General features: G+C 50.1%; 1 protein-coding gene across 2 annotated transcripts; it reads right to left on the bottom strand.

The window, feature by feature from the left end:
- Positions 1–38,519: 38,519 nt before the first annotated feature.
- LOC144164131 (2-acylglycerol O-acyltransferase 2-A-like) lies at positions 38,520–70,332 on the bottom strand. 2 transcript variants are annotated; one of them, XM_077694672.1, is made up of 6 exons: positions 62,061–62,081; positions 61,781–61,973; positions 54,566–54,873; positions 50,197–50,377; positions 43,971–44,170; positions 38,520–38,774 (listed from the first exon to the last, which is right to left on the bottom strand). In XM_077694672.1, exons 2-6 carry the CDS (start codon positions 61,960–61,962, stop codon positions 38,623–38,625), a joined length of 1,023 nt encoding a protein of 340 aa, XP_077550798.1. In that variant the 5' UTR covers positions 61,963–61,973; positions 62,061–62,081; the 3' UTR covers positions 38,520–38,622. The 2 variants fall into 2 exon arrangements, with proteins under 2 accessions (XP_077550798.1, XP_077550797.1); XM_077694671.1 differs by lacking the exon at positions 62,061–62,081 and adding an exon at positions 70,158–70,332 and having other exon boundaries at positions 38,521–38,774.
- Positions 70,333–71,819: the final 1,487 nt, after the last annotated feature.

The raw sequence follows: 71,819 nt of genomic DNA, 5'->3' as shown, positions 1-71,819 counted from the left end.
TAACGGGTCCCCTTTGGGTTGGAGGGCGACAGGTAAGCACGAGAGATGGCATCAGACAACAGTTTAATAGGGATAGAATGTCTTTGCTCACTCCCGCGCTGCTGCTCCCGTCGGTGCCGCGCAACAGTTCCAGCAGTCAGTAGTTCGTTGTCGATCGGTCGAGTCGTTGTTCGCTCGTAACTGGAAGTGGAAACATGCTGAAGCTTCTCGTCTAGATTCAGGGTCTACGACGGAGGCGAGTATGAATGGACCTCTCGTTTTCGAGTTCTCCACATGTCTGCCGCATCCACTGTTTTCCGGCGCTCCTTCGGGGGGTTTTCTCCTCCTTCCGCCGCGCTCAAGCGGGACCAGATGTGCGGGCCGCCCTTTGGTCCGCGCCGTCTGCCGGCTCATTCCAAAGCGAAAAGCACCCACGGGTACAAACAGCTTACCGTCCCCGTGTCGCGGCGGAGGTGCGTTTTCAAAACGGCATTGAAGGGGCCGCACGCATGATGCGTTTTTAAGTGGACACAGCTTTCGTCATCCCGAAAGGAAACAGACGTTGTTTTTGCTTTGTTTGGCGTCCACGCCTGAGCTCTTCACACCGCCTAGGCGTGCTGATTCCCCAGCTCGAAGGGAGCCGCTAGGGTCGAGCTGGGCCGGCGGCGTCTGCGTCCACACGGAGTGGCGCCTAGAGACTTACGCTACGACTGGAGTCGCGCGGATTGTTGCTCAGACAGCCTGCAGAGGCTACAGCACAGAGGCGTGGGCTGAAGCCGAACGACCCCGCCATAACCATATATACGCTGACCATTCAGCGAGAAATATCTAATCGATATCAATGACGTTGATGTGATTCAACTAATCCACTATAGCTTTAATGAACAGGTCGTCATCGCAATGAACTTTCTTGTCAAGCGTTATACATTGAAATTTCCGGCAGAAACTGTGTATGAGCCCGTGGGGCAGTGCTTGAGTTGTCAATAATTACATTAACGTCCCTCAGGCTTAAACAATTTACAATGTTCTTCGGGCATTATTTCATCATTCGCATGCCTGACACTTTTTTATATCGAAACGTGCGCGCGCCGAAACTTCCGCGTACTATAGATGTCCGTGTACCTAAAAGACTACCGAAACGACCTGTGCCGAAAAATACTGGAGCCGAGCTCGGGGCCTTTTTTTAAGTGGCTTCTTAGGCTCGGTCAAGCTTGTACCCACGACTTTTAGTCCAAGACGTCTTCTCATAAACCTCGGGAAAACAAGATAGAGCAGTAGGAATAACTAAATTAAATTGAAATGGACTCGAAGGTTGCCAACAATAACGTGAGGGGCCCCCCACTCCTCCCCACCTGTCAAGAGTTAGGCCCAAATTTTAAAACCTTCCTTACCTTACCCCATTTCCTCACCTTACTGAAGGAGCCCTTCATGCTCCCTTACAGTGAGGCGACCTTGCAGCTCCGATTCTCATTTCGGTGGGAAGGTAGGGTTGAAGCTCGTACATTCAGCTTTCAATGCTGGCAGCGAGCACACTCAAGATATTTTTTTTTTCATATGATCGATCGGGGCCCCTGACAGCTGGGGGCCCGGGGCTGCAGCCCCCGTAGCCCCACCGTTAATTCGGCCCTGCCTACAGAGTCGTGGGATCAAAACCTGGCGCCGGTAAGTATTATTTTTTTATATAGTGTAGGGGGAGCGATGCGGACTACGACTACGGACGTCAACGCGGGTGACATCGTGAGTTACTGAAATGCTCTGCATTTAAAAAGTTGCAGTTGCGCGAGCCGGGGATTGCGCGTCACCACGGAGGAAAGAATGCGCGTCACGAAAGGGAAACAGCAGTGCTGGAGGAGGTACAGGAGGAGGGCTCTGATAAAGGGCGACGCAGCGTGGGCCGTGAAAGGGAAGCAGCAACGCCATAGGCGGGTAGACCGCTGGCGCAGTTCAATACGAGCCGCAATGAGAGGTAAAGGGACCAACGGGAGTGAACATGATGTTCCCGGCCATGGCTAATGAGCGGAACGACAGAGAGAGAGAGAGAGAGAGAGAGAGAGAGAGAGAGAGAGAGAGAGAGAGAGAGAGAGAGAGAGAGAGAGAGAGAGAGGGAAAGAGAGAGAGAGAGATGGAGAGAGAGAGAGAGAGAGAGAGAGAGAGAGAGAGAGAGAGAGAGAGAGAGAGAGAGAGAGAGAGAGAGAGAGAGAGAGAGTAAACATTTATTTCGCCACCCACGACGGGGTGTGCACTCTATGAGGTTGGGATCAAATAGAGTTCATGTATAAGCTCCCTACGGGAGAGGGAGCATATACAGGAACTCTAGGATCAAACGATCTCCCCGCGGATGGTGAGAAGGTGGTCAAGAAGGGTTGTAAACGTCGTCTTCTTTCCAGGTGTGCAACTAGGCTCGGAGGGCGCTGTTCACGGGGCCGGTGAAGTGGTGACAGACGCGGCCTTCGACACAAGGTTCAACAGCATGCATGCCTACGGAAGGTGCAACTAGGCTTTCGCCTTCACACTCCCTGAAAGTTCTAACCGTGCGCCGTATTTTTTTTTCCTGGATAACCGGTTTTGTGGTTACTCTTTCACTTTCAAAACAAGTTGTTATTGCCACTGTTGCAGCATGGTCTGCATGCGATTGAATGATCAGACAGTCAGCAGTGATTAGCTGACTGACCGGGTGATCTTCAAAACACTTTTGGTTCCCTCCAACGTGCTGCGAAAATTCATGCAGATGGGTCTTTCAATGTTTCATCAGAAAAATAACCACTGCAGCTGGAAACATGCAACTCAACCGGCAGCTCAGTTGCGCTACGCTTTCCACTTAGCATTTGCAGCGGGTAGTTTTTGATGAAACATGACCATAAAGCTTTCATGAGTAAAGAAATCAAGATCCATAAAGTGCACTGCATGCGGTCCACCTCGCCTTGTAAGAATACCTGCAAAGTGCTAATCGATATATTAGGGCGCAAATTTTAAGCACCCCCCCTTCCCCCACGGCCCCAACACAACCCACTGCTGGAATACAAACGAGAACAAATTAAAACACATGCATGCAGCACGCCGGCACACTGCAGGGATATGCACCTGGGGTTGCCTCCTGGACTTCTTGATCCGGGCGTACTCACTCATATAGATGAGGCGCTTCACGACATGCATGCAGGGAGAGCTGTTTAACTACTGAACAGCGAGACTGTAACAAAAGAATAGCGCTGAAGAAGACAAGGACGAAAAGAGGGGGACACACACGTGGCGCTATGCGGAGGATGCGCAGGGCGCTAGCGCCCGATGTGTGTCCCCCGGCATAGCGTCCTGTGCGCATCACCCTCTCTGTGTCATTGTCTACTTCATCGTAGTTCTTTTGTTACAATGTCGTGCCGACAGGCCAAACTAGCACTCTTATCAATAACAACTTTTGCGGCTGCGCCGCCCTGCTGCAATTTTTCCCATAGGGCACATGTTGGGCGGACTCGACTGGCGCCCCCTCCCAAGTGGCGCCCGGGGCACTTGTAACCCCTTGCCCCACCCTAGTTACGCCACTGACGCCTATACTCGACACCGCGCTGGCCTGATTGACAGCAGCGAGAGAAACGCAGTCCTTCCGCTCACAGGCACGTACCGCGCACGGCGTGATCACCAGATACGGCCAGAGTCTTTGGGGGACTCTGGTACGGCGCAAGCGTACGGACTAGAGGAGCAACCTAAGGCATGCTCCGGCAGCCAGAGCGGCTTGCGGACTTCCCGCCGTAGAAAGCGTAGGGAGGCGTCCTGGAGGCAGGAGAGCGTCTCCTCGACCGTCCGCCGGATCGCCGCGCAGGGCGCGATCGGTTCCCGTTCGAAACAGGCCAATGAACTCGGTTCGGTTAAACACCTAACAGGGCGGATTATCGCCGCAACTAGGGAGCCTCGATGTAAGCGCTGCATCGAGGCTCCCCAGCCGTAACGGTCGCTGGCGCCTTCTCCTCGGGCCGCAGTTCGAAAAGCTTGCTCGGCTCTACGCAGCGGCACGGCCGCGGAGATGACATCATGAGAGCGCACGTAAGTGCGCCTTTTAGAGAGTGGCCATGGCAGTGACGTCGATGCGACATCAATGGGCGCTCTCCCGAGGGCGGCAGCGCCGTCGCCACGCTTACGCCACGCACATTCTACTATTCGTGCGAAAAAATCGGCAAATAAACGGCAGCGGCGGGCGGTGTCCGCTGTGGGAGGGTCCCTGCGACACCGCTGCGCTCGCTATTGATGGCTCTATTTCCGTGAGGCCGCCGGCGGGTCTGGCGAACTGCTCCTACCCCTGCGCATGGAACAATTAAGCACAAGAGAGGAGGGGAAACGGCTCATCTTCGGGCGGCCAGATAAAGTCTCAAGCGCTCAAACCGATAGTACAAATTGGTGGGCCAAAGCATTTGTATATTCATAAACGCGTACTCACAAGCTTGCAGACATCCAGGAAACGAAACAAGATTGAACAAAGTGCAGTCTAAAACTGTGCGCAAAGCAGCTGGTTGTGTTGGACCAGCAGCGTCTCCCTGCTTGGCGACCGGAGCGGCTGTGTCGCGTTCAACGCCACACTTCCTATACGCTCTCTTCAATGCCCACTGACAAGCAGGAAACCCTTCCGGCAAATTAGCCACATCCAGACATCACCCTCATCCCGAAGCCGAACAAACCTCTCACTACCACCACTCTCCGCCCGATCTCCCTGACCTCTTGCCTCGTAAGGCTGTTTGAACACCTGATACATCAACGCCTTTCCGAGCACATAGAAAAGCGGAACCTCTACCCTCTTACTATGTGTGATTTTCGCCAACTCCATTCCACGCAAGATGTCCTCATCCAGATCAACGAAGAGGTGCTTGACCACCTCAGCCGCACCACCCCGAAGACCATTCTCACATTAGACGTCAATGGTGCCTTTGACAACGTCACACGTCAGGCCATATTAGATAATTTAAACACCACGGGATGTGGACTGCTATTCTTTCAATTCGTCAGCGGCTCCTTGCGGGACAGAACAGCAACCCTCCGCCTCGGCCCTCTCACGTCAACCCCTTTCTACACCCCAGCCAAAGGCACTCCACAATGTTCGGTCACTTCAACTACTCTTCAACATCGCCCTGCTGCCCGGCCAAGCTGCAAGAAATCCCTTGAATTCACCACGCGTTCTATGCTGACGATCTCACCATTCGGACCACCCGAGGCCGTAGCGGTGAACAGCGAGATAGTCTGCAGCAAGCTATCAACATTACACTGGAATATCTCCAACCTAGGGAGCTAGCTGAATTTGGACGTCTCGTTTTTCGGGCTCGCACTAGGGGAAGAAACGCAAATACCACTCCTGATCCTGATGCCAGCACATCCGGCCCTTCCATACCACAAGCTCTGACGCTTCGCATATTGGGAGGTTCTTTCCATCAAGACGCGTCCGGGACAGCTCTCCCTCCACAGCTGTACAAGACTCACCCAGCTCCCGCATCTCGACGCAAGGCGTACAAACTAGCATTAGGACTGCCTGTAACCACCTCAACGCAGAAACTTTTGCGGTTGGGAGTCCACAATACCTTAGATGAATTATTGGAAGCCCAGAATTTGAGCCAACTCTTACGCCTGAGCTCTACCCCTACCGGCAGAGCCATTCTATCTCAACTACACCTGCGCTCTCCTCTGCAACACCCGCAGGCGGATGCGACTCAGCTTCCCGATGAGGTTCGCAAGTTCATTGATGTGGCCCCACTACCACGCAACATGCATCCGATACATCACGAGGCTCGTAGCGAAGCCAGAGCGAAAGCTATTCTTAATCGATACGGGCGAAACTCTGCCACAGTCTATACAGACGCCGCTTCATATCCCGGGCGAAGAGCTATGACCGCTGTGGTTTCTACTACCGAAAACCTCGTTACATGCGTATCAATTCCCACCATCCACTCTCTGCAGGCGGAGGAAGCGGCCATCTCCCTAGCGATTGCACAAACTTCGGCAGAAATAATAATCACAGACAGCCAACAAGCCTGTAGAACCTTCTCCAGCGGTTGCATATCCCGACCTGCCCGAAAAATTCTACTCGAGCATCCTCCTCGACATCCCGTACGGATTATTTGGGCTCCAGCCCACTCCGCCGTGTCTGGCAATGAAGCTGCCCATCAGCGTGCCCGAGAGTTGACCCACCGGGCAAGCCAGGAGTTCGGCGAGCAGTGGCAGGTCTCCCCTCTCTTGTCGTTCCACGAAGTCACTCAGCATTACCGTCTGGAACGAATGCTATATCCTCCTGCGCACAAACGCCTCACCAAAGAACAAGAGCGCCACCTCCGAGGCATTCAGACAAACACATTTCCCCACCCCACTAGAGCCCACATTCTGGCCCCCACCCTGTACTCCTCGCAATGCCGCTTCTGCGAGGCTCCGGGCACCCTCTACCATATCATGTGGGGCTGTGATAAGAACCCCCACCTACCCCCCCTGCCTTTCCCCTCCCCTGAGCACTGGGAGAGAGCACTGTCCAGCTCGGACCCTGCACGACCAGCTTTGGCTGGTGCAGCGAGCCCAAGAAGCCGGACGGACTCAAGGGGTCCTGGAATGAGGACTCTTCCCCAGGGCTGACAGCTTCAGATACACGCTTATTCCTCCTCCTCCCTCGGGGCTCCTCATATGGACTAGTGCTGCGTGCGTCCGACACATGTCGCATCGTACAATCCTTGCTCACCAGGCGTATCACTTACGGGACTCCCTTCGTCAATGTGATACCCCAACATACTGTTGGACGCCCTCATCCCAGTAAACGCAAAACGTCCTGAGGACGTCCTCAAATGGTCTAAGCATCCTGGATCCTTTACTGGGCGTCCAGGGGACATCCACAGGGTTAGATATTGTAAATGATCCCTCAATGGTCCATCCTAGAGCTTATTTTGGACCACAATGGATTGCGAATGATCCCTAAATGATCCGTTGTATTACTTCTTTTGGATCACAATCCGTATGGACGTCTGACGCTGCCGTTACCATGGATGAAAGGCTATTACACTCGTATCCCTAGCAAAAATTCTGATAGAAACAGTCTTATACATTTTTGTATTGGGTGTATATTGGCGGTGAGCGCGACCACAGGCGGCGCTGCGAAGCGCGCCTCCGTGACGTCGGCTTAGGGATTCTCGCATTTGTCGTCTGCTTCACTCGGGCTCGCTCTCCCTGCTGTTTCTTTGCGCTCGGTTGACGTGTGATGCTTGTCCGCAGCAGATTTTGCGTGTGCGTAACTTTTTATCGTAATAATAGGCTTCAAATCGCATACACTAGCTCAAGACGTGATTTGAAGTTAAATTTTGAATACCGCTGCGGAAGAAACATTGCCGGCGTCGCCCCATTCCTTGCGAAACCGGTCCTGCGCGGGGCGCGAAGAGTCAGAGCTAGGCGTCAGCCTCTGTATTCAACAATCTTTGGAACAAAGGGGACAGCCAGCTGCTAATAACCGACAACAGCTAAAATGCGAGACCAGAACAAATTCTAGCCCTTCGGGGCTCTCGGCTTTGACAGAAGGAATTTAATCGTACGTAAAGTAAAATAGTTTTCGCAACCTTGCCGAAAAGCTCGAAAGTATTGTATCACATCATTTTATGTTGTCACTGCATGAAAGTATGCCGACATGCATTATGGGCCGCAAGAACGGTAAGTTTAGTTGCAAATAATCCACTTTGTGAATAAGCGCGTGCTTTTCTATATCAGGCTTCTAACCAGTGTGGAGGTTTATTTTGCCAAACGAGTCACGTCTACGGTAAAAATACAGTGGCAGAATGTTTGTTCAGATCTGGAGGGATATTTCCGTGCATTTCCCACAGCCATATCTTCCCAATATTCAGATATGCGTTACAAGAGGGGGAGGAACAGGAGGAGGAGAAAACTTTTTTCACCTGTAAAAACGAGCTGATTAGTGGGCCGCATCCTAAGTCCAGATCAAGAGAGTAATTTTCTTCAATTCATCTAACGACATCCCGAGTATTCCAGGATTTGTTCTTTACGCCTGGAAGTGTTGGAAAACAGCAAAAAGCTGCTTAGAAATATTCATCCGTTCTTGTTATACTGGAAACCAGCACGTATACTATTCATTGTATTCGTTAGCGAGTATATCAACCCTCCAACACCGCAATCATGCCATAACTGTTCTAGTTGTGAGTCAGTTCGTCATTATAACGATCGCTGGTTACGATAGAAATTGGGAGCCCAAACACCTCCTTCAAGTACTCTGGACAACGTTGTCTGAGGCGCGATTGCTACGGCGTATACCACAAACCTTCTCACTGCGTTTACATGTAAATAAACAACGCACACTTTAGATATGCACATTCTTTCACGCAGCCATAACATAAGCCAATTTGTGAAGAAGTAATGTATGCCATACAGCCTGAAGAAAATATCACACGAACTCTGTGAACCCCCCAAACATCCCCAAACCTCCTATTAACACGTTTGTCACGATGAAGAAAATAATGTATTGGGAGCAGAAAAACATCCATCGGATACAAGTCAACAACAGCGAAAAAAATAGAGGCGAGTCGTTTTATTTCCTGCTATGCGATGCGCGTGTTGGGGCTTGCTGCTTGATAGCATTATACTCTTGAGTCTTCATGAGAGAATCTCAAAAAATACTTTAGCGAAGCCTACCCATTTTGAACCGTTATCGAGGAGCCCTGAGCTCTACACTGCAAATAAGCTAGAAAGGACGAGTTACACACGATCTTCTGACCGATGCTCTGAAGAAAGTTGTTCTCTCTTTCCTCGTGTGTGGAAAACTTGTGCGGGGCACAGCTTGAAATTATTCAGAGCTGGCAGAAGCTAGCAAAACAACTGAATTACTAGAAATACGCTTTTTAATGCACCAAAAGCAACAAAGCGGGCTATTTCAGCACAGGCATTGCTGCCCCTCACAAGCGGAGTGTAGCAGACGACAGCGGACCGAGTCCCTAAGCTGACGTCAGAGCCAGAGGGCGCCACTCAAACATCTCACCGCCAATATAAGACGCTTATTAGTCTTATACAAACTTTTATCAGTTTAAATCTCCGTAAATCTCTAACCAAATTATTATGCAAAATAGGTCAACATTTTTTTTTTTTCACTTTTGCTCCTAAAAAATGCGCTGCTATCAGACATGAACAGAGCTGATGGGAGCTAAGAGCGCTAGAAGTGCTGCGCCTGTGAGGCCGCAAGAAGAGCAAGAATCTAACCCGAAAAGACTGTAACGAAGTCAAGCCAAGCCATGCCATGGTCTTCGTTGGGTAGCCAATATGGCGACAAACATCAAAATGCGGTTGGCGTGTGTGAACGTTCAGGAAGAAGACGGCTAGAAGCAAACAGCTTGTAGCATTATTTCACATCGGACGCGTGTGCATCGCGTCATCTAGAAGTGTTGGAGATGTGTCTAACGCTCGCATAACTTTGGCAAGTATGAACCAGGCCGCCGCGCAACCCATCTTGGACCCGTCACCTCGCCGCTTCGAACATCTTTGCTCCTTCTGCTATGCTGTGTAACGAACGCCTGACATCGAAGAAAGCGTGCGCATCACGTCATCGAGAGGTGTTGGAGATGTGTAGCGCCCGCCTAACATTTACAAATACAATCCGGGCCGCCGCCCGACCCATCTTTCACCCATCACCTCGCCGCTGCGGACATTTTTGTTGATTCTCAAGGGAATGCCTCACGCCGAAGAGATTCCATTCTAATCGCGTGTTGCGGAAGGGTGAATGCCGTTTTGAAGTTGCATCACAATGGGAATGGTGTTCAATGGGCCATTAATGCGCTCGATGTGTGCCTATGACTGGACCGTGCAGGTTTGACTTCAGCTTTTTTGATTGCATGCTGCAGCTATTTTGTGGATTCGCATTGCAATTTATTCGTTTGTTCTTAATCAGGTTACGAAAGTATGCATCGTTAAATTATTCAGCCAGATTTCTGTCAGCCAGAGGAATTTGCCTGTGTACAGGGGGGATTAAAAAAAATACGAACGGAGCACACAGCCTCCGACGCATGCCGCACCGTCTGGCTGCGTTGTCAGTAAACGGCGCGCATGCGTAATTCTTTCAGAGTGTTTGAGAGTGTGGCCTACTGTTAGTGGAAATGCTTGATAAAGAAGGGACGCCGGCCATTTATTTCGGGGCGTCTTCTTATGCTCTGTCGCCACTGAACATATTGTTATGTACTACATTCGGGAGCCAAGCTCGCAGCAGGCTGATTGCAGCTAGCATGATGCCCTTGAACGATCACCCTACTCAGTGGCGACGCAGCGTGAAAAGACGCCTCTGAATAAACGATCGGGGTCGCGTCTTGATCAAGCATTTCCCATAAATATAGGCCACACTCTCAAACGCTCTCAAAGAAATGCGCATGCGCGCAGTTTACTGACTTTGCAGCCAGACGGTGCAGCATGCGTCGGAAGCTGTGCGCTCCGCTGTTCGCATTTCTTTTAATCGCCCCTGTACCCTGATAATAAAACGTGTTGCCATGTTTCATTGCTTTGTTTGAACTTGCCACTGGTTCTGATAGAACTAGTACACTCTGGTAGACCTACCAGACTGATAGATCTAATAGACGAATACAGACTGATGGACCTAATAGACTAATACAGACTGATAGGTCTATTAGCGGCAATAAGTATGTACGTGTATTAGAATTTGTATCAGAATTTCGCCAATAAAAGAAAAACAGTTAAGTTTATCAGAAGTTCTTTTTTTTTTTCAAAATTAGCTAAGTCCACTTTGGGTGAAATCGAGAAAAACGTCGTTTTTTGCTCCCAAAATAACGGTGGCAACTGCTGAAATAATTTTTTGCTATGGTGTAGAAGCAAGGAAAGGATGAAGTTGAACAGTGCAGGGACGGGACTAAGGGCAGAGGCGACAAACACGGGCGCCTCTGCTCTTAGTCCCGTCCCTGCGCTGTTCAACTTCATGCAATGAACCAACTAGCCCAGTTACAAACCCTCCTAAAGGAAAGGATCTTATTTGAGCACTGAAATAGAAATGTGGCTGCATTACTTCCCTAAATGGTAAGTACTTGTAAAGTTCGGATCTGGCACACATTGATGTGACATGCAGGATTTGACCCATTTTGGATGAAAAGTTGTTAATTGCACAGGTCTTTGCGAGGGAATAAGGGCTGGAAACATATCACTTAAGGGCTTTTTAAAGTAACCTGCACAAAAGTAGTAATATGACTCATTTTTCAGCGGCAATGCCTTGCTGCTCTGGAACTGAGGTCACTGGGTGTCGAGAGCACGACTGATGCGGACAGAAGTGTCTTCTTGGCAACATCCGCACTCTTCCTGTTCAACAGCTGCCTTTTCTTTATCTTGGAATATCCTCAAAAAGTCGGAAAAGTACTTCAACTCTTCATGCAGCTGCCATGATTCTCCTAAGCTAGAGAAGTCCCGTGATACCTTTCACCTTCAGGGGGGCTTACGTTGTGCTCGTACAAGCCACGCCTCTCTGGGGCACCTGAAAGATTCTTCCCTTTGCCTTAAACTGAAACAAAATTTGACACCAAGAACTGGTAATGTGGTTCTGCTCGAACTTCCAGGGTTTGTCTGTTGGGGTTCAGCTAGCCTATATACTCCGCTTTAGTTTTCTTGGGTTACCCGTGCCGTCTTTTCGGATGCAGTGTTTTTGCCTTCCCGCCAGGCACGGCTTCCCCAGGTTCTACTGTAATCATTTAGGACGTGCCCAATTTCTGTAGTGAGGCCTATTGCATTAGCTTGTGAAAAAAAGACCGAGAAAAAAGAACATTAGTTTGTATCCTGGAAGTGTTCGAAAATTGTCCAGCGGCATCATTTTGACGACGTTCTGAGGATGTACGCTGGACGGACAAACGGACCCCGATTGGACTGGCTGAGGATAAGATATGGACAACCTGAGGATGCTGAAATGTCCAGAGCCGGACATCCTGAGGATTTACCCAGGTTTGTTTTGCGTTATCTGGGATAAGAAGGACGTACAAATCGGCCCTCAGCCTCCCTAATTACACCGCCAACGAACGCTTCATGAGACTTGGCCTCCTTACACCTTGAATGAACTCATCGAAGCCCAGTGTGTAAGTACACTGCAAAGGCTTGCCCTCACACGTATACAGGCCGTCAGGTTCTTCATAATATAGGCCGCACCCCGCCCACTGCTCGTTTCAAGCGCATCCCAATTTCCGTTTGGCAGTAACTCAGAACAGCGCCCACACCCAGGCACATGCTCACGAAGAACCGGACGCAAAGGGAATCTCGCGTACGCCACCTCGAGAAGCGTTACGGCAACGACCCGCAGACCGGCTACACGGATATAGCACATCCCTTCCCCCAGTCTCCGGCTACGCTAATCACTCTGGACACTTCTGGCTGCATGCATCCTTACTGCGGCCACTTACCGAAATAGGCCTACACCAGAAACCCTGGCCATCGCCCATGCCATTACTACACATCGAAATCAGCCTTACCTCACCGTTATTGCCTATTCACAGCAAACTTGCCGCCTTACCTGGCAGGTCTCGCCCTACAGCAAGCCTTCCCCTCGCTACGCTGTCTGCCTCCGTACCAAGGAGTAACCACTGTCTGGACTACTGGCCATGCCGGCCTGGTGGGAATGAAGCGGCTCGTGCCGCTGCCCGCGTACTGCACTACCGGGCGCTCCCAACCTCAAGGACCGACACCGGGTGATACCCTCCAGCCACTGAAGACACGCTCCCTCCCCTTGATTTCACCTATTGTTCCATACTGTCCCACTACAGACACAAACAAAGAATATACCCCCCGCCCCACCCTTCCCTCCTGTTTTACATCACATTTCGCCGTCCTTTTTTTCCCTACGACTGCCCGCGCTGTCACATACCTCACACCACTTACCAAATTGCTTTCTCTTGTCGTCACCAGCCTAACCCCATCCCATTCCCCAACCCTGAGCAGTGGGAGGCCGAGCTGAGCAGCTCAGCACCAGATCGACAGCAAGCCCTTGTGCAACGAGCTCTGGACGCTGCTCGGACTCGCGGCCTCCTGGACTTAGGAGGCTGAACACATCCTTGTGCCCAATAGAAGTGTGTTCTTCCCCCTTCTGCCCACTCCCCGCGGTTCCGCTGCTGCTACCCCACGTCCCTACCCCTCTCCGCGGCTCTCTGGAGCGCCGACGTAACACCCTCTCCGGTGCGTCGGCTGCTGTCGCGCTGCACCCTCTCTCCCTACCCGGATTTCTGTACAGGGACATACCCCCGCTCGGGTATCTCCCTGGGAACGTATGCAGGGGGGACTGCATGCAGGCACTAAAAGTAAACAGCTGCTCTAGAAAATTCGACACCGTAACATTAAACTCTCTTATAAGTGCGAGCTGGCAATTTTTAATATCACCACGAACACCTATAGGGTGAAGATGTTTCAGTGCAAGTAAGGATTGGAAGGTGGCCTAAACCCACTACGGCACGGCCAAAACACTGGGAAAAGTTAAACGACTTGTTGCAACCGTAGAGCTGATACTGGGCCGCCATACCCAAATCCCGCTGTTGTGACAGCAGGAAAAACAGTCACGTTGACAACAACTCGCCACCGAACATTTTATTTCGCCGTTTTTCTGCACAGTATCCACCAAATGACATTTTTTTAAATGACGAAAGTTACGCTAATTAGTCTCCCACTTCACGTGAGATCGGATTAAATACATTGATCGCTCGCTGAGTGAACCGCTCTTGCTGGCAGCGCTGCTGATGGGTGCCCTGCCGGCTGCCGGGACGGTCAGTGCGTGTGCCAGTAATGTGCAATGCGACTAGTGCGAAGACGGAGGCGGCGGGACGTGCTCGCAGGCGATGTAGTAGCTCCCGACGTCGCCGTCAGGTCCTGGAACTGGCACGGCCCGGGCACTCTTGCACAGCGTCCCAGTACGCTCGACCGGGCACGCCGGAGGGTAGTTGCCCTCCTCTTCCTCCTGGCCTTTTTCCATGGCGGCAATGGGGCATCCGGAGAGGCTGCGGTGGTACGCTCTGCCGGGAAGCACGTGGCCCCTTCCGTCACAGCCAGGGGTGGGGCACATGTAACTGGGATGGTACGGCACCGTCGTACTGAGCGCAACGTTACTTGCTTTCGGGCAACCGGACAGGCTCCGGCCTCGATATACGCCGGTCACATGCTCGAAACAATCGCATCCCGGTGTTGGGCATGGACCCTTCTGCAGCATGCCATAAGAAGGACCTCGCAGGGAAGAGGGTTGCGGTTGGTGCACCGAGCACGGTTCTTCTTCGTCGGAGTCGATGGCAATGCGTTCGCCGTCGGCCGGGGGGAGAGCCCGGTAGCCGTAGTCCTCCTGTCCATGCTTCTCGACTCCCTGTCCGTGGGTAGCAGCAACCGATGGGGCGAGGAGCGCGTTGCCCCGAACGTCTACAATGGTTGGGCCAGCGTCATTCGGAGCAACTTCCATCATGGCGGGCGCACCAATGGACGCTGACCCTTTCGCAACGCTGGGCATGGAGAACGCGCTCTGCTGCTGCTCGCACCGCCGCTGGAGACCAGGGTCCGACGAACGCGAGGCCGACGTTGAAGCTCTGGCCAGGTTGAATGCCTTGTCAGACTGCATCGTGACACGTCGCCTTTGCACGGGCGTCGGTCCTGTTGATTGAAGAAGAATGACACGTCCACTATGGCAGTCTGGCCGTGGCTTGACAGATTGCTGCTCGGGGGCGCTTTCGTCGACTTTTCTGAAGGATGGCACGTGCCCGCAAGGGTAGATTGACTATGGGTAATTAGCTTACTGAAACTACGGGTTGCTGCTCTCAACTCATGAAACCCTGGGTGATTTCTTGGCACTTTCTTAGGCTAATTGTACTTGCCCACAAATTCCTGAAGCTGCTGAAGCCAAAAAATCGGCGTTACCTAAAACCCTCGACGCTGACTGGCTAGAAGGCCGCGAGGGCACGCGCTGGCAGCGCGCGCTCTTCCTCAATGTAAAATGCGCCGCGTGAACATACGTGACCCCGGTGCGGCGCGAGATCTGAATGTAATGCTCGTGCAATTCGGCAGAGTGAGTGAGTGAACTTCTCTTGTTAACAGGAAGAGGAGAGAAGATCGATGGATAGAAAACACGTTTATTTCGTTTTGTTGCGCTTGGGCGCTGGTATAGATAAGCGTAGTGTTTGTAGGGGGATTGGTATGGAAGGGGAAAGTGGGGAAAGATAATTATGCCGTCATTTACTGTGTGAGCGGCTTGGACGCAACAAAGTGGTCGCCTGCAGTCGTAGCCGTTGTCCTGCGCATCGCCGCAAAGCCGGTAACCAACGACTGGTGCTGTGGGGTCCAAGAGAAAAAGCAGCAGGGCGCGCCACAAACCCGCAGCGTACCCAGCAGGGGCTTAAACGGTGTACAGGACCAGAACTGGAAAGATGCGGGTCACGGTCAAAGCCGCACGTTGGCGAGGGCACGGTACCGAGGAATACTGTAGCGGGGTTAACCCCACACTAGATGTTGTACGACTGCCCTGGTATGGCAAGTGCTGCAGGTGCTAAGCCAAGGTCACTCAAGGAGCGACAGGTGGGCAGCTCAGGGAGCGTGTCCCGCGTGCGTTTCAGCGAACGCAGCTGAATGAGCTAGCAGTTTGGCATAATTTGTTGGAGAGAATCTACTAGCTTCACCTTGGGCGGTCAGGTTCCCGTGGGCCCTTGCGTGCAGGTTGGAGGTAGAAGCAGAAGGAGCTGAAGATAATGAACGTGACACAGCCGCTTACGTACCCCCGATTAGCAAGAAAACAAAACAAAGACTAGCGAAGAAAACAGTGAACACGACAAAGCCGCTCCCGCACCGCCTGCCCAAAGAAGAAGGTGGAAGCGAAGAGAATGTACGATATAGCACCGCGCCAGTTCCACCTAAGGAGGAGGTACGAACTGCATTGATACGAGCCTTAGGGGCTGATGTCTGCGCACCCGTCGTGGTGGGTGGTTTCCTCTAGTACGGAATAGCCTGTCCTGCGCATGTCACCCGGGCCCTCTACACCAGGCTACGCTGTGAGGACAGTTGGTCGGCCGTTCCACCCAGTGCTCGTATGTTGGTTGGAGAATAAGGACACGGGACGGGGTTTGTTGGCACACCCGTACTGATAGTACATGGTGCCAAGGTGGGAGCAGTATTTGTGAGATACGGGGTAGAGGGTGGCGTATATTGCATTAAGATAGGGTATTGCAGGGGCAAGAGTTTGTTGGTAGCTGTCTGAATATGGTAGTTTCGGCGCTGGGTAGATCTAGGTGAGGTATACGAGGTAGGCACTGTATACGGGGTGGCAGGAAAGTTACCGCGGATAACCCTGGCCACCCCGTATACAGCGCCGGAGGGGCCGAAGTGCCGGCTGGCAAAGCGGATGGCGGAACAGCGTCCAGGGAATTCCCAAAACAAATGTCACAAACCTAGGTCTGCGCCCCAATACATGCACTTCAGCTTCGCCTTACGCTGATCCCGTGGGATCCGCCTTTATTTACACTACGACATTTTGAGCCGGGGTACTGCGCTTTTTGGCTGCAGAAGTACAGGAGGCGATCAAGAAAAGTTCTTTTTAATGCGAAGCAGCATAAGCTTTCTCACCCCCTCAGTTTTCATTCCGGTGAAGCCGCTCCACTCGGCGCTGCTTCGGGGTTCCTTTTCGCCCCCGCCGACCCCTCTTTCACAACTGTTATTTTCCGGTGTCTTTCACGTTTAAGCACGCGCACGTAAGCGGTTGCCGGTTTATGCGATCACGTGCGGGCAGCACGTGTCGCGTTTATTCATTTTTTGGCTTGTATATTTCTCTGAATGTTTTTTTATCACTAGTATTGCCCCTGAGAACGGCAACAGAAAAATTATGCCTACCTCCCCTCGCAGGCACCTTGGTGTGATGCGACGCTGAAGGGGGTTTAATTGGCTCCGTTGGGTCGATTATTCGAATGGCGTGAGACGCGTAGTGAACGTCCATTGCGTTTCCATCACATCGTTGGATTCCCGCGAGGAAAGGTGGGAGTAATTTTCACTTTTGACCATGCATACATGCAAATGAAAGTCGTTTAGGCGTTGTTAAGGAGGTAGGGTCGCATCAAGCAATCGTCGGGTACGGCAAGACAGCAAGCGCGGACGATCGTCGACTGAGACCGGGGGGAGCGCCCCAAAGGAGAGACCGCGGAGAGAGAGAGTACTGCACATGCGCACAGTGCGCAGCCGCGCGCAGCCCGACCGCAGATGTTGGGAGAGAGTGCTCGCTATCGGAGAGAGGAGAGGAGGCGAGCGGAGGAGATACGCAGCTGTGCGGATGCGGACAACGGACGCACGCAGTACAGGGCCGCCGGCAAGATATGCTCCTCTCAGCGTCGCATCTAAAATTACTACAACTGCGCGTCCACAGTATACGTGGAATTGAAGACATCGAAGAAGCGCATCGAATTTCACAACTTACACGCCTCCAACTCACCCCACAGGGAAAACCGCCCTCCGCTGACTTGAGGTATTCGACTCCAGAACACCAAGATCAGAAGACACGCATTCCCGGAGCCATTCGACAATACCACCAATCCAACGTAACACTCACCCGGCCTGTAGCAAGGCACAACGAGAAGCAAGGGCACGAGCAATCCGTGCACAGTACGATCACTTCCCCTTCACTCGCTATGCAGACGCACCTCCGTACCCCACAAATCTGTCCACGCTGCCTGGGTGACCGACAGCAACGGAAAAGAATTAGCAGCAGTTGCGACCCCCACAACACCCATAGAAACAGCCGAAGGTGCTATCGCCATAACCGCCACAGCTTGCCAAGGATATACGGTGACACTGGCCGCCTCCCAAGTTGGGCGCCGCAATTTCCTGATCGGATGAACAGTACTGCAAGCTGAAGACATCCTCAAGCCCACGTCCCTGAGAAAATACGCCGACATGCTCATCCACTACCGGCACGGGCGGCAACAATATCCAGCACCTCACCTACATCTACCCAGCACCGAAACTACCGTATTCAGACGGCTACCAACAAACTCTTGCCCCTGAAATACACTATCTCAATGCAATATACGCAACCCTCTACCCCGCATCTCACAAATACTGCCCACCTTGGTACCATGTACTATCAGTACGGGTGTGCCAGCGAACCCCGTCCCGTGTCCTTATTCTCCAACCAACATACGAGCACTGGGTGGAACGGCCGACCAACTGTCCTCACCGTCCTCACAGCGTAGCCTGGTGTAGAGGGCCCGGGTGACCTGCGCAGGACAGGCTATTCCGTACTAGAGGAAACCACCCACCACGACGGGTGCGCGGACAACAGCCCCTAAGGCTCGTATCAATGCAGTTCGTACCTCCTCCTCAGGTGGAACTGGCGCGGTGCTATATCGTACATTCTCTTCGCTTCCGCCTCCTTCTTTCGGCAGGCGGTGCGGGAGCGGCTTTGTCGTGTTCACTGTTTTCTTCGCTAGTCTTTGTGCCCCACCCTCTTTAATATTGCCCTAATCGGTCTCGTGAACGAAATGCCTGAAGTCGTCAGAGTCACTATGTACGCTGACGATATCTGTATCTGGACTTCTGGTGTAACTCGATCGCAGCTGCGAGCCCGTTTACAGCGAGCCGCAACAACAACGTCTCGGTACTTGTGCCGTCAAGGGCTGAGTTTAGCGCCAGAAAAATGCACCGTTCTTGCATTCACCAGAAAGTCGATGCTCCGGTATCCTATCATTATTGAGGGGACACTGATACCTTACGTCACGCACCACAGATTTTTGGGAGTGACTGTAGACCGCGGTCTGTCGTGGACGAAACACATAGCCTCGTTGAAGACTAAACTTGCAAGCCTAGTACATGTTCTCCGCTTCGTGGCGGGGATGAGATGGGGTCCATCTGAGAGCGCTCTTCTCCAGTTGTACCGGAGCCTGTTTTTGGGGCATCTTCGTTACAGCCTGCCAGCCATTTCAAACCTGCGAACTTCTTCCCGGCGCACATTGGAGGGTTTGCAAGCACAAGCCCTCAGAATATGCTTGGGGCTACCACGATGTACCTCTACTGTGGGCACAATTGCCGAGGCACGTGTTTTTCCAATGGATGCACTTCTTTTGGCGAACCCCTTCGAGTCTACCTTAGATGCTTCACAAGGCATGAACACCATCCATTATCGGCTCTTCCTACTACGTGTTCGAGAAGTAGTTTTGCGGCAGCCATTTTGCAACACCAACATAAGATCCCATCAGGTTTCGCCCCAATGGTGGTTTCCCAGAATCCTCTGTGGGTACTATCAAACCATCAATTTACCTTTTCATCCCAGGAATTGGGAAGAAGTCCTCTTTGCCATCAATAGCCCTCAAACAGTTGACTCTAGCGTTCTTGACACACAAGTACGTCGGAACTGTACATGTATATACTGATGGCTCTGTGACTGCATCCCGGTCCACCACGGCTGTGGTAATTCCAAGCTTATGCGTTACCCGAGGATTCACACTAGACCACAAGACAACTTCTACTGCCACTGAGTTGGTTGCCATACGGGAGGCGATTCGTTTAGTCTCCCGTGAATCACCTCAAGCTTGGACCCTGTTTTGTGATTCCAAGCCAGCACTCCAGGTCCTCAACGGAGTTATGAGGCAAGGACCTTATTATGCCCTTGCTGCGGAAGTACTCGACTTATGCTCATTGGCACTGCAACAAGGACATGTCCTCACCATTCAGTGGGTACCAGGCCATTGCGGGCTAGCTGGTAACGACTGGGCTGACCAGGAGGCAAAGAAGGTTTCTGCAAATGCAGATGTTGTACGTCTGCCCTTCGCAAGGACGGACACGACCGCCCTTCTGTTTACCATTCTCCGCCACGCCTCGGCGAATCACTGGTCCCACCCTGACAATCGTCATAGAAGATTACACCGCCTGGACCCCGACTGCAAGTTTCGGTTACCTCCTGGTATTCAGCGAAATTACGCCACGCAGTTTCACCGACTACGGCTTGGCGTAGCCTTTACCCGTCACTACAAGCACCTCATTGGCTTTACGAGTGACCCCGACTGTGAGACATGCCATGTACCAGAGACTATTTCGCATGTTCTCTGCCACTGTCCACGCTATGCGCAACCTCGAGAACAATTAGTGAGAACATTGGCCCGTTTGGACTGTCGTGTGGTGTCGGAGGAAGTGCTGCTGGGACCTTGGCCAGACGCGAAGCGTTCCTACTGTACATTTAAAGCTGTGCTGACATTTCTGCGCAGCGGCCTCTCAGAGATATTGTAGTTGAGGCCCGTCCGGCTTAACTTTAACACATACACCGTATCGGTATAGGCATCTTTTATACATAGCCCTTCATTTATTTCTCCGCCATCTTCATCTCTCTCGTCCTCTATCCACACTCTTTCCTCCACTTTCCCTTCCCACACACAGAATAGCTGGCCAGATATACTACCGTCCAGTGTTGCGGAGTTACCACTCCGGAATTGGAATGAATCCGGAATCATTCCACATTTTCGCGACCCCGGAATGGAATGGGAATGGAATGGCTGCAATACTTGAAGGAATGGAATGGGAATGGAATTAAGCTCCTTTTGTCCGAAATGGAATGGGAATGGAATTACATATATTTTTCCCAAAATAAAGCGCACTTTGCCTTCCACGCCCTGTTTTGTCAAAATATGCAAAATCCGCAAAAGATCCCACCAGCCCAAGTTCAAACATTAGTAAGCCGGAGCCTTGAATTTAACAATAACTCAGTACTGTTAAAATCTATTGGCTGATTACAAGCACGGTATATTTATAGGCAGCGATTCTACTACATTTATATCCTTAAATACAGCGCTGCTACGAAGTTCGTCGCGATTCTCCGCCTATACACGCGGCTCTTAACCGTTGGTATCCGTCGTGGGGAACTACCGCGGTGGCATCCCCCCCTATCTCTCCCAACAACAATTTTTTACCTTGGTGGCGCCTTCGCCCCTGCTGCGAGCTATCTTCCCACGCTTCATTTTTGTTTTTTGAGTCCGGCACCGTCGGTGATCGCATCCCACTTCGCCGTCATCGGGATGCTGGCGCGGTGCTTGTCATCATCATCATCATCACCAGCCTATCTACGCCCACTGCAGGGCAAAGGCCTCTCCCATTATTCTCAAACTGCCTCGGTCCTGTGCCAACTGTGACCAATTTATCCCCGCAAACTTCTTTATCTCATCTGCCCATCTAACGTTCTGCCGCCCCCTGCAACGCTTGCCTTCTCTAGGGATCCATTCTGTTACCCTTAATGACCAGCGGTTATCTTGCCTTCGCATTACATGTCCTGCCCACGTCCATTTCTTCTTCTTAATTTCTACTAATATGTCTTTAACACCAGTTTGCTCCCTGACCTACTCCGCTCTCTTCCTGTCCCTTAAAGGGGCACTGACACAAAATTTTGAAGGCGAAATAACTTCGGAGATAGATTGGTGGTAACACATATACATCATCTGCAAAATATCAGCGGCGAATACAGCCTAGAACATATTTAAAATCAATTTTGAAGTGTGCGAAACGCAACCGAGCAGCCAGCAGAGGACCACGCGCAATTGTAAATAAACAACATCCAAACACGTCACGAGTTTGTGTTTGCCGCTTCCGCACTACCGGCGTTTTTTGCCGTCTCGCCTGGCTCGCCGCTCCAATCGGAGGGCCGGAGGGCGGAGCTTCTGCTCTCGAGAACGAACGACCCGATCGTTGGCGGCGGAGGCGCCGTGATTTCGTCAGCTAATCGGGCAGCTGGCCGCGACCAAAGTTCTACAGCGATTCAAGGCACTCTGTTTCTATTACTGTTTATTACCATTGGATGCGAAAACGCGCCGGAGGCACGAAAAGCTCACTGATCTAGCCGCACGGTCGCTGTGCAGGCGGCGGCCACGGCCGCGAAGTGGCCCAGGCCGGCGCAAGTACCTCGAGTGATAGCTTGTTACCGCTGCACGAAATTGTCCGCAAGTCCCGACCATGGTGGCTTACATGAGAAAGGAGTTAATGATGCGATGGCGGGTTGCATTAAAAATTGTCATCTGCACCGATTACGAGAGCGGCACTCGAATATCCGCCGCAGTGCTGAGCCGAACACATCTGTAGGCGGACCTGTAGGCAGACCGGCCGGCTGCTCCCAGCGCGCGTCTTGCCACCCACCGCCTCGAGGGTCGCGCGTCGTTCTTTAGCCGCGGTAGCATTTGCACTCGCAGCGCCTGCGTCACATCCACGGTCACTTTTTAATTAAGCGCCTCACGAGATCAGTACGTGGGGGCATTCGCAGAAACTGCCGTCGATGTGGATTCGACAGTGCTACGGCGGCTCTGCTCTGTGATATCCCTCCGACGGTCACGTGGTCAGCTTTGTTCACACAAAATCCACAAAATCCATCGTTTCGCGGCACTCGCTGAAACCGAAACTGCGACTGGCAGCATTGAAAATACCTCTAATTAAACAACCGTCGCACGCTGAAGCAAATTAGGTTTCTACAGGTTATAAGTAGGTCACTAGCTACTTATCGCAACAAAAAAAACAAGATGCAAAATTTTTGTGTCAGTGCCCCTTTAATGTTACACCTATCATTTTCCGCTCCATTGCCCGCTGAGTTGTTCTCAATTTAAGTTGAACCCTCTTAGTGAGCCTCCAAGTTTCTGCCCCGTAGGTGAGTACCGGTAAGATGCAGCTGTCATACACTTTCTTCTTCAGCGACAATGGTAGGCTGCTATTCATTATCTGAGAATGTCTGCCATATGCAACCCACCCCATTCTGATCCTTCTAATTATCTCTGCCTCATGGTTTGGATCTGGGGTCACAACTTGGCCTAAGTAGATATATTCGCTTACCACTTCCACTGCCTCGCCACCTATGTCAAACCGCTGTGCTGTCCCGAGGTTATTGATCATTACTTTAGTTTTCTGCATATTAATTTTCAGTCCCACGGTTCTACTCTGTTCGCCCAGTGCGGAAAGCATGCTTTGCAATTCGTCCCCCGAGTTACTTAGCAAGGCAACGTCATCAGCAAATCTGAGGTTACTGAGGTATTCTCCATTAACCCTTACACCCACCTGTTCCCAATCCAACGTTCTGAATACTTCTTGTAAACATGCTGTGAATAGCATTGGAGAGATTGTGTCTCCTTGTCTGACACCCTTTCTTATAGGTATTTTACTGCTCTCCCTATGGAGGATGATCGTAGCTGTAGACCCATTGTAGATATCCTCTAGTATTGTTACATAATGCTCATCTACCCCCTGGTTCCGTAATGCCTGAATGACTGCTAGGGTTTCGACCGAGTCAAATGCTTTCTCATAATCTATGAAGGCTATATATAGGGGTTCAGTATACTCAGCGCACTTCTCTATCACCTGATTGATCGTGTGAATATGGTCCATTGTTGAATAACCTTTACGGAGCCCTGCTTGTTCTTTAGGTTGACTGAAATCTAAGGTTGCAGAAATTCGGTTAGCGATTACCTTGGTAAATACCTTGTAGACGACTGACAGTAAGCTGATCGGCCGGTAATTTTTCAAGTCCTTCATGTCGCCTTTCTTATGAATTAGGATGATGTTCGCGTTCTTCCAAGATTCCGGTACCATTGCGGTCATTAGGCATTGCGTATACAGGTTTGCCAGTTTTTCAAGGACAATTTCTCCGCCATCCTTCAAGAGGTCTGCTGTTATCTGATCCTCACCAGGTGCTTTGCCCCCTTTCATTTCTTTGCTTGTGTTCACTGCTAAATTCCGCATATCAGCTTACGCCCCATCTCCCTTCGCTCTCCGCCCTCGTCCCCCAGGACGTTTTGCAATACTGGCCCTCCTGTCTAGACACTCGGACGCCTTTGCCCGAAGCAGCGTCTAGGAAGGCCTTAAATATTGGTTCGAGAATCCACCCGAAACAGGAGAGCCCATGTGATAGGAACTGCGGTCACGCCTGCGCCTGCAAGCTGCAAGCTTTGTTTCTAAACGGTTGCGACCTAACGGAAAGCGAACGCTAGCAACTTTCCCTTGCTTTCCCGACTCGCAAGGGCAGTTTCCGTTGTAAATGTGACGTCAGCTGACGTGGAAAGCGTGTTTTCCACAACATCTCTTTTAATGACAGACAGCGAAGTGAAACCGGCTCTCAAACACCTCTTTTAAGCAGCTCTCAAACACCTCTTTTAAACACACAGGCAGAAGGCAACTGTATTAGTTTGCTTTTTTTTGTTTTTAGAACTGATCGTTGAAGCCGTCATTTACACTTCGTGTTTTCAGAACTGAACGGCGAAGCGCCCATTTGGCTCACACCATTTTGTTACGTAATTTTGATGAATGAAACCAAAATTAACTTTTTTTCGACCTTTCACGGCAGCTTCAGACCTTTATTGCAGCATATAAAATTCACGAGGAGACCTAATTGCGCTGCTGAGCACGAGGTTGCGGTTTGATTACCGGCCGCGGCGGCCGCTTTCCTGATGGAGGCGAAAAGCAAAAACGCCCGTGTGTACGAGATTTCGGCCTAAAGTGGTCAAAATTAATCCGGAGCCCTCCACTACGGCGCGCCTCATTGCCTGCGTTGCGTCGGCGCGTTAAACCCTACAATATATCAACGAGGACACCTACGCACTTTTTTCTGGCGTAGGGATTTCCACAACACTAGACTGACCGGCTGCCGAACGTGTCCTTCTATTATTATCGTTATCATTTTTCTTTACATATTTTCTTTCGTTTGACGCCCAGACCAGAGGACACTTGGGGGAACCTTCATTGCTACTCCACTGCATGCAACTTCTCAAATTAGTTATACAGGCCTCAGTTATACAATTAGTCACGCAGGCCTTGGGCGAAGTTTTGCTGAGTCCAAGGCCGCAACTCATTCTCTAAGTCCTTCAGTTAGGTAGATCCAAAGGTTGCGTGGTGCTAAAGTGTGAACAATCTCCCAATTTATAAAGAAAAAAAACAAGACGCAGATTAGTATACGAACCAATGCACTATCCCAGTATACACTAACGAGAGAAAAAAGAATTCTCTCCGCGCATTGGTTCGCATCGAGACACCCATCCTCGCTAACAAAATTACAGTTCTAACCATGCTCACGACCACTCCATACGCGTGTTTACTGCTTAAGGAATATAATGTCTTCTTCAACCATGCTTTTGTCAGCACAAAAATAAAACAAGTCGTAACGTTAGCATTACCACATTCACACTTAAACAATATTAAAGCATCACGACTCCTAGAGACGTGCTGACCATGCAAACACTATAATAACTACCTGGAGAACGGCCCCCGGGGAATTAGTAGGGTGATTGCACTGAACGAGATATGCCACAAAGCCACTATCCCTCGACCTTGGTTACGTGTTTTGCGTATATTAACAGTTCTTAATGCGTGTTATAACATCAGCATAAGGGTGGGTTCATTGGTAACTTGATAATCACCCAATAAAACGTTGAGGAATTAGAGGAATGGAATTGAACTGCCCGGCCATTCCCGGAGTAGGAATGGGCGATGTTCCGGCATTCCGAGGAATTGAAAGGAATGGAATTTAGGCAACATGTAATTCCCCGGAATGGAATTGGAATGGAATGGGGACGCCCATTCCGCAACACTGCTACCGTCAGGCCGACCATTCTGTGTTTATTTCATTTCAATAAAATTCCTCTCTCTTTCTCTCTCTTTGTTTTGGTTTCTTGCTAATCGGGGGTACGTAAGCGGCTGTGTCACGTTCATTATCTTCAGCTCCTTCTGCTTCTACCTCCAACCTGCACGCAAGGGCCCACGGGAACCTGACCGCCCAAGGTGAAGCTAGTAGATTCTCTCCAAAAATTATGCCAAACTGCTAGCTCATTCAGCTGCGTTCGCTGAAACGCACGCGGGACACGCTCCCTGAGCTGCCCACCTGTCGCTCCTTGAGTGACCTTGGCTTAGCACCTGCAGCACTTGCCATACCAGGGCAGTCGTACAACATCTAGTGTGGGGCTAACCCCGCTACAGTATTCCTCGGTACCGTGCCCTCACCAACGTGCGGCTTTGACCGTGGCCCCCATCTTTCCAGTTCTGGTCCTATCTTTCCAGTTCTGGCCCATGCTGGGTACGGTGCGGGCTTGTGGCGCGCCCTGCTGCTTTTTCTCTTGGACCCCACAGCACCAGTCGTTGGTTACCGGCTTTGCGGCGATGCGCAGGACAACGGCTACGACTGCAGGCGACCACTTTGTTGCGTCCAGGCCGCTGACGCAGTAAATGGCCGCATAATTATCCTTTCCCACTTTCCCTTCCCTACCAATCCCCCTACAAACACTACGCTTATCCATACCAGCGCCCAAGCGCAACAAAACGAAATAAACGTGTTTTCTATCCATCGATCTTCTCTCCTCTTCCTGTTAACAAGAGACGTTCACTCACTCACTCTGCCGCATTGCACGAGCATTACATTCAGATCTCGCGCCGCACCGGGGTCACGTATGTTCACGCGGCGCATTTTACATTGAGGAAGAGCGCGCGCTGCCAGCGCGTGCCCTCGCGGCCTTCTAGCCAGTCAGCGTCGAGGGTTTTAGGTAACGCCGATTTTTTGGCTTCAGCAGCTTCAGGAATTTGTGGGCAAGTACAATTAGCCTAAGAAAGTGCCAAGAAATCACCCAGGGTTTCATGAGTTGAGAGCAGCAACCCGTAGTTTCAGTAAGCTAATTACCCATAGTCAATCTACCCTTGCGGGCACGTGCCATCCTTCAGAAAAGTCGACGAAAGCGCCCCCGAGCAGCAATCTGTCAAGCCACGGCCTGCCTGCCATAGCGGACGTGTCATTCTTCTTCAATCAACAGCACCGACGCCCGAGCAGAGGCGACGTGTCACGATGCAGTCTGACAAGACATTCAACCTGGCCAGAGCTTCAACGTCGGCCTCGCGTTCGTCGGATCCTGGTCTCCAGCGGCGCGAGCAGCAGCAGAGCGCGTTCTCGATGCCCAGCGTCGCGAAAGGGTCAGCGTCCATTGGTGCGCCCGCCATGATGGAAGTTGCTGCGAACGCCGCTGGCCCAACCATTGTAGACGTTCGGGGCAACGCGCTCCTCGCCTCATCGGTTGCTACCACCCACGGGCAGGGAGTCGAGAAGCGCGGACAGGAGGACTACGGCTACCGGGCTCACCCCCCGGCCGACGGCGGACGGATTGCCATCGACTCCGACGAAGAAGACCCGTGCTCGGTGCGCCAACCGCAACCCTCTTCCCTGCGAGGTCCTTCTTATGGCATGCTGCAGAAGGGTCCATGCCCAACACCGGGATGCGATTGTTTCGGACATGTGACCGGCGTATATCGAGGCCGGAGCCTGTCCGGTTGCCCGAAAGCAAGTAACGTTGCGCTCAGTACGACGGTGCCGTACCATCCCAGTTACATGTGCCCCACCCCTGGCTGTGACGGAAGGGGCCACGTGCTTCCCGGCAGAGCGTACCACCGCAGCCTCTCCGGATGCCCCATTGCCGCCATGGAAAAAGGCCAGGAGGAAGAGGAGGGCAACTACCCTCCGGCGTGCCCGGTCGAGCGTACTGGGACGCTGTGCAAGAGTGCCCGGGCCGTGCCAGTTCCAGGACCTGACGGCGACGTCGGGAGCTACTACATCGCCTGCGAGCACGTCCCGCCGCCTCCGTCTTCGCACTAGTCGCATTGCACATTACTGGCACACGCACTGACCGTCGCGGCAGCCGGCAGGGCACCCACCATCAACGCTGCCAGCAAGAGCTGTTCGCTCAGCGAGCAATCAATGTATTTAATCCGATCTCACGTGAAGTGGGAGACTAATTAGCGTAACTTTCGTCATTTAAAAAAACGTCATTTGGTAGATACCATGCAGAAAAATGGTGAAATAAAATGTTTGGTGGCGAGCTGTTGTCAACGTGACTGTTTTTCCTGCTGTCACAACATCGGGATTTGGGTATGGCGGCCCAGTATCAGCTCTACGGTTGCAACAAGTCGTTTAACTTTTCCCAGTGTTTTGGGCGTGTCGTAGTGGGTTTATGTGACCTTGCAATCATTGCTTGCACTGAAACATCTTCACCCTAGGTATTCGTGGTGATATTAAAAATTGCGAGGTCGCACTTATAAGAGAGTTTAATGTTACGGTGCCGAATTTTCTAGAGCAGCTGTTTACTTTTAGTGCCTGCATGCAGTCCCCCCTGCATACGTTCCCAGGGAGATACCCGAGCGGGGGTATGTCTCTGTACAGAAATCCGGGTAGGGAGAGGGGGTGCAGCGCGACAGCAGCCGACGCATCGGAGAGGGCGTTACGTCGGCGCTCCAGAGAGCCGCGGAGAGGGGTAGGGACGTGGGGTAGCAGCAGCGGAACAGCGGGGAGTGGGCAGGAGGAGGAAGAATAAACTTCTATTGGACACAAGGGTGTGTTCAGCCTCCTAAGTCCAGGAGGCTGCGAGTCCGAGCAGCGTCCAGAGCTCGTTGCACAAGGGCTAGCAGACGGCGCGCGGGGTGTGCGAACGCTGGAAAAACTGAATTACATACCTCCGCTGTGTTTATCACGGGACGCGCAAGAGAGAAGGGGAAAAGCGTGAGTGTGTGGCGCAAGAGAGACGGCAGGCAGTCACGTGGCATAGGCGACAGGAGACTACCGTAATTGCACGATTCTAACGTGCAGGACCCGCCAGGCAGCGACCGCCCGGGGACTTCTGGGCTGAGAATACCCCCATTGCAACGGGTTGAGAATTAGGATATCAAGTAAACTTTATTCCTACTCCCCCTTGCCCCCCCCCCCTTTCTACCAGGCACGCGGTGTCATGTATCCTCGGGGTAAAACCGGTTTCAAATATTTAAAAAAAATTTTTATAAGTAAACTTACCGGCGCGTCACACTGGGGCGCGTTAGAATCGTGCAAATACGGCACCGTCTTTCTACGACATTTGCAATTAAGCTAGCAGACACAAGAGGTCTTTTTTTTTTTTAGGGTGGAGCTCTAGTTTAGGCACGGTCTAGGTTTCCACACATTTTAAATGCAGAGCATTTCAGTAACTCACGATGTCACCCGCGTTGGCGTCCGTAGTCCGCACGCTCACTGCGCATGCGCGTCGAGTCGAGGCGATAGCGAACACTCTCTCGCGAGGGGCATTGGATTGGATTCGAACACTCTCTCGTGGGGGGCATTGGATTGGATTCGATTGGATTGGCTTGGCTTGGCTTGGGTTGGATTTGGATTTGGATTTGGATTTGGATTGGATTGGATTGGATTAAAGTGGATTGTGTTGGATTGTGTTGCGTCATATCCGCGGCACGTTGCGTCATAGCCGCGGCTGGGGCCGGCGCATGTGCAGTACTCTCTCTTCCGCGGTTTCCTCTCCTTCGGGCGCGCTGCGCATATAACCACTGTGCGTTCTCCGGCGAAGCAACATCTGCGCTTGGCTCAAACACCTAGAGTCCACGCCGCTTTACAAGTACCCCAACGTCGTCGACTGGGACCGGCTTACGCAGTCCCCTCGACGTATATAAGCGGCGGAGCGCGCGTTCGGAATTCAGTCAAGGGCGTCTTTGCTTGGCTTTGCTTGACGTGACGCTTTGCTTGACTCGAGTAGATGCGACGCATTTACTCGAGTTCCCACCGTGGGAAGATGCGGGCGGCTTTTTGATGTCCCCGCAGCAGAACTCTTGAACTGCGCACTTGAAATATTGAAGTGCGGGGCGTTCCATCGCAGGCGCTTTCACTGGAGGGCTCCGGATTATTTTACACCACCAGAGGGGGATCTTTAGCGTGAGCCGCAATCTCGAACACAGAGGTGTTTTTTTGCTTTTCGCCTCCACCAGAAAAGCGGCCGCCGCGGCGGGGAATCGAACCCGAGTCCTCGTGCTCAGCAGAAGAACACCTTAGCCACTGAGCCACCGCGGCGGGTAACTGAAAGGGAACCAGCAAAGGCGCAACGCGTAGCAGGCAGATCAAATCCATCCGAAAGCGTGAGGCGGAAGTGGATCCCGAAGCAACTAGGCGACTCAAGCGACAAGAGGATGACGAACCCTTGAGAACCACTCAGGTGTCTCCAGACCATGGTTTAGTAACAATCACCGTATACCTCATAGCCGGTTATTTCAACATTGATGTGTCGGGGCTGTAAAGGAAGTGGTTCACGCGCTTCTTGTTACAGACATTCCGCTTGCAATCTCACGCGAATCCTGTCCGAGATGAAACCCAGTGGCTTACGTGAATCGATCTGACATTATCCAAGAATCCGTCTGTATACAGTTGCTGGTATGCAGGTCCGCGTGCGCATCGTAGCGACGTCAAGGCCATCGCGATCACCGGTACTAAGTGACAATGTGACTTCACAGCCCCGCTGGTTATTCACACTCGCCGGCGGAATAGACCCAAATTTTTTTCACGTGGAGATATTTATTTGATTAGTGGGGGTTTAACGCGACTACGCAGCGCAGGCGATGAGGCGCGCCGTAGTGGAGGGCTGCGGATTAATTTTGACCACCTGAGGGGGTTCTTTCACGTGCGTCGAAATGTCGTACACACGGGCGCGTTTTTGCTTTTCGCCTCCACCAGAAAAGCGACCGCCGCAGCCGGAAATCGAACCCGCGCCCTCGTGCTCAGCAGCACAACGATTTAGCCACTGAGCCACCGCGGCGGGTGATGCATGCATACAGGGTGTCCCAGCTATCATGCACCAAGATTTAAAAAAAGAGCAATGGCGTTACTCGAAGAAAACCTAGTGCGTAATGTTTGCAGTACTGTGGAGAAGCGACAGTATTTTTTTCAATAATGATACTTAACTAATTATTTGTAATTAATTATCTAACCCGAGAAGTACTGTCCTAATCAGTGAAGTGTCAATGAGGCACTTGTAGGTACCCGCGTTGGGCATCTAACTGCGGCATTTTCAGCGACGAACTAATTGCGTACTCATTTATTCTGACTGAGAAAGAAAACCCGCGAAATATGAAAAATACCACGTGACGGCGCTTCCCCGCGCATTGTAAAGCAGCGTCCCCAAATAAGCTGATGGAAAGCAACTGCTTCGCCTGTCACCCGCCCGAAGAGACAGCGCATCACCTTGATAATGGCATGCATGGAAGGAGCAGCAACAGCAAGATTCGCGGGGCGCGTGTGCAGATAAGGCACAAACTTGGTTGCGATTTATTCTTGCTTTCTTTTGTTTATCTCATTCTGGGTAACTCAGAGGCAGCCTGTTTGAGGGCATTGCTTTACTATGCGCGATAATGCGCGCGGAGGCGCGGTCACGTGGTACTTTTCAGATTTCGCGGGTTTTCTTTATCAGTCAGAATAAATGAGTACGCAATTAGATCGTAGCTGAAAATACCGCAGTTAGATGCCCCTCGTGGGTATCTACAAGTGCCTCATTAACACTTCACTGATTAGGACAGTACTGTTCACGAGTTAGATAATTAATTACAATTAATTAGTTAAGTATCATTAATGAAAAAAAATACTGTCCGCTTCTCCACAGTACTGCAAACATTACGCACTAGGTTTTCTTCGAGTAACGTCATTGCTCTTTTTTTAAATCTTGGTGCATGATAGCTGGGACACCCTGTATATTTGGGAAAGCTGTTTAACTTTTGGCTGTAACCGTATATGCCGGCGTTTTGGTGGACAGTAATTACTAGAAGCCGGATTTTTAGGCACTAAAAAAGCACGTTTTAGGCGCCAAAAATAGGCGGCAAAAACAACGTTTTAGGCACTAAAAAGAATAAAATAGGCGCAATAAATTTTCAGATAAATGCTAATAATTTCAAGTGAAGACGTGAGCGAACTGTGAGCACGACAGGAAATCCAAAAATGTCATTGCTATGAGGCCACAATGGCAGTAACAGTTCAATTCAATTCAATTCAATTCTTTATTTTTCTCTCATACCAAGTTCTATACATTGACCTTAGACGTGGAATAGCCCCGTAATACCTCCAGGCTAATGGCGATCAATTGGCTTAATTTCACAAGCGCATTGCTTACATACATGTTCAGATGCGAAAGTCACTCAAGCGTCGCATATTGTGAAACAGCCAGGAGAAACAATTTATAAAAGCGCAAAGTTATGTGTGCCTGACGCAATTAAATTACAATAAAGCAAGACAGACAAGGTTTGCTAAGAAATTAACATGTTGTTACGCGAGAACTGACGTACAAACTTTAGCAATTTTCTACAGGTACTTTAATTATACAGGCAAGACCTTTCAACACTGCCAAATACACATACGCTCATTCGAAATATAAATATTAAGAATTGTGTTTGGACAGAACACGGAACATAGTTTAAGAATCACTATGAAAATTATAGAAACAATGGGTAAATACCAGCATCTACAGATTTCCGGGTTCAAAATTGTGCCTCTTGTCGCTGAGAATGAGTTTGTACGCGGAGAACGAACGCTCGACGTCGACAGATGTGATTGGTGCGTACTTATTTTTGGGAACATTCGATGGGTTAATTGACACTGGGATCCTACAGTGCTCACCAGCAAGGACTTCTAAAGCTTCTTTAAGGACAGAAAGCCCCTTGTTTTTGTCCAAGACCGATTGCAGCTTCGCACGTGCCTTTTCGGCGACGGGTCCTTCGGGAACGGTGGCGATTCTTTCCTGTGCGTGGAGAATTAGCGCAACGTTCGTAAGAAGAGTTTCTCCCGCACTTTCAAGTTTTTTTGATAGAATCCGATAAGAACGTGAAGTTGGCGCAAAGGTACGCGAGGTCTCCTGGAAGGCTATTCACGGAGAGGACAGCTTGAGCCTTTGTGACTGCAACATTCTCGTCAATTGGAAGGCCGTTGATCACGGCCTTGATGTCCGAAAAGTAGCAGTTGTAGTACTCAAAAACTTCTAGCCGCGTTCCCCATCGTGTGACGACGGGTTCTGGCGGAAAGGGCACATCCGGCAGCATCTCCTTGAAGACGCGCACGCGAGAGGGTGCCTTCAGGAACACGGCCTTGGCTGAACCAATAATCTCGTTGACGTCAGTGAAGTGCTTCCTCAGTTCCTCGCAAACACGATGAAGCGCATGCGCTAGGCAGGTGACATGGAGCATCTGCGGGTAGGCCTTCAGGAGATGAGCGGCCTTGTGCATGTAGGCTGCAGCGTCTGTGTAAGTAACAGAACCTTGGTGGCCTCGACTCCTGAGGGGTAAAGAACCTTCAGGTATTCGTTTACAAAGAATGCTACAGACTTCCCATTTGTTCTCTCCAAAGGTTTCGAACACACGAGGAAAGCCCTTGTCTTCTCGTGCGCCGCAAGCTTCCCAGCAAGAAATTGAGCGACAAAGCGCCCTTTGACGTCTGTTGTTTCGTCTACGGAAATCCAAATGCAGGAGTCACCAAGCTCTTCTCTGATTGTTGCTAATGTCTGTTCATACAAAGACCGAAGGTAGTTCTTCCTCAAAGTAGACTCAGACGGCACGTTGTGATTGCAGTATTTCTGTAGAAATTGTTTCAGCACGGGATTTTCAATTTTGGTCCAAGGGATGTTTGCGGCCACCAGGGCCTCGAACAAATCAACGTTGAAAGCGTTCGTCCTGTCGTCCTTGAAGGCTGTTGTCAAAAAAGACTGTTTGGATGTTGAGGGCTTGTCCCGCTTAAGGTTTGCCAAGTGACCTGCCGTCTTCTCATGCTGAGCCAGGTGGTACTTCTTCTCGCAAGGAATCTGCGCAAATGCGTCAGAATTTCTTAAATACGAAGCGTATATTCAACATCTGCCGGCAAGCTACACCCGTTCATTACGTCACATTTTAGAATAAGAAGCGACTTACGGCTCTTGCCTGCTTAGTGTGATCAAGGAAACCGTACGGGTTCCGAAACGTCTCTGTGTTTTTCACCTTGACTTGGTCAGTGACCGCATTTCGTTCTCATCATGATACCATGAACAGACGAACTTTCGTCGAACTCTTGACTACATATCATACAGAACTGACTACGGGCAAGACGCCGTAACGAAGATTCGCCAGTTCGTGTCTCTTACGTCAAGAATGGCTGCCTTCAAGTGCCATCTGTCCTTCAACAAAACGTGCAAAGTGGAAGGCCTTGTGCCGAGAAGTCTACGCTTGAAGGCACCGGTAGCGTCAGCGTGGGGCCACAAGATAATTCGACAAGCCGAGAAAAAGTTGGTGTCGGCACGCGTCCAAGAATGCCGGCAGACAATCAAGAATTTGGAAACAAGAACGTTCTTCGCAAGGCGCCAGCTGGAACACATCATTGTTGAGGACTTCCCGGACGTGCAGCTTCACGCCAACTTCATGGCAACGCTAAAGGAACGGAACTGCAGAAAGTCGCAGGAAAGGAAACTGGGCTCACTCAGGCCGCAGGACCCCACCCAAACTCAAGCCGCCGTTCTCAACTTGTCTTCGTACAAACCTACTGCATCTGAAGTTGCCATTCTACGCAAAGGATTAAACTTCAGTTCAGGCGACTCCCCGAACCCGACGAGAGTGGTTTGTGCCGTGGAGCGAGCCATCACACAGCTTCCTCACGAAGTAGGAGACGAGGCTCGCACCCGCGCAATCGGTGTTTTATCGAAGTGGAGGACGCGAGGCCCTCAATCCAGGTCCTCACCGTCTGAGAAAGAAGCCATCAAGGGCCTCCGGAATAATGCCTCCATTGCCATGCTTCCGGCGAACAAGGGAAACGCCGTTGTGATACTCAACAGAAGTGAGTACGACCAGAAGATGATGGATTTGCTCTCGGACGGGGATACTTACGCAGCAATGAAGAAAGATCCCACGACAAGCCTTCAAGCGAAACTGCAGAAGCTGCTCTCAAAGATTTTTCAGTTCGTACCGCCGCAGCAGAAGCACCTTTACTATCGCCTCCTGTGTGCCAATGGGTCTGCACCTGCAATTTACGGTTTACCGAAGGTACATAAGCCAGGCGTTCCGCTACGGACCATCATCGACTTCACAAGGTCGCCGCTGCACCGACTTTCGTGTTACCTACACCAAGTGTTGGCTCCGCTCGCCGGAAAGACAGCAACTCACATTACCAATTCTTCAGCTTTCGTGGAGAAAGTCCGCGACATTTCCCTGGATAAAGACGACGTATTGGTGTCCTTCGACGTCAAGTCGCTCTTCACTTCGGTTCCTGTCGACTTGGCCGTAGCGACATGCAAGGAGGTCCTGCTGGCGGACGAAACGCTCGCAGAACGCACACCTTTGGAGGTTGAACACGTTTGTTAGTTGCTGGAATTTTGTTTAAGCAACACATACTTCACCTACCGCGAGCAGGTTTACCAGCAGATCCACGGAACTGCCATGGGAGCTTCCATATCCCTTACTACGGCAAATTTGGTCATGGAAGTCATTGAACAGAAGGCCCTCGCTGGTTTTGATCCCAAGCCCAAGATATTCGTCCGCTACGTGGACGACTGCTTCTGCATCATCAATGCCCCACGGCTCCTGCTTCTTCTTAACTCGATAGAAGCCTCCATACAGTTCACTGCAGAATATGAGTGTGACAGCAGCCTTCCTTTCCTCGATGTCCAGCTGAGGCGTACCGGAACTAGTCTTTCGTTTGCTGTGCACAGGAAGGCGACGCATACCGGACATTACCTGAATTTTAATTCGTTCCACCCAGCCTGTCACAAGCAATCCGTCGTTTCTTCTCTTGTGACGCGGGCAACACGTATTTGCTCAAGTGACGACGAAAGGCGGAAAGAACTTGAAACCATACATCAAGAATTACTGACGAACGGGTACCCGGAGAAATTTATTAGAATGCCGAAGACCGTGTTCTCAATACCAGGCCATCCCAGGGCAAGTCATATCGAAGACGCGCCGGCATCCCATACGTTCCTGGGGTGAGCGAAGCTTTAAGCCGTATCTTTTCAACGTATGACCTTCGCGTTGCCCACATGCCGTCCAACAAACTGAGGAATCAGCTCGTGAACGTGAAAGATCGCTTGGACAGCAAGAGATACCCCGGTGTTGTCTACAAGATACCATGCGCAGACTGTAGCTGCAGTTACATCGGCGAAACTGGCAACTTCAGAAGGAGATTAAAGGAACACCAAAGGGACGTGGGCAGCAACAAGAAAGCGTCGAATGCCCTGGCCGAGCATGCCGATGATCACGGTCATTCCATCGACTGGGATAACGCCGCTATATTAGCAAAGGAAAAGAACCCAGCCACGAGATTACTTTTGGAATCCGTGTTCATTCAAAAGACCAAGGACACTATCAATAGCAATCTGCCGGCAAGCTACACCCGTTCATTACGTCACATTTTAGAATAAGAAGCGACTTACGGCTCTTGCCTGCTTAGTGTGATCAAGGAACCCGTACGGGTTCCGAAACGTCTCTGTGTTTTTCACCTTGACTTGGTCAGTGACCGCATTTCGTTCTCATATATTCAACATCACAGCGCAGATAAACATGCTAGCATACTAAGCGTCTTGACATGCTAACAGAAGACAAATAAATACGATAAGCATCAATAAACATTCTATCTTCCGCAGAGAAGCGCTCGAACACCCCTGCTGCGTCCTATTTGATGGTATAACTGCACTTGAGCGCCGTGCTGCTACGCGTGTCGTACCACCAAAACGTACTTGAAAAACAAGAAGGTGAGATTCCATTGACGTTCTGTTCAACTGACTTGGCGCGCACCATCAATACCCTAAATTTCACGGTGACACGGCGGGGGAGTAAGATACCAGATTCAATTGCGTGTTAACTTAGCGTGGCGTACTTCGGTAATTCTAGCTAGCGTCTGCATGTAATTAACCGAGTAGCTACGAGGTGGACTTCGATTTAACGGATGTCCAGTGCATATCTTAAAAACACGCTCCGTTCATCAGCGCTAGTTTTGAAAAATCATCCTTGTGTACCAACCGAGACAATCGCTCGTTTGATTAAGAAATTTCTGGATTTTCACTTACCGCAGCACACAGGGACGGTACATAAAAATGTGAATCTCCTTCTCAAGGTATCTAAAATATTTCATTTCAATAGTCTCAATGGTATTGAAAGTTTAGAACTTATAAACAACGCTAGCAATCAAAATAACCAACGTTTGAAAAATGCAGGCACCGAAAGGAACGCTGTCTGCCGTATTCAAAATACACAGGTGCCTCCTTTCTTTTCTCAGAAGAACGGGCAGTATAAACAAAAAGCAATAACAGCGAATCGCGGCCATGACGCCCAGGCGCCAACCAAGGGGGCGCAATGGACACCTTTGCATAGTTTCGAGTTCGACCACGGCCCCTGGATCAAGCGCACTTGATCGAGGGGCCGTGGTTTCGAATAACACATGAAACAGTCACGCCACGTAAAAATTCGTCGGCTCACATTTTTTCCGCACGGTTGGCAGAACACGGTCTCTCCGTCTATTCTGTGGCATGGTGAGTTAAGTGTCCACTGTCGGATCTACGCACTTCTGGGCGTCTTCCGTTTCGGCATGGCTGAAAAGGGCAGCGGAGAAAGCCAGACCGTTCACGTTGGAAGACCGGACCAGAAGGGAAGGGTGCCTCCTATTGGTCGGGTCCAATCGCCTAGAGCCAATTTCTCCCCTGGTGGTGAATTTTTCAACTAGTAAATTACAAACAAGATAAGGGCGTGTACGTCACAGTGTTTTTAGGTGCAACGCATCTCTTGCTCTGGGCTATGTCACTCCTGCGTCTGTCCGGCGGCGGTGTCCGTCTCTCGTCCACTCTCCTCTCTCCGATAGCGAACGCTCTCGCCTAACAACGGCGGCGGCGGCGGCGTCGGCACAGGTGCGTCTCTCCTCCACTCTCCTCCTCTCCTCTCGGCGGCGGCGTCGGCACAGGTGCGCCTCTCCTTCACTCTCCTCCTCTCCTGTCTCCTATAGCGAACGCGGTCTCAGTCGACGGTCGTCCGTGCTCCGTTGCACTCTCTCGCAATACTCGACAATTGCTTGTGGCGACGGTTCCTCTAGAGAATCAACCCAACGGAAACACCAATGGAACCACCCAGATGCGTTGCATCACACCAGGGTTCCCGCGAGGGGAGGTGGGCGTAATTTTTCCCCATCACTTTCTTTGCCCCTGACGGTATCATAGCTCCCCTGGGGAGTAGAGTTGTGCATCCACCGCCAAGTCCTGCGGGAAAGCCACCCGTAAAGCATGCAGAAGCCGCCGCTCCGGTTGCACCGGCGCAAAGGGAGGGGGAGGGGGAGAGTGCTAAAAAGAGGACCAGGTTCAAACCCATAGAATTCAGAACAGTAAATATTTCCAGGTAAAATGAATAAAGGTATCAAATTGCACTCGAAAGCGAAACTTGACGCTACGTAGTGCTGATTTAGGCGCTAATTTGAGAAAAAAGGCATTTATAGGCATTTATCGGAGTTTAGGCACCAACACCCAAAATAGGCATTTATAGGCACTATAAAACCACCATAAAAGTCATCCTTGACCTCCAATTCGTGCTCATGTATCGAAATGGGGCGATAGGAACGCAAGGAAAAAAATAGGCATTTGCCTAAAATCCGGTCTCTAGTAATTACTCCTTTGCAAAGTTACGAGAGTGGATGAATGAAATGCACGTTTATTTTCTGAAAAGAGAAATCTTGTAAAATTACAAATCGATCTCAAGACGATGCAGACAGAGAGAAATACTAGTTTACCCAAATGAAAACGAGTAGTGCAGTTTATTCGCGTGAGGAGACATTCGTCATGGTGGCATGAGAGTGATCAACAGCAGCGGTTAGTGGGAGAGGTTGTTGTAGCTCCACCGTTATGGTGAAAAAATGATGGTGGACTATACAGTAGTAAAATGCAACCAGTGTTCCCTTCAGGCTATCCTGAGCGTTCGGTCTTTGGAGTCATATTTCGACTTGTAGTCTTCAAATAACTGCATCAACGAGGTGACATATTTGTCGTGCAGCACATCCACGTCTTCCTGGGTAGGGTTCTCCTTCTGGTCCACGCGGATAGGCTTGCCCACTGCGAATGTAGATAAAGAACAAAACTAAACGTTTTATTCATAGCGAGCACTTCAAAGGCCACTGGAACAATGACATGCGAGCAACTCGCACTGGTTTACTTCTTTCACCCCGCCTTAGAACAGCACCGATTATGGGGCAGGGGGAGGGGGGGGGGGGTGAGCAGTCGAAAACCAGCAGCCTGGGCTGAGAAGAACACCAAGTCTCTTACTCGGAACAGGGTAGGGTGCTAGGGCATTAAATTGATCGGTGTTGGTTTCATGGCTCTAAAAGTGTTTCACAAACAGGCAAGAAGCATGCACAGCGCGAGGTGCGAGCTAGAGTTATTTCCTCAGCGGCGAAACAGTCGAAAACTGGCACTTTCCTTCTCCCTGTCTTACTTCTATCCTAAGTGGCGCATGTAGGGTTTTATTTAGAAGGGTGCGCGGGGGAGGCAGACCTGAGGGAAGAAGCGGGTAGAGAACATGCAAGGATGAGCAAAAAACAACAAAAAAAGAAACACACCAAAACTCCTTCTGGCACTTAGGTATGCGTGCTTACGCGATTTAAAAGCGAAAGCATGACTTTCTCGTTGTCTTTTCTGCTTCTTCGCCTTTCGTTTCTCGTCTTTTGTCGCGATTTGACGTCGACTGCAGGCGACACAATTCCCGCATACACAGCTTCCCCACAATCACAGTTTTCTGTGGCTAGCCTTCACCTGTTGTGCACACGTGCCGTCGCGTTCACCAGTCAAGCAGCACCCGCTAGACTAAAGTTGCGTTTATACCCCGACGTAGCGTCGGCGCGCGCCCGACACGGCCACGCTATTACTTCGGCGAATGGAGGGCCCTCTATACTCTGACGTCATATATCCGCCGGCGCGTTCAGCTGAGCTATAATAGGCGCAATTCGGCGCCACGGGCGTTGATATAGAACGTGTCTCTATTTTCCGCCGAGCACGGCGAACACGTTGGCCCCGTATCCCAGACTGCAACTCGCCAGCCCGCCCGGACTGGGAGCACGCGCGTCCGCTTGCTCGCCCACGGCCGGGCTAGAGCGGAGGCTCGACCATTTCGTGGATCTTATGAGAGTCGGCGCACCAGTCGCGAAACCTTCTGCGCATGCGCCACCCGAAGGGAGCCCTGACTACCATCTGGCTACGCACAGCTACGCTGCACCGGCGGAGCTGGAGCGTGCAGGGGTGCAAATTATCGCTGGCGCTGCCTAGCCGCGTGCCATCCGCCGCCCGCAGCAACCGCGTCCCAGTCCGCAGGAAACGTTGGAATATAAGCGCGCCTTAAAGGGACCCTGCAACACTTTTTATAAACACTTTCACTCTTTCCTTCGCGTCTGGAAGCACTGCCAAAGCTGTAGTTGTCGTCACCACAGAGCGGCACTGCGTGATTTGCTCGTCGCACCAGATCCCGTTTCTGCTTTGTTTTTGTGGCTTTATTTTTAACGTTGCTATCCAAAATCGTTCATTGCTGCAGCTCGAGGAAAACCGGCAAACAGCCGCTACACGGCCTCAATGACCTAATGCGAGCGGTCGAAGAACGCCAAAACCGGGAAAGAGAGTAAAATCTTTAGAGCGAGTTTCCAAGTTATCTGATGGGCATAGAGCAGTAATTTTTGGGTGAGATACTTTGCGACTCCCTAATTTAAGCACTGGGTGTGTTGGGTGACTACGTTCTGCAAGCATTTAAGGTTTCAAACAAAGTTGAAAAAAGTGTTGCAGGGTCCCTTTAACACTTGTTCCGCCGCTGGAAACGCGCCGAGATAGTGCGGTGGTAAAGGACCCGGCGCGGACTTTGGCGACCCGGGCTCGATACCCATGCGATCCGAAATGTCTTTTGCTTACTCTTTACGACGGCGACCATTCTCCGTAACGAACAGCAACGTTGCTAAGTGAGGCACCCAGGCCTTTTTCTTTGAAAAAAAAGAGCCCCGCCATAACAACATACGAACCTATAAAAGTACAATTACCCTTTATATAGTGTAGAGGTGCAGCTAGAAAGCTCGTTTCACAAGTGTAAATGAGTCTTTACAGGACCAATCCTGCACTCCGGAAACTCTTCGGATTACAAGGTGGGTACAGAACTCTTCTCACCCGACAAGGACTCCCTCGCTTCGAGTAGGGCTTGGTTGAAAGGGCCTGGAACTCCAGGAACCGTCCGGATTTCAACTATAGGTACAGGCCCTTTACAGCCAGGCGAGGAAGCCCTCAGTTCTAATAGAGTTTGTTTGGGAAGGGCTTGAACTAATTCTCCGGATGTCAAGTGGCCACAGGCCCTTTGCAGGGTCTGGGAAAAGAGTTCCGCCACAGCCTTCACTCCCGGCGGGGGTTAAGGCGGAATTCTTTTTTGTCGTGTTCATAAACAAACCATCTTGACCAAGCTGTTGGAAGAGCACTGCACCTGCTTTCATAGGAAACCAGGCCATGTCGTGCTTCTCCCACGGTAACCAGACGTGTGTCTTGTATCGTCATCACTGATGTTTACACCACGCCGCACAGCCGGCGGCACAGTTCTTTGGTTCCAGCATCAGTGGGCACAGGTTCCATCGTTCTCACAACGTGTGAGTTTTTTCGGACTCGCTTGAAACTGAAAATGCCAATGAAGGCGTTGGCCAGTACCTTCGTGCAGGTTTATGCTGATGGCAGGTATGATTTAAAAAAAAATATGGCAAGTGACAGGTATGACAGGTGTGACACCCGTATGACAGGTGTGGGCGGTTGTGGGTGTGTGCTCTGAGACTCACACCACTAGAAAGAAATAAATGTTGGCCAATACACCTGCGTGGTTATGTCTTTTTTTGTGGGCATGTTGCCCTGTATCAGTCTTGGCGCTCGAGCAGAACAAAAAAACTGTGGTTGATTCCTTTGCCACAGGAATCGGTAACACACGAAAGTTGAATGTGCAGCGAAATCTGCAGCTGAGCATGATTTGCAGGTCAGCGGCTGTCTTGTGGGTGTGCTTGGCGAGCGACGTCCTGCTGGCGGGTCGCTTCGGCAAAGGTGTGCTGGCGTCATTTCCGTGACAGATATGACGTCAGTGAAATAAATCTTGGTGTATCCCGGCATAAAACTTTCGTGTTAAAATCATGGGCAGCCATAACCCGGAGACTGACGTCTTACCAAGTGATGTCGTTGCAGAATGCAGATCAGGCTGCGGGCACCCGCTAAAGTCAGGCCTCGAAGCGAAGCGTTAGGCCTAACGTGACAGCGTTGGTGGACGCACCACTGGTATGCGTTGTGGTGTGGAACACTGTATGAGTTGCGGTATGAAGATGACAAAGACACTTGACAAACTACGGACTAATACCCCTGTCAAACGTGCCTATTTAAGTGCACTTACACAGAATGCACTCGGCTAAAATGTCATTCGGGAGCAGCTAAACGGAAAACGCGAATGACACTTTACAAGGAACGCACTTTAGGCTGAGTGTGGTCCCCAAACACACTTTACCGGGGCCAGCTCTCTGAGTGAGTAATCTCGTGAACAGAAGTCCGAAAATCGGAATAATTAACCTAAAACCACGAGCGGTGAGATGATAAGTAACGTTAAAAGTTAATTATAGATATATTGCTTATACACTTTTACAAAAATTGAAGCAGCGACGAAAAATAAGAAAATAACCTCTGTCAACAACGTGCCAGCGCCGCCTGGTGGGTGTTTTTCCCTATAGCAGCCGTTCTCTGCGGCGATCTCAGTGCAGTCGGCATTTAAATTGTTAGGGACTCCCGGTTCCTCCATGGCGTCATACCACTACCTGCTACTGCAAACAAATCCAATTCCCTCTGAGCAAATTACGCGTTCATCCTGAAATGTGCAGTTTGTCATATAGCAACCCCGCTACGGCAGCAAGGCGCGACACGCAGACGTCGTGTAGCAACGACGTTGTAGAGCAGCGCTACACTCGCTTATTCGTGGCGATTTCAAATTACGCGCTTTCCCCAGCGTGCAGTGCGTTCTAAAAGCAGCGGCGCCGACAGCAACGCGAGATGCGTAGCCATCAGCTCCAACTCTCGGCGTGCTACCGTTACGGCGGTGGTGCTAGTGAAAAGTGCTTACTACATTAATGAGAGGTGCGAGCCCAATAATGGGGCTGTACAAATACTAGGTGGAGTTCTTATTCCGGGACCCCACTGGGCGGAGCCACCAACCTGGCTTTCTAGATAAAGGCCTTGTGGGCCCGAAGGTCGTAAGGCCACCTGGCAGTACTCTCGGGTATACGGTTAGGGTCGGGGGTTAGAACTGGATTGCACTGACAAGCCCAGACAATGTGGTAGGTATCTGCTACCCCCCATAGTGCCCGCACCTGCCACTGACATTAGGTGAAAATGTTTTATGATAGCTGGGCAGAGAATCAGCGGGCTTGTGATATAAGCAAGAGGTGTATGGTCCAAATCCAGGCCAGGAAAACCTTTGTTTTTTCAGTCTTCTAGGTCGTTCGCAGATTGGAAAGTCATCGTTCACCACCAGACAGGTCAACGTATTTGTCATTGATTGAATAATAAAGTGCGGTAATTATTACCCCAGAAAATAGTCTGACGCCCACAAGTACCTTCTCCAGCTCGTTCCCAGCAACCACTCACATGTAGACACGAACTGGTTAGCAAGGAAATTAAGTACGCCTCAAGTTAAGAATGAGTGCCTGCACTTCCGAGCACTGTCGTACCATGCGCACTGCGAGCACAGCTGAACTATCCTAAGCCCCACGGCGGATTTATTCTACGGGACGTTGGTCGGATGGGGTGCCCAAACCAAGTCGCAGGCTTTCAGTACCAACGAAATTCCTCGCTTGCTTGCGAGTACCTTACTCGGCAACCTTGCGTCTAAAAAAAGGTGAATAGTTGGGAAAACCACATCTCGAGTGTAGTTTTCCTCGACTCCTTGACCATTGTTTACAAAAGCTACTAGCCAATTTTTATCAACCACTTTTTGCGGGCGCTCTGCACGGATTAAAACAAAGCATTAGAGAGCTTTAGCATACGTGTGTTCCGTACGCGGCGTATGTACCGTACGTACCGGGACCCGCGTGCGCTTGCGCGTGAGGGCACGGCGAGAAGGGCCGCACCCCACCGGAACGAATGCGCGCACATGGCGAGACAGAGGCGGGCCGTCGGCGGAACTAAGCCGCTCTACTGCAATGGATGCGCAAGTGGCCAGTCGGGTATCGGTACATACGGAACTATATTCCACAGAATTTGCGGACATACCGATGGTGACGATTCTTTCTCGGAAGGGCATGTAGCCCCAGGTGTACTGCAGGATTCCCCGACCGTAGAAGATGGCCGGGGCGACCCCGGTGAGACTCTTGAGTTTCTCCTGCAGCGAGCGCAGCCTGGATCCCGGAGGGTTTTTCACCTGGTGGAACAGGTCGTTCTCACCGAATGAGAACACCGGAACCAGGTCAGCGCTGCACAGGGGAGAGAGAGAGAGAGAGAGAGAGAGAGAGAGAGAGAGAGAGAGAGAGAGAGAGAGAGAGAGAGAGAGAGAGAGAGAGAGATAGAGAGAGAGAGAGAGAGAGCAATTTTTAATAAAGTCTGGCGTTGTTAGCCGGGCTAACAGGCCTAACTTGCTACAGTGGATGATGACACGAGATAGATGATGGGGATGCCGCTGAAGAAGTTAAAGCGCACAGATGCGTTAAGTTATTTACACAGACTGGACTAGGCCTGTGTGTTGCAAGTACGCGATAAGGGCTTTTGTAGCCCGTAAAGCACGTTTGTGACATTCCCACGGACCTAAGTGGAATGTCCACAGAAAGCGGCAGTTCCCAAGACAGTGCAAGGGACACTCTTTGTGCACTAAAGAGGGCCCATTAAAAGAGCAGGTGCTGGAGGGTTTCTCGAACATCACAGTGTGGGCAGAGTGGCGGCGTAGTCCGGGGCGATACAAACGGAAGTAAAAGGCCTCAGGCAACCGCTAATGCGATGTAGATTCAGTTGGATCGGTATTGCAAAGTGATCGAAATTAATTGGAAGTGATCCCGCCGAGACTTCTTTGCGGGATGCAAAGCATATAATTAATCAGTCGAGATACTAGCCACTATCATAAACATCTCAGAATACTATACAATCACCTCTACTGAACGTTCTAAATGATCGGTGGTGGTAGTGGGAAAATGCATTTATTATAACGTCACGCGCCGTGTCTTATGCTAACACATATCTCTGGGGGAATGAGAAAATAAAAGAGGGTAAGGAACACGCAATAGGAGAAAGGAAAGACAGGAGGACGAAAGGTCACAGGAAGTCATCACGGGCAGGCGACTGAGAGGACGGAGAACAGGTGTGCCGCTCACAAATTGGGCTGCTTGCCCTTCGCAGCATGTGGTTCGAGAAACGGCTTTCAACAGGGGCCATGGCCTCATTGGGTATGCCGATTCTCCTCCTTTGGTATGGATCTTAAGGGGACTCGGCAACACTTCCGACAAGCGCTTTCACTCTTTCCTTCACATTTGGAAGCACTGCCAAGAGAGAGAGAGAGAGAGAGAATGCTCTTTAATGTGAACTGGTGAGGTCAGCCCTGCTAGGGACAAGGCTTGCTACACCAGATGGGGGGTGACTATGTTGATGAGTGGTGCATATCAGACATCAGGGTTACAGCAGGAAGAAGACAAACATGAAGCCTTAAAAAAAAGAAAAAAAGAAGGACAAGAAAAACAAGAGAATGCTGCCAACAGAGTCCGGACATAAAAATACAATTGAAAAGAAAATCGTTAATCGAAACGCTGAAACTAAATGAAAAGTAAACGACGGGAAAAAAAGTAACAACACCGACCCAAGAAAAATAAACAGATGAAAGCCACAGTGCGAAAGAGAAGATATCGTGACACACTTGCTCTGTCTCTGATCTAGAGAGATTTGTCCAGTTCAGTCTCTCGTAGGAACTGGAGCAGAACTTTTGTACCCAAGGTATACTGTCAGCACTATTGGCCCAGGGCCCAAGAAAATGAAAAAGTTCGAGACTGCCTCCATAACGCACACGAGAGAGGGAGCTCGATGCAGTTTTTCGCGCAGCAGCGTATCGACGGCAGACGCACAGCAAGTGATTTACAGACTCGCGCACACCGCAAGTCCGGCACAGGGGGGAATCTTCCCAACCAATCTTAAACTTAAAACTCCGAGTAAACGCCACATTCAGGCGCAGTCGGTGCAGAACTCCTTCACACCGCTTGTTGGGGCCGCGGGGAGAACGGAAGTCACAGTGCGGGTCAATAGCGTCAATGTCCTGCCACTCCGACCTTTGTGCAGCCCATCAACTAGCGAGGATAAGGGCGTTGCTGTCCTCTCGGGAGAAAGGAAGCTGGGTCGTGTTGCTCAGCAAGTGGCTTGCGCTGGCGGCTGCGTCGGATCTAATATTGCCTTGTATGTCCGAGTGACCAGGTGCCCACTGAAAAATGATTTCATGGCCTTCGCGCACTGCCAATGTGTGAATTTCGGCAATTTCACACACAAGCTGACTGCGGTTGTTGTGAAGCTTTCGGAGCGCTTCTAAGGCACTGCGCGAGTCGAGGAATATTACCCATTGCTGGGCATGATGTCCGCTGATGTAATGAAGTGCAGCCCTCACAGCTGCTAGATCGGCATTAGTCGAGGTTGTTTCATGGCTAAGTTTTCTTTCGATAGTGCACCGGGCTGATAGGATCCACACGCCGATGGCGGATGAGCCCGGGCGAACCCAGCCGTCCGCATAAACATGTGTGTAGCCTTTGTAAGTGCTTGAAATATACTCGAGTGTGAAGAACGTGAGCACGGCCGCAGGCATGGCAGACTTTTTGCTAATTCCGGGTATCGTCGTGAAAATTTTCCATGGCGCCAGTACCCACGGGGCTACTATCGACTTTTGAGGCTGTTGAAAATTCGCCGGAAGCAAGTGTCTTGCATACTGTGTGGAGAGGCCTGCCAAAGGATGCGTATGACACCGAGTCAGATGGCGCAAAGACGTTCGAAGCACCTCTTAACGTTGTAGCACTGTGGCGGAAAAGCACCGAGCTTCGCAATGAGTTCCAACCGTCGGTGTGCATTTAGGTAGACCCAGGCAGGTGCGCATAGCTTTTGCCAGCACTGCGTCTATTACCTTTAGTCTTGTAGGCGATAGCTGATGTGGGGCCGGCAGGCTGTAACGCAAGAGGCCGACAAAAAGGGCTTTATATAGGCAAAAGAGTGAGGATACATGGTAGCCCCACGAACTCCCACCGAGCATACGCAGAATGCGCACAAAGCACAGAAGCCGCTCCTTCAGTCGCCGAATATGTGGGGCCCTTGACATTGAGCGGTCAAACGTGACACCGAGAAACTTGTAGGACTTGACATAGGGTATTGGAGTACCCTCTAAGGTGAGCGTATAACGTGAAGCATCGCGCCGCGTGAATGCTATCGCAGCACACTTCTCAGGGGAAAATATGAGACCACAGCATCTGAGATATTTTCTCATCTTCAGAATTGCCTTCTGGAGTGTGGCGCGAATGTTTCGACGGTTCCTGCCTGAAGCCCAGATACAGATGTCGTCTGCGTAAAGTGAAATGTTGACACCTTGGGGCAGGACTGTTGGGAGGCGTATGAGACACATGCTAAAAAGCGTCGGGCTCAAGACGCCGCCTTGAGGAACTTGCGTGACGGGATGTTTGGCCGTTTCGCCATCACTGGTGGCCATGCAGACGTACCGGTCTTGCAAGAGCTATAATTATCGCCAGCACGGATCGGCACTGCGCGATTCGCTCGTCGCAGCAGATACGTGTTCCGTTTCTGCTTCGCTTTGGTGGTTTTGTTTTTAAAGCGGCTATTGAATGCGTTCATTGCTGGAAGTGAAAAAAAAAAGCCGGCCAGTAGCCGCTACATCTAATCTAACAAAAATTGTTGGGGGGCCAGTTGGTTCATGATTCTCGTCCTGTCTCCTTTCTTGTGTATCCTCTTTGCTTTATGCTCTCAACACATTTAAGAGCCGCTACATTGCCGTAGTGACGGAATTCGAGCGGTCGAAGAACGCCAAGACCGGGGAAGAGGGAAAAATCTTTTGAGCAAGTACCGTAATTACCCGATTCTAACGCGCACCTTTTTTCCGGAAAATAGGCCGAAAAATCGCATGCGCGTTAGAATCGGATACGAAACCAAAACTGGCGAAACAGCTGAAATTTTGTTCCACCCATCGCCATCGCCATCTCAAGATGGCGCCAAAGCTTTTAGCAACAATTTTCCGGATCTAGGCGCCTAGGCTTTTCTATCGGCGTTCACACAAATCGCCAAATTATTCCACTTGCGCGCTTGATAACAGCAATGGCAGCAGCGGCAACGAAGGTGCGCCGCTTCCACGGCTTATACGAGCGGCTCCCACGCATTCACGAGTGGTTGGCTGAAGCGTGCGCCTCTGGTGAAGCTCGCGGGATGGGCGTGCGAGGCGTGGGCCACGATCCCATCGAACATGGCTGAACGTTCGTTCAGAAGTGTGGTATCGCGAACGCGCTTGACGGCACCGATGACGAGATGTTGAGGTCAGCAGAAGGCGACAAGGAGCTCTCGGAGAGCGACGAGGTGTGAGATGAGTGAGATTACTTCGGGAAATAAATCGCCCGTTTCTCTCGCATTCGTTTTTCTTGCTCACAAAGTTCCTTGCACGTTACAATCGGAGGTGCAAGTTTTTTCGGTTTTTTGCTTGGAAAATCGGGTGCGCGTTAGAATCGGGGGCGCGTTAGAATCGGGTAATTACGGTAGTTGGGCATGGAGCTGTCATTTCGTAGCTTAAGCTACACTGGCCGAGGTTGAGCAGTTTCGCGTGTGCCGTGAAGGGCCGTTCTGCGCAAGCGCGAGGGCCATTGTATTGGATTGGCTTGGCTTGGATTGGCTTGAATTGGATTGGATTTGGATTGGATTAAAGTGGATTGTGTTGGATTGTGTTGCGTCATAGTCGCGGCAGACGCACAGGCGCCGGCGCGTGCCCAGGTGTGCGCCTCAATTGCGCAGTAGCCAAGTATGACGCTGCACCGGAGCCGCTTGATAGCCGTTTCGCGTGGCTCGTGAAGAGCCGTGCTGAGCATGCGCGAGGAGCAGTGACTGGACAGGACTGGAGTGGATTAAACTAGATTGGACTGGATTGGACTGAATTGCTGAACCTTAGCTCACGCTTCGTAGATCCGGGCATAGCAGAGCTAAGCCAGTACTACCGTAAAAACCCGCGTATAATACGAGGTTTTTTCCCCAATTTTACTATCTAAAATTTGTACCTCGTACTATATGTGGATCCCAAAGTTTTCAGCCGAAAATTGGCACTTTCGGTTTCAGCGGAGGGTGCGCCATCTTGCGGTGGTGTTAGCTGTCTGCTGTTTCTCTCAGCCGGCGCCATTTTGATTGTTTTGACCACGCGAAGGATCGGCACGTTCACCTCAAGCACGATGTCGGGTGCACGAAGGCAGTATTCGGCTGCAATTAAAAGAAAACTTATTTTATGTGCCGAGACCATCAGGAATTGCGCCGCAGGACGGCAGTTCGGCGTCACCGAAGGCAGCATTCGCGGGTCGAGAAAGCAACTGGTGCTTGACTGGATAAGGTCTGTGTTGTGTCGGCGGCCTGGAGCACTGTTGGGGGTTCCCGTCTGTGCTCGTGTTGGACGCCTTTCGCTGCCGCCTGGCCGATTCCGTGAAGAAGTTGTTGCGCGAACGCCGCACCGAACTCATTGTCATTCCGGGAGGAATGACATCCCAGCTGCAACCGCTAGACGTTTGCATCAACAAGCCTTTCAAAGACTGCATCATGTCCTGCTACCAAAAATGGATGAGGTCAGGAGACCCGTAAGTGACAGCTACCGGATGGCTGCCGCGGGCTTCTCCAGCGGTGCTTTGCGGCTGGATCGCGGATGCGTGGGCCAGCATCCCAAAGGAGCTCGGCAGTCGCTCTTTTAAGAAATGCGGCATCTCGAACGCCCTTGATGGCACTGAGGATCACTTTCTGTAGGAAGACATTTCCGACAAGGCGACTTCACGAGACAGCGGCAGCGAACCTGACGATGGCTGAACGGACGTCGGGAGACAGTGCCAGCGAAAACTGACAATCACTGAACGGTAACTGCAGTGCAAATAAATGTTTTCTGTGCTCTTTACCTCGCATTATATGCGGATGAAAACTTTTTTTCTGACTTTGCTGTCCCCGAATTACACTTCGTATTATACGCGGGTCCGTATTATACGCGGGTTTTTACGGTAATTTTTTTTGGCTGAGGTACTGTGCGGCCCCCCAAATCTAAGTACTGGCAGTGTTGGTTGATGATGTTCTGCAAGCATCTAAGATTTTGACTTAAAAAAGCTGAAAAAAAGTGTTGCAGGTTTCCTTTCGAACACAGCCGTATACCTGCGTACGGTTTAATTTGGTATCACATTGTCCTAATCCCGTGGCCACCATTTTACCAATGCGCATCAGCATGCAGCAAGCGGCAGTATTCACCGCTCACCCGCACACAAGGGCTTGTCGGACGAACCCCTTGCGACTCTTGAGGGTGAGGGTGATGACGCTGCTCTCCTTGTGGGCGTCCAGGGACTCCTGGGCTCCCCCGACGGCGATGAGGGCAGCGTTTCCCGTGCCCCGCTTGGTCAGGATCCACTGCAGGCTATCCCTGTCCACCGAGCACATGCCTGCGCGGACGACGGCGGAGAAGCTTCACTGCAGAAACGCTACATAACTTATTGAGTCAACCGCCTTCTACGTAACGCAAGACCCGTTATGCCACTCTCCAAGTGAAGGGATCATGAATATATTATGCCTTCAAAACATTGACGAGAGAGAGAGAGAGAGAGGGGGGGGGGGAGGGGGAGGGAGGGAGGGAGAGCGAGAGAAAGAGATGAGATAGAAAAAGGTGCAATGAATACTGAAGAGGTTAGCTCCAGAAACAGACGGGATTTCTGCTTCTAATAGGTGTAAACATAGTGCGGCGTATAAGAAAAGGGGAGAAAGTACACTGCAGCAGTGAATAAAAGGGAGAATCAGATGAAATCAATAAGGAGCGTAGAAAAAAGGTCCGAGGACCAAGAGGATATAGAAACTCGGCCACTGCTGAGTAAGTTAAAGAAGTGAAGAGGTCTTTTGGCGCAAGCGCCGCGTAAGCGTGATTCCGCCACGGTCCAAGAATTCAACTATGCTCTATAAGTTCGTAGCAGTAGCACAAGAGCCGCTGTTTCACACTGCGTTGCTTGCTGAGGGCACACGAGATGCTCTATATACGTCCTCCTGCATAGTGCACACAGAGCACAATGGCGAGTCCTCCGAGCCTATCTTAAACAAATAACCGCGACTGACGGAAATGGTCAGGCGTAAGCGTTAAAGGACATCGGCGAGTTCACAACGCAATGCAGTATCATTAGCTGAGAAACGAAGTTTTAATTAAACAAAATTTTGTTAGGCAAATGTATTTCAAACGACGAAGTTCCTACTTGTCTCATGAAGTACTTGGCGGAGATGACAAAACAAGCAGTCACTACCCTGACTACATGCATATGGATACAGTCCACCAGAAGCGGAAATTAGAATGTGAACGATTTACCCTACCGAACGCAACCGATCGTTTCCCCTTTAGTTATGTGTGGGTCCCCATGCCTTGTTTGCACACGTACTTGGGCCCTTCCGCATTGCGAACAAGGAGTGTTCCAAGCGGACCAGTAGGCAACTCGAGTGGGGAATGTTTGAAGGCATCCTGGTTTGTCAAACACGCCGCTGGGTCATGTATTAACATTCCGTGTCCCGTCGGGGCCAATGACGCGTGGTGCCATATCTATCGGCACGTTTGAACAAACGTTCACGTGATTCTTATATTAAGTTTAAACAAACCCGGGCCGTCTGGTGGTGTGGTATAGAGGTTCCTCTACACACCGAGCGCCAACTACAGGTTTGCTTGCAGCATCCTATTCTTTTAGGCAACTGCTCTCAGAGCCGCACGGTCCGGCCTCGGTAGCCTCGGTGTGGAATCGGAGGTTCTAGAGCGAGCGCCCGCCATTTTTCTTCCCAAGAACTAGTGATTTTGTAGCGTGATCTACACTGGCCGAGGTTGAGCAGTTTCGCGGGGCTCCTGGAAAGCCGTGCTGAGCATGCGCGAGGAGCAGTGACGTCACACGGCGCACAGCTGGCGCGCCGGAGCCGCCGCCGCGACTGGATTGGATTGGGTTGTATTGAATTGGATTGTAATGGATTGGAGATCATTTTAGCAGCAGTAAGCATGATAATAAGCTAATCCTAGACAACCAGGAAACCTAAGATTAACCAGCTGAACCTCACCTCACGCTACGTATATCATGGCATAGCCGAGCTACGCCACTGCTAATTGTTTTTGCAGTAAAATGCGCCGAGAGCTCAATTCTGCGCGTTCTTTTTTGTAAATAAGAGTGGTCTGGTACCTTTAGGTCGGTTTTATCGTGGGGCTTGGAATATCAACACGCTTAGTTAACGCTCTGCACTTACCTGGAAGTGTCCGGCGTGTACTTATCTTGAAGCGAAATATCGTTACAACGGAGGCTATGCATTGAGGAAAAGAGTGTAGAGAGGGGGAGACCTTATAGCACACAAGCGCACATAGACAAATGTTTAGCTATACCCGGGAATAGAGCATTTACAGGGATAAAAATAAGCTATCTGCTGCTACTTTCCCTTCGTTGGATGGCGCTTTAAAATAGCAAAATGCTCGTTTGTGGCATCGCGTGTTGCGAAACGCGAGGCTGAACAAAAACACAGCAGGAAATATCTGGCCTCTTCTTTCAAGACTTGTACTCCACAGGAATCGCAAATCCTTTCTGAGGCTTCCAGTTTTGCGCTAACACTACGTATGCTCGGTATTCAATTGCGTGGAATGCATGCAGGCAACCAAGTGTGCGCCGCCATATCTGTGGCCAAGCGTCTGTTGCTAGGCGACGTTGTGCGCACGGCCCGCAGATCAGGCACCCCTCTTCGCCTCCATGCAACCGTGCATGGAGGAAAGAAAAGTTTAGGAGGGGGCGTCACGTGACTATCGTGAAGCCTAGTCATAAAAAATAAAAAGGAAAGACTGATGGGAGGTGCCCTGCCTCACGTGATAGGCAAGCGGTAGTTCTTTGCGCCTCACGCGGCCGCCCGCCTGCCCGCGCTATGCCAGCTATGCTGCGTCGTTCCGTTTGGTTGCCGGGCCGTCCGGGTATTCGGGTTTCGGCGACGAGTCCCCGTCCGGGCGTTGCGCGCAGCGCTGCCTGTAACCCTAAACGCGCAGCGGGCTGATCGTGCAGGCAAAGTGTTCGAACGGGAGAGACGGAAAACTAGAGTGAACTAGAATACTCTAGTTCACTCCACGGAAAACATCTTTATTTATTGAGCTCTGGGATCCGTCGAAGTGCGCCGCAGTGCAAAAGCGGAGTTGTCAGAGTACGACATTCGTGCCTCACATTTTATTTTACAAACACACCTAACTTCCTTGGTTCTGGTCATTTTATATTTTCACCTCCCAGGCGTAATTTAGCGTTCGTTACCCATATACCTATCGCACGGATTGAGCAGTACTCGGACAACCAGCCCGCGTTCTGCCTGCGACGCGAGGCGGAAAATGATTTGTTCTTCCCGCGCCCGCACCTAACGTCAGTGGTTCTGCACCTTTTCTTTTCTAATGCACTGAAGGAGACAGCAACGCAAAATAGACATCGTCACGACAATTGTGGCATGTACAACGTGCCACCATGCGAATGTATGCAAATGCGCACGCGAGCGAAACCAAAGCTTCTCGCACAACCTCTCAGCTGATGGGACACTCGTTACAGCGCTATGATGTAAAGTAAAGGTGGCGCGATAACTCCCCGCAAAAATGGAAACGCAATCGTCAAAGCACACCTGGCAAACACCACGCACCCGTAGGCCGCTCCGTGCTTGTGAATGTTTACAGCGGCGCGTTCGAGCAAAGCCGGTCGTGGTTCCAGCGGTAAGCGTCAAATTCGGCTCGCAGCTCGGGAAGGTGCTCCGTGAGCATGGGATCTACGTATCGTGTCGCTTTGAACAGCGACAGTAATTCCACGATACGAGGGATACGAGGGTGGGAGCGCAACGCTGGCGAAAAATCGCGTACGGCGCCTTCGGCAACGCCACTCGCCTCCTCCTCCACCGGCAGCCAGCCGGAGCCACTAAATGCTACCGCGGGCCTGAGAGTGGTGCTTTTTCCTTAATGCATTGCGCGGGAGGAGCCCGAGGAGAGGAGAATGCGGCGTCAGAGGAGGTTGGCTTGCCAAAGCTGTGCCGCCTGACGTCATGCTCCCTCCTAACATTTTTCTTCCTCCATGCAACCGTGTGAGTGCGCCCGTGGCCTCCGCGATTTTCTGCCGGTGGCGCGCCGGCGGTGCGCCGTCACTCGTTACGTAGGGCTCCGCAGGATGGCGGCACTTGTCCAGCTAAGCGTATCTCTATGGCTAAGCGCGGCTATGAAACACATGACTGTTTCACGTTACGAACTCTTCGCCGAACACAAAGTATTGCGTCGACTTCACTGTGAGTGGATTAATAACATCTCTGTTGGCGCCACACTTTAGAATCGGATTGGAACGGAGCAGATGACGCATGCCGGTGTCTTTTTTTTTCTTCGGCGTGCGGCCGCAGTGGTCCAGGCAGCGCCGTGTCCGTGGCGCATCGGCCATGTCTGTGGCCGTTTCCAGTGTTGCCAAGGGAAGAAATTGACCGCTAAACTTTTCAACGAATACCGTCTATATAACATCACCGGCCGGCTTAACGAAACCCTCCCAACCACAGAGTCCGGTATATATTGGTACGAAGCTCCATTCCCACTAGGATGTATAGAGACGTACTACGCGAGTGCCCGCACGTACCGTACCAGAGCAGGAACTCCCTGTAGACGGGGAATGTGAAGTTGACGTTGAGCGTGAGCGTGCACATGCGGATGCCCGGGAACAGACCCGCGAAGTCGTTCGCCTCGGAGGTGAAGTTGCACAGGGCGCCCATGCACATGATGCCGTGCGGGTGGTAGCCCACGATGTAGTTCCTGCCCGGGTCCAGCTCGGCCGTCTTGACCAGCTTCACCGGGTAGTAGTCGCGCACGTAGGACCACAGGCGCCAGCTGCGCACCCAGTGGCTCTGGCGGCCGCCCCGTTTGGGCGTCTTGAAGTCGTACACGTACCTGCTCGCATTTGCGCGCGGAAGGAAAGAGGGGGCACAAGTGTAGGTTGAGGCCATGTTGTGCCCATGAGCGCGTGTTTCTTTTTGACCGCCATTTGAAGCGGAACTTTCACTGCACTATCTCGTACTATACAGGTCAGGGGATTCGGAGGAAGCCAAAACCCTTAAAAAATTAAAGCCGTTTCACTCAATATGAAAGCTGTCGGAAGTGCAGAGGAGTGATTCGCCATTATGGGTATTAGCGCCGTTATCCGCTCACTACTACCACCCATCACGCTCTTCGCCGCCATGTCTCACTCCTCTCTTGATGAATACGCAATTCAAATTTCCCGCCTTCGCAGTGCTCACTCGCCCCGTGCTGAAACTGACGCGGGAGTTCTGGTTTTTTTTGTGCTTACTTTAATTTCGTATTCTGGAGCTGTTTTGGGTTATTTCGAACGCGCCATTTTGTTCTTGCGCAGCTGGAGCCTTTCTGCGGCGTTTCGAACGCGCCATTTTTTTCTTGCTCGGCCGCTTTGCGTACTACCTTAAAAAGCAACCCAACGAGCGTTCCTAACTAATTGAACGCGGGGGTTGCTGGTTATATACACACATTTTGCCTGAAATGTACCTTCAGTTTTCTTTGTGCTAAACAACGGGGAGATGTATGACAAGCGTCAGCGGTTCACGAGGTTCTAACCGTTATGACTGTTTAAACCACGTGGTTTTCGAAGCCTGAGCGTGACCCCCTGACAACGGGACACCAGGCTGTACTTGGGTCCGTTATCTCGCTGCGCCGCGCGATTCCGGCAGTCGCTTGACATCGACCGTTAGCGAGCTACTACGACAAGGCGAGCCCATAAAGTGCTCTGCACTTAAAAACCAGCAGATGGATTCCCGTTCGCGCCCGCTCGCGAACCTACTCTCGTTAGCGCTCACGGCGGGCGACTTCTTCCGGAGGACGCGCGAGATTTGACCCATGTCCTGAACATTCGAGAAACGACAAGAGATGCCAGGTTTTCACAGAACAACCCGCCACATTTTTCAGCCACCATAGCCCAAAAGTAGCCCAATGCCAACCCACAAAAATAGCCCAAAAAGCCAGATCTGAAGAGTTCACACGATTCAGTTCAAACGTTTATTCCTATGTCTGATATTTGTCAGATGTCAGAATTGAGATGTTCACAGTATGAGTGCAAGAGAACACATCACTCTTTTGGAACAGAAACAGCTGCACCTGAGTACACAGCGGTGGTGTTGAACCGCTCCTAAAAGATGTCTGACGGTGCGAAGTCCTTACAGCACTTGTCGTTTCTCGGGACTCCAAACTTTACATGAAGGATGTTCTCGAACGTATCTAGGGACATTCTGTTCTGCAAATCTATCGTCGTTACAGTTGCGTGACTAGAAACTCGTTGAACAACAGCATGTGAAGCTGGCAGAATGAGAAATGAAATCGCTACTTGCGACAGCAGCGGTAACATTCGCACACCACGGCTGTTTCTGGCGTCCAGTAAATTCTTCCAAGAAATCGTAACGGAGTCGTCCCGGAGCTCATCAAGCCTACAATGCCGCAAGTAACTTTCTGACTCAATTAAAAAAAATGTTTGATGCCGGAATCAACTTCCGGAAAGCTTTCACCAGGGCATCGAAGGGGAATTTATGTTATTGCAGCGCAAAAAGTGGAGGTCGCCTAACAGTTGATTGGTTGGAATTCCTTCAAGATAGTTTTCACACATGCGATCACAAATGAACGGCACCACCCAAGAATGGTGGTCTTGAAACTTTTCCAAGGTGTCACGGAAAACAGTTTGTAGTTGGCAGGCTCGAACATGCATTAAATGGCTGTAATATATTATCTCTCTCTCTCTCTCTCGCTCGTATCCGACCCTGTTAGGGAACGTTTCTTTTCAAGTTTTGGCCTACACCGCAGATTTGTGTCACCCACGTTGCCTCCTAAATTGCTGCGTACTGCAAGTCGGCTCCCATCGGCAGTGTCAATGTCTGTCAAAGGATAAAATTTCAGGACGCTTTTTTAACTTGTTGCTCAGCGCAGTAGCTGCTATAAACAATTTAAAGCTTCATATCTTCTCAGGCTTTTTCCGTTACGTTTAAACTGTAAAATTGCTACGATTATAGTATAAAACTGCGATTCATTCGTTTTGTTTTTTTGTGAGCCAGCCTAAAAGAGGCATTTTGTCTAGATCTTTCGGTTGTCTAATACAGAATAGCCCAAAAATATCCAAATAGCCAACCAACAATTTTTCCCGCCAACCATAAAACAAGTAGCCCAATTTGGTTATTTATAGCCCGACCTGGCATCCCTGGTTCAAACGACCGCACAACGCACTTTTCTATACATGCGCGCTCCGCGGAACCATCTGTCGGAGGCGCGCTCTCCAATGCGCCGGCTCCTCTCCTCCTTTCCTTGACTCCGCCCACCTGCACTCGGCGCGTGCTCTCATCCGCGTCTTGGCTCCGCCCACCTGTGCTTGGCGCTGGCTCTCCCTCCTCCCACTACGCCGCGCGTGAACTTAGCGCTTGCCATCCCCCCGCTAGGCTGTGCCCTCTCCACATCGCTGCACCCGCGTTGCCACGCCTCGCCCCATGAAAACCTGGACAAAGAACAGCTTCGCTGTTAAAAACACACTTGTGATCTGATGGGATGGGAGCCCGGGTGTCCGTTGTAGCATCTACATGCGCTACCACAGACGGTATCTCCGAGCGTTCCCAGCATATCAAAAACGCAGTTCCTGGAGTGCCGTCCGACGGCACTCCAGCTGGCCGCTGCAGGAATGGCTAGAGTGCCGTCCGACGACATTCGAATATTCAAGACTAGGCTAGCACCGGGCCGATGGGTCTGTCGTTGTAGTGTAGAGGATCAGCTTTAGGTTTTTGTTCTCAAGGACGGTGGTTTGAGACCGGTTCTTGCCTCGGTTTTATTTTCATCTTTAAATTGAAGTATAATTTTTATGCCTTAGGTATAATTTTGGTGTTTCAAATGATTTCTTTGTGTGCGTTAAGTTATCTTATGTAATGTTTAGGTTACGTTGCCTAGCTTTACGTTATCTAGAGCGATGTAATGCCACACGCGGCAATTTTGTCACATAGCGCCGGTGGACGTCGATATAGTGCACTGCTTATAATACCGTCGGACGGCACTCTAGACACTGCATATCAAAAATGTACATGTTCCCTTCTTCTGGCACACATCCACTCGGGGGATTAGCCAGGAATTGATGAGAAGGTCACCTTTCAAGGGCTGTTGCACTTGCTTCACAAAATTCACAAAAGGATGAACGGGCAACGTAAAAGCTGCATTATAGTGCGTGTCTTGCGGCACTTCAACTTAATAGCACGTACACCCACCGGCAAAATAAGCACGGCAGGCGAGCGCGTGGCAAAATGCATCGCCGCGACATCTGACGCTGCACTTCTGGTGTCGAGATACCGATGTGCGCGTGCGCGTCCAACCCCTGTATACTCGCCCCGTCTTTTCTTTCACTTCAAGCAACAAAGCTGAAAGCACCGAGCGCTTCCGCTAGGGGTAACTTTTTATGCTCAACACGTCTCGCTGGCCCATGGAGGAAAGAATACTCAGGAGAGGCCCCTAGCACCCCAATGCATTGCAAAAAGTGTGGAGGAAGTCACGTGAATTTTCTTGAGCCCATAGACATGTTGCTTACTTGTTTACAACTGCGGCGGTCAAATTTGTGCGAATAGAACGGACAAATTTTTAAGGCGCTTGGTATGTGGCTGCCTCGCTACGCTTGCAAACCAGCGCAGTCGCCACGACAAACGTTTTTAAATTAGGCCGGTTTGAAAACTCAGCCGTCGGAGGCGTCTGCGTTCGCCATCCCGCCAGCCTGTTGCTATGACGACAACAAACGCTACTTTGCCAGGCTTAATAGCTGAAAAATCGTCCTTCTATCTCAAAAACCAAGGCCGTTTTTCGATTGAAACTTTAGGTGAGGGTTAGAATGGGCAAATTGAAGGCGAAATCTACAGCTTAGAAGATGACATCGCACCGAGGAATTAGCGACGAAGCTGTTTTCGCTTCGAAGCGGGAGGGCAGGGCGACGCCATGTTAGTCAAATCAAACCGGATACAGCAAAGGATGATGGGATAGAGTGCTGGGCTCCGTGGGCTCAAGTCATGGCGGGACTCGGCTTCACAAATATGACGTCAGGGCCTCTCCTAACCTTTTCTTTCCTCCATGCGCTGGCCCATGCTCCGGCGGCAAACGGCGTGGGTGAAGCCTGCTTTGCTCTATATTCCTGGCTCTGGTAAAGGATGCGTTGCAACAAGATTTTGATATCTTAGTTTTAAGGGCGATGGCGTTTGCTTCGCTGTGTAAACGCGAAACTTTTGGTCTGTGTCTGTGCCAATCAATTTAACGCGTATTGCAACCTATTGCCATTTTTGTTCTTTTTTGCCAAACGCACGGCCACGCCGATCTCCGATCACGTTTTTTTTTCTCCAATACCTGCTTTAGAACTTGTGCGAGGTGACTTCTCATCACAGCTTATTCAAATAATCTATATCTCGCCTCAATTTTTTTCCGTGTCGGTGTGCTCATGTTTATTACCAACCAACTGCATGTTTTAGGCAAAAAATACAAAGACGCGATGGAATATATGTGGCACAAAATCGTCACCGATACGGGCAAGACATGTTATCTGTTGGATCGGGGCAGAGCGAGCAACGCACACTTCACCTCCGAAGCTGGCCGAAGCTATCGGGAGCCTACAAGCGCCGCGCCTTCGACGAAGGCGCGGTGCGTGTAGGCTCTCTTTGTGTGAGCGAGGCATGTTGGCGAAGAAAGTGAGCCCTATGACCAAACGTTGAATGTGTTCAGCTTGGCTGATTGAACTGAAAGAGAAGACAGGGCAGCGAGAATGCCTGGACGCGCACATGGATGTCTCGACACCAGAAGTGCAACGTCAGATGTCGCGGCGATGCATTTTGCCACGCGCTCGCGTGGCCCGGCTTATTTTGCTGCCGGATGTACATGAGTAGAGCCGGCACGCGCGCACCAGTCGCGCAAAACCGTGATTCTAAGGAAGCTGCGACGTGGGCCAGTCTGCCAGCGAAAGTAATTCGCACCGTAAGACGAAGGAAGAGATGCGTAAACGGCTGAAAGCATCGAAGAAGCCGGTCGAAAAAATTCGCGCCAAGCAAGAAATAAACGAAATCGAAGGGAAAAAAATGTACCATCCCTTCCTAAGAAAATCAGAGAAGCGTGAAAGCTTCCTAGCATAAATCTGCGTCAAAAGGGCGTCAAAACCTTCGCTGAAAGTGCGTCCCATCAATCGCCAAACCTTCGAATACTCAAATCGCAAACGAAGAACGAGAGCATACGACCATGTTTTGAGCACTGAGTAAACTCACCTACGAACCATCTAAATGTATACTGATACGTGGTTTATAAGATAGAAGTATACTATTGTACTCCTTCATGATCGATGAGTGTATTGTCTTATATAGAACCGTTACTTTTTCGCGATTTTAAAGTACTAGCCATTTTGGCACAACGGAAGCCCGGTTTTACGAACACGCCTGATGTGTCCCAAGATCTCACCAAAGCTTGTCGGTCGACCAACCGGTCTATGAGGACTCGCATTAGTTTGTTGACAGGACGCCATCGATCCCACCAAGAAAGCTTTCGCTTTAAAAGTACAAATGTAATGTAGCAATTAAGAAGCGGCTAATAACTACCGCCAGGTTTTCGCCTTCAAAGCACGTAGGCAGTCTTAAGGGCCACAAGGACTTTTTTGTTTCTTTTGGCTTGTCGCCTGGCTCACCGCTGCTGCTCCAGGTGAAGACCAGCGGTCGCGAACGGAGTTCTTTTTGGGGTGGGGGAGAGGGTACGAGAGGCCTTCGAGTGTGCTGTTATTTTGCAATATGGCGAAGCAGAGAAAGATTCACTGAGAATCCGCGATTTACCGGTATACGGTTTGCGGGCAGTCTGAAAACTTCCTTCGGACCGAATGTCCCTTAGGAATACATGGAAAAATTGAATGGCGGATCCCTTCCCGGGCAGAACGCAGAGAGAGAGAGAGAGAGAGAGAGAGAGAGAGAGAGAGAGAGAGAGAGAGAGAGAGAGAGAGAGAGAGAGAGAGAGAGAGAGAGAGGGGGAACGTTTATTAAGAACATTTATGGTGCTCTTGCAGGAGTGGCTCCATCTTCACAGGAATCCATGTGCCGTTATAGCATCGGCTGCTCTCCCAGTGAACAGGAGCTGATCGGGGACGATTAAAGGATAGATAATCGAGGGGGCTCACCATTAGTTTTCTGCCATCATGTGAGCCTCAAAAAGGAAATGAACGCCTGGGTGATTATTCTTGTATGCGCAGTGCTTGCGTCCGTGTGTGCTGTGTGCACGCGGTGATATCAACACGAAGTTGCACAGTCGTTCCAAACATAATTTGGACAGGAAGATTATGCATTTAATCACTTCGATGCGGGTCTTGAGGAGATTAGTTATCGATAGGCACCATTTACAAGGTGGAAGCATTACGTAGACCTCAAGCCTGCACGTCTAATCACTGGGATATAAGTATTGAGTATAATAGTTATCAATGAGCACCTCCTTCAACATGATTAGAGCCAAAACAAAAGTGTGTGTGCGTCTGCGCGTGCGTGTGTGTGTGTTTCTTAATTATCACCACCGTCAACGCTCAATATAAATAAAATTTACTGATACCATTAACCTGAATTCTCTGTCACCTGCATGCCACATGCTAACTGGCTTTACTGGTCATCCACCTTCGTTAAGTGAAATGGCTCATGACCTCTTTATGCACGCACCGTATCGTTTCCCCTAGACTTCCTCAAGACCCCAGAGGAGTGAATATTCGTTCCCGCTAGCAGTAAACTCCATGATCCCAGCGCTCACTGGTTTAGCCAGCGGAAAGGAATCTACGCACCACGCCATGTACAGCAGGGGCAGCCAGTAGAAGTTCGTGTAGAACAGCAGGTAGACGCACAACAGGGTCCACAGGCAGCCACCGCAGAAGAAGCACAGCGTGAGGAACAGCACGGCGGACGTCTGAAGCCGCCGCTTGAGTGGCACGTTCAGGGGCGCGAACTCCACGCCCAGAACCCTCATGGCTGCTGCTGCTGCGAGAGGACAGTGAGCGAGCAGTTGCGAGTGCGGTCAGATGATGTTCACGATGTTTGGAGACAAAGAAGTTTGTTGGTGTTTACTGTGCAAGGGCTGATGAAACCCCGAGGATGGCACGATCGAGTTGTTTTCATCACGCGAAGGAGGTTAACATGCCCATCAGCAAGGCAATGTCACGCAGCAGGGTGTTACCGGTATACTTGCGGATCACAGCAGAACTTTTATTTTTTGGTCCTGAGAAACTACGTTGAGGTTGTAGCTGCGGTCCGCTCCCACGTAGGGACAGGAAGGCCGTGGCCCTCCGTCCTTTAGTAGGCCCTCTGGACGGCCAGGAGTTGGACAGAGAGGTCGCCGCTTTGAAAATTTGAGGGCTTCCTCCAAATCATCTTTGCACTTAAACACAGCGTCGCGTATTGCATGATAACACCAATACGTGCTCTGAGTGGACAAGAAGGCAAAACTATAGTGAATTCAATGCACAGAGGAAAAAAATGCGCTTCTCCAAACGATAGCAGGGCCTTATCTTAGGCACTCGGTGGAGCGATATCGTCGATACGACAGCACAAGTCAAACTCTATCCTATCGGTCGGACACTGGTACGGTACAACAACAAAAACGGCATCCCACTGCGTTCTTGTCTGCTTGCTGCATAGCGCCTTCCCCAAAGAAGGAAAGACTTTCACGGCTTTATTGACTACACAGTTAACCGCAAGTATTAACAATTGGAAAAGAAAGCATAATAGCGGAGATTACTTTAGTGAGTCACCGTGTCGAATTCACTAGAATCAAAAGTTCCAGTATGAATTGGTGCAGGAAAAACGAAAACCATGCTTTGACAGAGGTTAGTAAGACTAGAAGCTTTGAAGTGGCTGCGAAATACTGTGACCTGCTGAACGAAGTAACATCATACCATAAGTATAAGAGGGAGTTTCTTATGGGGGAGGGATATCAATCCAAAGGAGAGTGGTAACAACTGTTGCAGAACTGATCCTTTGAGCACGTGGTAGTTTAGCAAGTCATTGAGGGCAAAAATTCATAACCAAGAGACCATTAGTATACGAAAAAAAAGGATAAGGGTAAATTTATATTGGCAGGCCGTTTAATGTACAATTTAGTATCCTAACTGACAAGGTGTCATAACTCACAAGGAACTCACAAGCTGTCATAACTCACAAGGTTGAGCCACAGCTACAGGGTTGTTTGCTAATGCAGGCACCGGTTGTCTGTGCTTCTGAGCTGGGCGAATCCTACTATTACAACAAACAAGCCCCACAAAAAATGAAACCCAGTTGAACTCAGTACAAAATATGCTGAAACAGCAAAGCTGTGGTTCTCTTGTGTCGGCTCGAGCGTCAACGGGAAGAACGGCAGCGAGAACGGCAGCGCCGTCGCTGCGCAAATTGTACTGTTCGCTCACAGGATTCGGCAGCTAAATGTCAATGGTGGGAGTCTCCTTCCCCCCTTGCTCCCCTACGTGTAAATATAAAGAAGGAGAAAGGAGCTTCGGTAGCGACAAGAAACGTTTATTCTTGTATTGTGGACGCGTGGGACAGACGCAAGGCAGGAAACAACGGGAATGAAATGCCCGAAATATTCCGCACATCGCCAAGAACGTCGAAAGAGATATAGAGGCCTGGCGTCCGAAGTTACTGGACTATTGATTGGTTGTATGGAAGGAGAACTAAGCGAATTAAGGCATAAAAATCCTGCGCGGGGAAAAAGAAAGTAACGAAGACGGTGGGGTGGAACAAGGAAAGTAAACTGAGTGTAGAAGAACGGTAACACCGCACAGAGATGTAAAAAACAAACAAAAAACGTAAAAACAAAGCGGAAATGGGGAGGGTGTTCAGTAAGGGGAGGAATAGTTATAGAGGCCATGAATACAAAATATAGCATATTTAATTTGAAAAAAAAAAAAAAAACCTAGCTTCAGTTAGTCGCTTATCTCAATTCCAGCACCGAATAACCATTTTTTACCCGAAGAGCGAAAAATACTGAAAAACTCATATATTTCGCGCTTCGCGACGTCAGCATGAAAGTTTGGCCAAAAACCGCGTTATCATTGCGTTAACTTCTGTTATCATTCAAGCGATCACGGCAAGCGGAAACTAGAGGCACTGCTACAATCGCGCAGTCCTGTTTATTGGCGTTGGCTCGAGGCTGCGGCCGCAAATCGCTCAAAGTCCCTATGACGTCGCAAGACCCAGTGAAAAAAGCTGCTGGCCAGTAACCACTATTCATCGGTTTAACGTAATCATCAGTATATCATTAGTACGGACCCTGGGACCCACTGATTACTGGAAACACTGGGCACTGGCTGCCCATGTATCAGTTGAACAAGAACGCTGCCTCGATCAGCATGATTTTTCTGTTATGAATGCACTTTGTAATGCCCGTTGCTGCTTGTAACCACGCCTCGGATTTTCTCAAATGAATAAGTGACTTTTTCCGAGCCCCCGTGCTCGTCGGAAATAAACTTCTATCTTATCATCTTAATGCCTAGCCAATTGATGCCCAAAACATTAATTTTTTGCTTCGGATAGTGAAATTTTTTGTTATGATCTGAAATAACTTCCGACGTCACGAATGGGAAGTTAGAAAAACATTTGGTTGGTACGGACACTGCGATCTTCTCGCTACTGGGAAACACTGGGCACTGGCTGTTCATATACCAGTTGAACAAGAAAGCTGCCTTGATCAGCATGCTTTATGGCTCATGTGAAGACAATAACGTAAAGTTTGTATTGCTATTATTTGTAATAACAATGAAATTGCACGAATTCGCTCCCATTGAGACCTCGGGATCGATGCGAGTTGACACGTATAAACAAGTCTTTTTTTTTTTAGCACACAGAAGCACATCCTGCCCTCTCTTTCAATTTTTCAAGGTCCGGGAACATTTGCCTGTCCACAGATGGTGTTAAAAGTCGAAAAAAAAAAAAACACGAAGTGTGAGAAAACAAATTGTTGCTCCTGAGCAACATTGGGCATCAAAGGGCTAGTTTATTTGTTAGATGGCATCGCCGTTATGCGTCGATGCGGTAAAAAAAAAAAAGAATGAACCAAACTTGTATTTTCTTCTAATAACCTACTCAAGGTGGAACCGGTACTGAGAAAAGAAATTGGGAGAGTAGATATACGTGTAAACGCGGAGCCCAAGACTGCGAGTGGGAATCATGAGAACGATGGGCAAGTGAAAACGATGGGTGTCAAGTGTACGTGGAACAACGAAAGTGCTCGTGAAAAAATTATGTTGTCATGTAGAAGTGTACTGGGAACAACAACTAAAGAGGTGCAAACCCGGATACCGGGCGATAACGGCATATCGTTTTGCCGGAGGACATCGCTTGAACTCATAAAAAAAGGCATGACTAATACATTCTGCCGAACTGGTATGACCGCTTCCGGTAGACCATAGATAGCAATGAGGATTGGCAGAGATAATAGGTTTGGTAAAGAATTTTTAAACTAGGAAAAGCGAACGGAAGGTATCATCAAAAGCAGGGCAGCAAAACCAGACGCTATTTCGATGTTGCTTATCACGCAACTAAGCCCAACAGGCAAGGCACACTTGGTAAGCACAGCGAAGGCGCTAAAACGGCGAGAAAATTTCATCGCTGTGACGCGAATTGTAGGATGAGCCCTAATCATAAAGTCATTGAAATCCTATTGAACGTTTAAAGCTCGTTTTAGGGCTTTCTTATTCCAACCTGAATAATTTGGCTTGCTTGTACAATGTTCAGCTTTGTTTCTTTGTTCCATGTATTGTTAAGCAATATTTGTGTTGCTCACGATGCTTTTGTGTGTATACTGTGCTTTGTCTTCCTTATGTTATTTTACGTTTTGTTTTATTATTTAACGTTTGTTAACTGATACTTTTCTTGTTCTATGTGGTGGTATATACTGCATGTGATATGTATATAACTGATATGAAACTGCGCATAACATGCGTTTCCGTTTTTCTTAGGAACAACAGGAGGTCTCCCTTCAGTTTCTGACACTGGTACATCATTCTGAAACTTTGCACTAAAAACATTGTTGCCTAACACAAAATGAAACTAAAAATTGAAATTCAGAAAGAAAGATAAGGAGAGCGTGATTTTGTATAGGCCTTCTATAGGGACATCAGTGCTCCAAGTACTTGCTATGCAAGCAAGCAGAGCTGTTGAAGGAAGGGGGGGGGGGGGGGAGGGGTGAGAATAAACTGTTGGGAGAACTACACAATAAATTCCGGCCAGGTCGGCGCTAATTAGAAGAGGATATTTCTGTGGTGCCCCAGTTCACCCAGAATTCGGAAGTCAATAGGCCAACTCTTTTGACCTTTGTGAGCTAATGACAGCGTGGACACAGAATTGCTGTAGAATGTGTTGAAGGAAGAAGGTATTAATGCAGAGTTTGCACGGCTGCTCACGGCAATGTATAAAGATAACAAGGTGTGAATTACACGGGAAGCCGCAGAACCATAGAGCCTGTTTGCATTCGTAGAGGAATAAAACAGGGCTGTTCTCTTTCGCCACTGCTGTTCACGCTTTTGGTTAAAAGTGCGGAAAGACGATTGGAAGAGAGGGATGCTGGGTTTGATTTATCGTATCGAGGTAGTGGAACATTGGTTGAGTAAATAATTCAGGGAAAGGTGCATATGGACGACATGGCGGTGCTAGCAGATAAAGCGGAGGACTTACAGAAACTCTCCCACACCTGTACGAAGCAACTCATCAGGGCCCAAACTTCCGTCTTCAGAAATCAGGGGAAATGGTGCTTACATAAGAAGAAAGTATTGCGCCAGTAGGGATTAAACAGGAGGCCATACCCTCGAAGAACACGTTAACTCTTTCGGGACCGCGCCTTAGGCCAATGTACACGGGTGAACGATGATTTTCAGACCTCCCGCAAAAAGTAAAAACAGCGCTGACAACTGATGCCATCTGGCGTGTTCATGATGAAACGGAGGCATTAGTGGTGGCCACCCGTGAAGGGGACATCATCGACTGCATCACCATGCGAAACACTACCACAAAGCAAGCGGAGACCGGAGCCCTCCTCCTCGCGATTCGCTGGGGAGAACGAAACGACCGCGTCCTCAACATCATCACGGATTCGCAAGAGGCCGTGCGAATGCTAGCGGCAGGAAGAATAACACTTGCACTTCGAAGGGTACTTACGGAATCCCTCGAGGGTGCCTCCGGAATCCGGAAGGGTACTTTCGGAATCCACATTACGTGGACCTCCGGACACGATCGAGGGATTGCCGGATAGCGAGGCGGCGAACAGGCGAGCGTGCGACTTCACTCACCACCCCCTGTGACCGACGCTTTACGGTACCCCAGCACCACTACGTAAGGTGATTACCTACAAAATGCCAGAAAAGAGCGGGCTGCATATCCAATCCCACATTGCGAACTAACGGCAACTGAAGCCCATATGCTACGCAACATTCAAACGAATACCTTCAGACATCAATCTCGCTGGGCGAAGATTTTCCGACCCCGACTACACAGAACACTGCAGGCTATGCGGAGAGACTGCTGCCTTTTTCCATGCCACGTGGGCCTGCCCACACCTCTGGGCAGGGGCCGAGCACCAAAAGGACCTCCCACTGACTTGACGTGAATTATGGGAGGACGCCCTCTTCAGCCCCGACTTACGCATCCAAAGGGACCTAATCAGCCGGGCGAAGACGGGAGCAGGACCCACTGGAGCTCTCGACAAAGGGTTCCACCTGTGATTCTCCCATCTCTTTCTCCTCTTCCCCTTTCCTCTTTCTGCACTTCAGTATAGCTCATTCAGTCAGAACCAGGCAGTTGGGCGAAAATGGCGCCCTGTTTTACTGCGCGCTATGCCAAGGCGGACAGCGGTGAGAGACTTCAGCCACTGCTGCTGCTGATTTTTTTTTACCTCAGCAGCAGTGATGACTCCAGCAATGATGTGGATTCTTCAGATTTTAGTTCTGATGAAAACTTTCCCATTCAACAGCCTCAGACTTCGACAGGTGCTGCCAGGGAAGGTTCGTTTTTGACTTTGCGCAGTATTTACAAACAAAAGTACCTAATTTCTGACGACTCCGGCGTTACTTTTATGGGTAGGGTCTGGACAACATGCAGCGGGTATATTTCGCCAAATGCACCGCGCCGCATCGCGTTATCACCTTCAAGATAGCGTGGCGCTCGTGTAAAATTAGAGCTGCGGAGCGACGCACGCTGCTACTCAAGAGCGCCAAATTTTTTCTTGTTTTTTATCAACGCAGTGATAAGAATTTGGTTTGAGAACACAAACAAGTATGCTTGGATGCATATTTTTTAGTGACCGACTGACTCTTGTGACTCTTGAGTGGCTTCGCGGAGTGGCACAGATTTCAGGGCCATTAGGTTGGTAGGCCCGCACGAATCCAGAACTTGGTGTACAGCGTTGATGTATATATTGAATCATAGCCAAGAAGCGTAGAAACAATTTATATATCTCAGAATTCCTCAAATAATTCTAAGGCTAAATGAAATCGCCTATTTGTGTTTTGTGTATACTTTTTGTGCACATTTTTTGTTTCTTTGACCAATAAACTGTCAAATATTACACCTTTCACAAAACTGCTGTTATAAGTTTGAAAGAGGAATCTATAAGCTACAATTTACTGCATGGCAATGCCAAACGTGCCCAGTAGTTCAAGAGAGAAGAAAAAGTTGCCTGGAAGCGATCAAAATCGACATTTTTCCGCGGTCACGAAGGAGTTAAGATTAGAGGCGAAACGCGGCATAATGAATCATAGAGTCCTTTGGGGGCCGCCCTCGCCAGCCCCGACTTACGCGCCCAAAGGCACCTAATCAGCCTAATCAACCTAAATGGGACGTGGTACGAGGCAAGTAGGAAAGTCAAATGCCCAAAGTCAAATAATATAGCAAGAGAAGCTCATGGTGGCACAACCAATGAGATAGTGTGCATGTGTGTGTGTGTGTGTGTGTGTGTGTGTGTGTGCGTGTGCATGTGCATGTGCATGTGCGTGTGCGCGGGTGTGTGTGTGTGTGTGTGTGTGTGTGTGTGTGTGTGTGTGTGTGTGTGTGTGTGTGTGTGTGTGTGTGTGTGTGTGTGTGTGTGCTTTGTCAGAATTGGTAATTAATGGTTCGTTGAATTGACACAGAAAGGATATGTGGCAGTCAAGAACGCCAAAAGGGGCATTTGGAAAAAGTTCATTCATTTTTTGTGTTGAGGAACGTTTATATTTTAAGGCAAAGTGGGACAAACAGTCCGCCCGGGTGGAAATCGAATGCATGACTTAAAAATATTTCAACACGAAAAATTGATGAACACCTTCCTGCTCTTGACCGCTTGCTTTTTCCGCACATATATACAAGTTCGAACTCATAGCAAGGTTGTGCTGTTACTGTAGTTGTTTATATTTTCATCTTCATAGCGGCGGGGCAACCACCAGGACAAGCCTCTGGACCACTCCCGAATAAAAAATCCAAACTGCATGTTTCACCGTATGAAAACTGCATCACAATTGACACTCTGCAACCTAGGCATCTGTGCGCCAATCTTTTATTCATGCAAAATAGCACTGTTTGAACACAAAACCTACACAACTTGAGTATAAGGCAAATCTGAAGGCTTTAATCAGCTTTTTTTTTTCAGATGCTCCTGAACATTCATTGGCTTATTCATCCATGCTATCTCCCTTCGTAAACATAGACAGACTCCACGCTGATGTGAATGACAGGCCATCATGACTATTAAACCTTGAAAGTTTAATAGTCGCCGCTCACGTTCGGCTGTTCAGTGTTACCCAGGAGTTGGGTCAGACCTTTTTATACGCGATGACGCGACACTCTTGGAAGACGGAGTTGAAGCCAAAATGAATGCCACTTAAGCGCTTGAAATGGTCAGAAGCATGCAGTCGTAATTTCATTTTCTTACAGGCTGCAGGCAACATTGTCAATTAGGGGCAAAAGTCACTCATGTGTTTGTACGAAACATTTTCGTGGGTGGACCCAAGGAGAGAGCGAAAATGGGGGTAATATAGTAGCGGTTCATTTCGTGCGTGTGCGACCTAACGATTCAATCCACGCGATGAAACACATACATTACATTATTGCTATGTGACCTCACGTGCGTCAAGTGTATGTCCCAGTCAAAGTGAATTCGTAAGCAGCAACGAAAAAAAACGTAGAAATTCAAGCAAGCAGACTCACCACTCGCATGCAATCCGTAATTACTGGACGTCCGCCGCGCTGGGACGAAAACCGACGCTCCGGTATACGACCGTCTGGCGAGCCATCAAGTCGATGCTGCCGCAGATGAAAAAGAGAAAAAAAAGGCAAAGAGATAAAAAAAAGACCCTTTATCATTCCAGCATTTAGCAACGGCAACGCATCTGCCAGAAGCGCGATATCCGACGCTAGTTTCGGTAGCAGCGATAAGTCCACTTTGAAACCAGGGCGCCTGTTTATCGGCCGGTGTACTTGTAACGCCCCCCGCCGCAACTTGAACTCAGAGATGCGACAGCCAGAAGCGGTGAAGCTCTTACAAGGGTGGTCCGTCTATTTGGCTGAGACTAATAACAGTAAATTCAGCCCTTCCGCTGTGAAAAGAGGAAAAAAATAAACAAGTGACGTCAGTTTTTAGTGGCTACTACACATCAGCCTCTACCGCCTTCTTGTCTCAAAAAATATTTTTCTAACGTTTTGTTCCTACGAAAGAGCTCCCTACACAAGGACTACTTCTGGAGGCATCAGTTTGTCGAAATCGCATTTATGCCTGCATCTTGCATTTTAACCCATGTAATTCATAGTATGACTCTTTTGAGGAACTCAAGCAAGCTAAAAGTTAAGATAAGTTTAAACCATGGAGTTAGTGTACTGACTCAAACGAGAGAGTTAAGATGAGCTTAAACGGGTCGCAAAGTAAGACAAGAAAGTGTGTCAAACCGCTGGGGGCACGCCTAGCGCCACCCCTCCGTACGTAGTTGCATCAATACTCGCTTTCAAGGCAAAACGAATTTATTTTTACATTTATTAAAGTGAAGTCCCGTTAACACGAACTGGAAGGAACGCGTATCAACTTTTAAAGCGAAGCTTTGGTGCTCTCACTAATGGTGTCTGTAGCGCGAAAACACCGAAATGAATAAAAAGAAAAAACGCTTCCGCTGGCCAGAACCGTACCTGAGTCCCTCGCGTTATTAAGCCGGCGTCTATCCGAGTGCTTCATTTCGACAATGTCGAAGCGGTTTGGAAAACTTGGGCAACAGCCAAAGAATCCGTCAAGAGAAAGGTTCGCGTTGAACCATCTTTTTTTTTTGTCTTTATTTCGTCGTCGGTTGACGGAGGGGTGCGTGATTTTTAAAGACGATAGTCTTTCTTGGGCTACTTAAACCCAGAAATTTTACTCTGTCTGTCCGTCTGTCTGTCTGTGACCTGATTCAGCCACCCGGCCAAAGTAAAACAATGCCTGCGCAATAGTCTTACATAGTAACAGCTAAATCTACCCGTCTAAGTCCGCTGTAATGTTCATACGAGGCATTACGCAGATATAAGACAACAAATTAATACAGAAGTGATATTTGCAGTGTTTCTTTATAAAAAGTCATACATGCTTCAGTTTTGCGAAATTAAATACTTCATAAACTGCAGAAAAAAAATTCACTCCGCCGTCACCTGCTGTCGCCCGCGCCACTACAGCTTCTTGCGCCATTTTAAGAAATCTCAACCGGCAACAGTCACGAAAGGTTCCATTAGATAGGTTCCACGTTCTGTTTGCAACGCACGTGGAGTAGGGAAATGCGGTTCTATAAATGTTGAAGTAGGGTGCCTCGATTCACGCGCGTCTTCGCCGTACGGCAGCGTTGGCATCGAGAC

This window comes from Haemaphysalis longicornis, unplaced genomic scaffold (genome assembly GCF_048455015.1).
Source record: "Haemaphysalis longicornis isolate Haplotype H1 unplaced genomic scaffold, Haemaphysalis longicornis Haplotype H1 scaffold_13, whole genome shotgun sequence".
NCBI classification, from domain to species: Eukaryota; Metazoa; Arthropoda; class Arachnida; order Ixodida; family Ixodidae; genus Haemaphysalis; species Haemaphysalis longicornis.
This window is presented reverse-complemented; position numbering and strand designations above follow the sequence as displayed.

Bases quoted from the DNA above. Each gene is read 5' to 3' on its own strand.
- LOC144164131 (XM_077694671.1), bottom strand. From the start codon at position 61,962: ATGAGGGTTCTGGGCGTGGAGTTCGCGCCCCTGAACGTGCCACTCAAG. The intron at 44,171-50,196 runs GTGAGCGGTGAA...TCCCCTGTGCAG, and splicing joins CGACAAGCCCTTGTGTGCGG to CGCTGACCTGGTTCCGGTGT. The intron at 38,775-43,970 runs GTATGTCCGCAA...CTACATTCGCAG, and splicing joins AGAAAGAATCGTCACCATCG to TGGGCAAGCCTATCCGCGTG.